The sequence below is a fragment of the Podarcis liolepis genome, assembly GCF_965112155.1.
Source record: "Podarcis liolepis genome assembly, chromosome: 6".
Classification (NCBI taxonomy): domain Eukaryota; kingdom Metazoa; phylum Chordata; class Lepidosauria; order Squamata; family Lacertidae; genus Podarcis; species Podarcis liolepis.
Genome location: NC_139559.1, coordinates 6,181,613 through 6,253,701, shown reverse-complemented (window position 1 = coordinate 6,253,701; position 72,089 = coordinate 6,181,613). Strand labels below are relative to the sequence as shown.

Sequence of the window (72,089 nt, the reverse complement as noted above, 5' to 3'; positions counted from 1 at the left end):
TTTTTCAGGTTGCATCCTGCGGCGACCGGGAAGTACCGGAAATTGTGCCGTGCACCTGCACAGATACGGCACTTCAGGTTGTGGGGCTTTCATGTTGCGAACGGGCCTCCGGAACAGATCCCGTTCGCAACCAGAGGTACCACTGTATTAGACAGCGCCATGTTGGCTTTCCTTAAAAACACAGCCTCCTTTGCATCTGGTCGCATGACTGTCAGGACCAGATGCTTCTCTTTTGCCTGGTTCCATTTCTGCTCTGGGCAGAACCAGCCTCTCCCACTGGCTCTGAAAGAGGAAGCTCTGGTAGCCACAGTCTTGTCTGCTCTTTGGCGGAGAGTTCTGAGTGGGAGCGGGGGCCTTGCCCACCTTGGCTTCCGAAAGTGGCTGTGGCTTGCCTGGAGTTTCAGCCACATCTTCCTTCGTCGTCCCACCAGGCGCAAGGCACACAGTTCCTCATTGCCTCCTTACGAGACCTCGAGGGCTTCCTAAAAAACGAGAGCACATGACAGCCAAATCTGGCACATGATGTAATATTTGCGGACTACGCCAATCATGCACCGCTGAATACATGCTTCATGCCAATAGAGAAATCTAACCAAGCTCTCCAGTCCAGGAAAAGGGAAAACTTGCATCTACTTGGAATTGCAATGAGACTGAAGGATATAAACAGAGGCAGAGTCCTATTGGATCAGGCCCATCTAGTCCAGTACAGTGGTACCTTGGTTCTCAAACTTAATCCGTTCCGGAAGTCCGTTCCAAAACCAAAGCGTTCCAAAACCAAGGCACGCTTTCCCATAGAAAGTAATGCAAAATGGATTAATCCGTGTCAGACTTTTAAAAACAACCCACAAAGCAGCAATTTAACATGAATTTTACTACCTAAAGAGACCCTTGATCCATAAAATGAAAGCAGTAAACAATGCACTGCAGTCACACAATCAATCAGTCAGTAGCTGAACTGGGTTCCACACAGTCACAAAAACAAAAATCAAAAGTGCCACAAAAACGCAAAATAAATAGCAAAAACAGACAGAACTCAGCATAATACTCAAAGTGGAAGCGTGGCACTCAAATCGGAAGCGTAACACTCAAAACGGAGAATGTTCGGCTTACGAAAAGTGTTCGTAAACCGGAACACCTACTTCCGGGTTTGCAGTGTTTGGGTTCCAAGTTGTTTGAGTACCAAGGCATTTGAGAACCAAGGTAGCACTGTACTCTGTTCTCACACTGGCTAATCAATCCTGTGTTTTGAAGGCCAGCTGAGAATGGAGCCTCCATGTTCAGGAGCACTATATCTCAACTTGCCCATCACATGTGACAGTCTCTGTCAGTCTCCATTCATGAGGTGGGGAACCTCAGGCTACCGGACTATGTGTTTGTTTGCTTTTTTGTTTGTTTGTTCCATACAATTTATATGCAGCGGCTTACAAAAAGCGACTTACAAGAAAGATAAAACAATAGAATAATAAGAAAAACGAACAACAATAACTTAAGACTTTGGGAATGTCAAAATTAACAATAGACCAAGAGCAGATTAAAACTCGCACCAAACTTTCTAATTTTTTGTTTAGACTTGCCTAAACAAAAATATTTCTCGCAGGCACCAAAACGACTACTGTACCGTGAAGGTGCCAGCCTGAGATCAATAGCCAGGGAGTTCCAAAGTTCCACTAAAATGTGGAATAGACATTATGCAGACCCTCCAAGTGTCCCTATTTTCCAGGGACAGTCCCCGATTTTACAGAACCGTCCTGGTTTCTGATATGATCCCGGAATGTCCCACTTTTCCTTAGGACATCCCCATTTCCATCGGAGAAATGTTGGAGGGGATACATTGTGTGGCGCCTGTAACGATGGCAGTTCCACTGGGCAAAGCGGTCAAGTGGGCATATTATGGGGTAAGTCTCTTGCAAGCCTCCTTCCCTGCCCACGGTCCTTAAGTGCTGAAATAAAAAAAATAAGGTATTTTATTCATATAATAAATGTCCATGGATATGCCAGGCAAACACGTACATAAATGTATGGGCCACATGTCTGAGGCAGCACAGGAGGGCAGCCCTGGAGCCATTGGCTCCCAAATTGACCAAATGTTTTCTCTACAAGGTCAAAGGAAAATGGAAAAGCCTCCCCATTGTCTTTTTATTCACAAATCCTGTCTTAAGGGTATGTCAGTGTATGAATAGGGTGAGCCTGTGACCTGGGTCAGAAACTAAGTATTTGTCACTACAAAAGACTGGCCAGGCTCCCCAGGGTATCCAATCAAGTGAGCATTAATAGGTAACCTGCCAGACAGGAGATAAACAGCACACTCAGATTTCTGCTGTAGACCGCCCTTTCTGTGATGTATGTATGATGTTTCTGGGGGTAGTCTTGGAGTCCAGGGCGGGCAATTTAAAATGTCTATGTAAGGGCAGACACACCTTTGTTCTGGGTCGTCCTCCTCCTTTCCTGCATGTGAAGGGGGCACCCTGTTGCAACAGTTCAATAAAGATCAGGCTTACGAGCTGCTTTGCTTCTCAATATTCTCTGGTTGGCCTCTGTTATTTTCTCCAACCGATGGAGAACCTGCAAAGGACTCTATAAGGGCTCTTGTGTCCCCCATAAGGGAATAAGGGCAGATTTGCGTTTATTACAGCGCACTGGGGTTTTCCATGGGGTCCCAATGCTCTTTCTCACAGGGGTTTCATTGTGGGGTCTGGGCCCCACAGGATCCTGACCAGACATAGTCCAGGCTGGATTTTCCCAGAGTTTCCTTTTAAACAGCTCAAAGTCAAGGCAGGTTTGCAACAGATAGCCGAGCCACGTGCCTCTGTTGAAAGCCACCCCACCCAACAGCCATGTGTTTAGAGACCCAAGTCCGTACAATGGCGAGAGCCCACACTTCCTGGCTTGTACGCCCTTGGCAAGCGCCCACTGACCTCCCTCCCTTCCTCTTTCCTGTCTGCGTTGATCTTCACTTCAGGCTACAACCCCGAATTCACCTGCAATGCTTCTTCTGGGAGGGGAGAGCCAGGAAATGCATCTTTCAGAGGCACATAATGAGGTCAGGCAGGGATTTTCCTGCTGCCTCTTTGATGGATGTTTTATGGGGAAAACCTCCCGGCTCAGGTGAAGCGTGGGGCGAACTGAAATTCCATCACTCGGATCCCTGGGACAGTTCTTCCCTCTGGACGTCTGTGGGGGGAAACGTCTGCCCACGAGGGCCTGGTCTCAAACGCAGGCCTGCATCCGCCTCCTGTTTCCATCAGGACATCGGCTGACAGCTCTCTCCACACACACACCAGTCGTTCCACCCATGCACATTGCCGCCAATGTGGGAGTCAGCATTTCCTGTGCAAAAGGCCTCTCTGCACCGCCCCCACTGCTTGTGTGAGTTGACAGGGAGTTCAGATACAGGGCTGGGTTCGAATCTCGAAGTAGATGGAGGGAAAGTGACAGAGAGGAGCCTATCTGGGTAGCTCTGGATGGCTCCCAAGGAAAGGAGAGAGGCTTCTTAATGGTGTTGAGCCTGCGTAGGAAATAGATCTCCTGCCCTATTTTCCCTTGTCTCCTAATCTATTTTTTAAAAATGCTTTATTGAGATTAAAAAGAAGTAACAAACACGAAAATTTAATAATAATAATAATAATAATAATAATAATAGGATGCTGAAGCAAAAGATTACATTTATTAATTGCATATTAATATAGGGATGCGGGTGGCGCTATGGTCTAAACCACAGAGCCTAGGACTTGCCGATCAGAAGGTCGGCGGTTTGAATCCCCATGACGGGGTGAGCTTGGTCCCAGCTCCTGCCAACCTAGCAGTTCGAAAGCACACCAAAAGTGCAAGTAGATAAATAGATACCTCTCCGGCGGGAAGGTAAATGGCGTTTCCGTGCACTGCTCTGGTTCACCAGAAGCGGCTTAGTCATGCTGGCCACATGACCTGGAAGCTGTACGCCGGCTCCCTCGGCCAGTAAAGCAAGATGAGCGCCACAACCCCAGAGTCGGCCAAGACTGGACCTAATGGTCAGGAGTCCCTTTACCTTTACCTTTACCCTGCCCTTTCACCAAACCCAAAGCAGCAATCATGGCCTAACACCCCACATTTTAACCTCTGAACAACCCTGCAGGGTAGAAGTTCTATAACTGTCAGATATTTCTTGTACCCCTGAGACAAAGCAAGGAGGCAGGCCAGTGGCTTTAGCACCATGGAAAGCTCCAGGTGAGCACAGTGGTGCCCCGCAAGACGAATGCCTCGCAAGACGGAAAACCCGCTAGACGAAAGGGTTTTCCGTTTTTGAGCTGCTTCACAAGACGATTTTCCCTATGGGCTTGCTTTGCAAGACGAAAACGTCTTGCGAGTGTTCCGATTTTTTTTTGCTCCCCCCCCTTTTCTAAGCCGCTAAGCCGCTAATAGCCTTTTAGCTGCTAATCCGCTAAGCCTTTAATAGCCGCTAAACCGCTAATAGTGCTAATCTGCTAAGCCGCTAATAGGGTTGCTTCGCAAGACGAAAAAACCGCTAGACGAAGAGACTCGCGGAATGGATTAATTTCGTCTTGCAAGGCACCACTGCACCTTGTTCCAGGAAGGCCTGGAAGTGCCTTGAAACCTTCTGAGCCTCTGGCTCCCGCCCATCCAGCCATTTGCCCAAAGAATGGAGACGCTTGAAGGGCCAAAGTCCTGGCCTGGAGATGGGCACTTCTTCTCCTTGGCATTCAAGGTGGTTTACAAAATACAGTGGTACCTCGGGTTACATATGCTTCAGGTTACAGACTCCGCTAACCCAGAAATAGTACCTCGGGTTAAGAACTTTGCTTCAGGATGAGAACAGAAATCGCGTGGCGCCAGCAGCGGGAGGCCCTATTAGCTAAAGTGGTGCTTCAGGTTAAGAACAGTTTCAGGTTAAGAACGGACCTCCGGAACGAATTAAGTACTTAGCCCGAAGTACCACTGCAGTAAATTATAAAAACAAGCTAGTTTAAAACAATATTTTTTTAAAAAAAACAACAAAAATGGGGTATCAGAGTTTTTAGGGGGCTAACCAGGTTGGGATAGCTGGGATAGCAGGCTTGTTGGGTTTTGAATGTCTTATGTAGATTTTTCAATTTCGTTGTTCTGTATGGGACAATGACAGTAAAGATTATCGTATCATCTTTATCGTATCATATCGTATCGTTCAATCTCCCAACTCTGAAAGCCTTCAGGCAGATCCCTGCCTTTGTTTTCTCTTCATCGTCCAGCACCTCACGACCTACTGGTGCTTAATTAACACCAACGACACTAATATGCAAAGGGGATAATTTCACCAACCGCTGCATTGTGAAGGGAGAAGCTGCAGCTGCCAAATTCACCCCCCGCCCCCACCGCACCGCACAGCTGCTGGGGGCAAAGGAGTCCAGCTCCCCGTGGAATTTGGCAACATGACGCAGGAACACCCTGAAGAGTCCAGCAAAGACGTTCCTGTGGATGCAGGCCGCTCCCTGACCCCCTGAGAAGACCAGGGTTGTTTTAAAAACAATCCTCCCCCCCCCCCCTCCAGCAAAAGGGCCAGAGATTCCTCTGCAGAAGTGTTTGGCTAAGGAGTGTCCCCCAGTGAACATTTTTCCAGTGTGAGATCAGCCAGTGGGAGCAGCCTTGAACAATTGGGCTGGGCTGGGCTGGAGGAAGCCAAAGATAACGTTTTTTGTTCTCTGGTCATCTATGCATTGAGTGTCAGCATCGCCCTAGAGCCAGTGCGCCGACTGGACTCATGCACCTCAACCCCGACTGGGCTAGGCGAGCTGGGTAGCACCGCCAGAGACCTCCTTTCTCACAGGAACAGGTCACAGTGCTGCGGACTCACAGCTTAGAGCTGAGAGCACCGGATTCACTGTCTCAATAATACAGTCGTTGCGCAGCAGAGTTTTGCAGAGTCTTGCAGAGTATAAACCACTCGGAGAGCAGCTCTGTAGAATATCTTCCTTTTATTCTGTAACTACAACTATGATACAAAACTATATACAGAGCTGAATATTCTAAGCATAAATCAATGCTACACTGAGAGTCTGCAGCTGCTCTTAGCAGCAATCTTATCTCTAGGATCTCTAACACTCTCACTCTCTCCAATACACTGACTGACTGCCTCTCACTCACACACACAGATATGTTGCTGGGCAGAATAAGTAGATAGGCAGGACACGCCTCCTTCTCTCTGGAGAGTCAGCAGAGACCATCAGGAGATTCTAGGGTATGGGAGGGGTGAAATCTCCTCATTGAGTGTCCGCCTGATGCATCCATGTGTGCTATCTTGCCACCCAGGAGTGATGGGTGACCTATATCAGGAATCTCATTAAACAACCCTTGTAGGGTTAGGCCAGGGGTCAGCAACCAAAGGCCCATGGGCCACAAGCGGCCCATGAGGGTCGTTTAACTGGCCCACGGATCCCCTCTGCCCGCTCGGTCGGCTCCTGTGCGCCGCGCTAAACCGGCGCTGAGCAGAGCGGGGACCGCCTCCAGCAATGCTGGCTGGCTTCCCATTGGCTGCAGGAAGCTCTTATAGAGTCTTTTGCAGGTTCTCCATCGGTCGGAGAAAATAACAGAGGCCAACCAGAGAATATTGATAAGCAAGGCAGCTAGTAAGGCTGATCTTTATTGAACTGTTGCAACAGGGTGCCCCCTTCACACGCAGGAGAAGGAGGACCCCGAACGAAGGCGTGCCCACCCTTATATAGACATTTTAAATTGCCCGCCCTGGACTCCAAGACCACCCCCAGACACATCATACCTACATCACAGAAGGGGCGGTCTACAACAGAAACCTGAGTGCGTTGTTTATCTCCTGTCTGGCAGATTACCTCTTAATGCTTACTTGATTGGATACCCTGGGGAGCCTGGCCAGTCTTTTGTAGTGACAAATGCTTAGTTCCCGAGCCAGCTCACAGGCTCACCCTATTCATACACAGACATACCATTAAGACAGGTTTTGTGAATGAAAAGACAATGGGGAGGCTTTTTCATTTTCCTTTGACCTTGCAGAGGAAACATTTGGTCAGTCTGGGAGACAAAATGGCTCCAGGGCTGCCCTCCTGTGTTGCCTCAGACATGTGGCCCATACGTTTGCCTGGCACATCCATGGACATTTATTATATATCTATAAGACCGTATTTTTTTATTTCAACAGCCTTACTGCTATTTTCCTAGAAAAAGAGGTGCTGGAACTCACCTTGAACACCTCCCTTGTTCTTTTTGGAATAGCAATGGCACCCATTTGAGAGGTGCCGGAACTCAGTTCCTGTGGGTTTCCTGATTAGTGCAGAAAGGCACCAATCCACGAGTGGGATTTGCAATAAAAATGTTGCATTATGGAATACTCCTACTCACTCTTCCAGGCAGGGAGCCAGGCAGCCACCCAACCATGTCCTTCTCCAAATATTCAATTTCATTCCTTCTCCCACCTGTTTTTTCTGCTCCCCCCCCCTCCACCGACAACAGCGAGTCCTCATGAAGCTGTCGACTCTGTGTGTGGCAGCTGTGAAAAAGAGAAACTCCATGCTAGGTTTCATTGGGAAAGGAACTGAAAATGAAACCATTGATATCGTACTGATGGCACAACTGCCTTTGGAACACCGCATGGAGTTCCTGATATTATGGGGTTCAAAAAAGGATCAAATGGGTGAAGTCACTCCCTTACAAAGAAAGGTCACAGCTTCTGGGACTTTTAAATTTTTTAAAAAGTAGAATAAGAGGTGACATGTTAGAAGCTTATGGAATTATGCATGGCATAATTTCCGTCTTACTGTAGCTTTTGTTTCATTTTTAAAAATATATTTTTATTTTATAGTTTATTAAAAGGTAAAGGTAAAGGACCCCTGACAGTTAAGTCCAGTCACGGATGACTCTGGGGTTGTGGCGCTCATCTCGCTTTACTGGCCGAGGGAACCGACTTTTGTCCGCAGACAGTTTTTCTGGGTCATGTGGCCAGCATGACTAAGCCGCTTCTGGTGAAACCAGAGCAGCACACGGAAACACCGTTTAACTTCCCGCCGGAGCAGTACCTATTTATCTACTTGCACTTTGACGTGCTTTCGAACTGCTAGGTTGGCAGGAGCTGGGACTGAGCAATGGGAGCTCACCCCATTGAGGGGATTCGAACCACCGACCTTCCGATCAGCAAGCCCAGAGGCTCAGTGGTTTACACCACAGCGCCACCCCTGTTATTGTTCATATTTTTGAATTATATATGGGGCACCAAAATCTTTTAAGTGCTTAGGGCACCTAAAGGCCTTGATCCGGCCCTGCCTTTAGAGGTTTTTCCCCTAAAGATATTTTTTGGGGAAGGATACTTCTTCCAAACTCAGTGTTCCCCTGACTCTGCTAATAACATTCCTCTTGCGCATGTGAATGGTACCATGTTGACCACATAAGCAACGACACTCAACACATGAACACCAGAAATGATTTGTATATTTGAACACTCCCTAAATTTTGCTCATGCTGATCCTAAATATATTTATTCAAAAACTAAGTCTTCTTATGGAAGTGAGAGCTGGACCATAAAGAAGGCTGATCGCTGAAGAATTGATGCTTTTGAATTATGGTGCTGGAGAAGACTCTTGAGAGTCCCATGGACTGCAAGAAGATCAAACCTCTCCATTCTGAAGGAAATCAGCCCTGAGTGCTCACTGGAAGGACAGATCCTGAAGCTCAGGCTCCAATACTTTGGCCACCTCATGAGAAGAGAAGACTCCCTGGAAAAGACCCTGATGTTGGGAAAGATGGAGGGCACAAGGAGAAGGGGACGACGGAGGACGAGATGGTGGGACAGTGTTCTCGAAGCTACCAGCATGAGTTTGACCAAACTGTGGGAGGCAGTGGGAGACAGGAGTGCCTGGTGTGCTCTGGTCCAGGGGGGTCACGAAGAGTCGGAAACGACTAAACAACTAAACAACAACAACAACAACAAGTCTTCTTTGTTATTTCCTTGGTGCTTTCTTCCAAGCAAGCATGTATAGAATTGCAGCCAACATAGGCAACTCTGTCAAAGCCAACCAGATTTTTAAAGTCTTCATGGTGGCAGAAAGAAACGAGGGATCAGAAATTTATTCTGAGCATGTCAACATTTCACTGAGAGGCTTAGGGAAGGAAAAAATTGCCCAAGGCACTTGTTCTCTGCAGATGTACTGAGTGCACATGAAATAAAAACCTCAGAGAGGAAAAGGTTTGATGAGGTTGGGAGGGGGAACGTGCTTCGCCCGCAATCTCAAAACACAGAGATAACACTGATGCTGCTCTTGTTTGACGTCTGGTCAAAGAAAGCCCTTGTTAGAAGTTTAACTTGTCAATGCACTGAAATGTAGGATGTGAAAAACTAGTCATTTCATGATCACCAGTTCAGTTTCTGGGTGCTCCTCCTCCTCCCCTCTCTCATTACAGGGTCAGGGCTTCAGTGGGGCTGTTGCTTGGTTAAAAAACTCTGAGCCAGTTCATTCAATGATTAAATTTGCCAGCATATAAAGTAAAGGTAAAGGGACCCCTGATCTTTAGGTCCAGTTGTGGCTGACTCTGGGATTGCGGCGCTCATCTCGCTTTATTGGCCGAGGCAGCTGGTGTACAGCTTCCGGGTCATGTGGCCAGCACGACTAAGCCGCTTCTGGCGAACCAGAGCAGTGCACGGGAACGCTGTTTATCTTCCCGCCGGAGTGGTACCTATTTATCTACTTGCACTTTGATGTGCTTTCGAACTGCTAGGTGGGCAGGAGCAGGGACAGAGCAACGGGAGCTCACCCCGTCGTGGGGATTCGAACCACCGACCTTCTGATTGGCAAGTCCTAGGCTCTGTGGTTTAACCTACAGCACCACCCACCACCCTTTATACACAGAGCTAATACCAAGAGTTTTAGTGCAAGGATGTCCCCCCCCCCGGTAGACGATGTACGGAACTGCGGCAGCATGCATCATTGTAACAGAATCATTCTTCCAGGATTTGAAAGATGGGCTAATGCCCCCTTTAAGATGGTGTGCAAAATATGACAGTTTTGGAAATACTGCCCATAGATTTATATACTATATTGTTGTCTGTCTTTTTAGACAAGGACTGCCTTTCAATGCAGCTGAGATCAGTTTTAAAAGCAGAGAGAAAGAGAGGCACCTGCCCCCTGGCTTACAAAAACCCACAAGGGAAGTGGAGGGAAAAGGTGAGAATGAAGCGATGGGCTCTAAGTCAGAAGTTATATCCTGTTCAGACCCTTGCTGGTCTCCTGGCTTAAATAGCAATTGGTGGTGCTTGTTCTATTGGCCACGAATGGGGCCAAGATATTCTTTCCCCTTGTGGTTGCAGCCACAAGGTACCGTATTTTTTGCTCTATAAGACTCACTTTTTCCCTCCTAAAAAGTAAGGGGAAATGTGTGTGCGTCTTATGGAGCGAATGCAGGCTGCGCAGCTATCCCAGAAGCCAGAACAGCAAGAGGGATTGCTGCTTTCACTGCGCAGCGATCCCTCTTGCTGTTCTGGCTTCTGAGATTCAGAATAATTTTTTTCTTGTTTTCCTCCTCCAAAAACTAGGTGCGTCTTGTGGTCTGGTGCGTCTTATAGAGCGAAAAATATGGTAACTAGCATTTGCAGCAGAGTAGCATGGAGTGAGCCTAGGATTGCCCAGATAGGCCATTTCCCCCACAATTACTGGAATCTTAGAACTACACTTTAAATATGCAAGATCACTTCCGTCCTAAGAGTTTGTCCGCTCTCCGCCAATCTCATTCCAAAGCTTTGGGGTTTATGACTGCTGATTCTAGCACAATACAAAAGCAGGGTATATAATCCTTATTGGTTGATAAGGAACATTTGGGCAGTGTCCAAATTTGGTAAGCAGGGTGAGGCCTGGTGCCAATTGTTAAAAGTCCCCTGCAAGCCCCAAACTCCGCTTTCCTCCAAAATGAAACAAACTCTGTAAAATTGCCCTGGAACTTCCTGCTTGTCTTTAGAGCATGAAGCAATTTCACAAATCCCATTATTGCTCCTCCACCTCTAGTGACATTTACCAATTGGGAAAGTATTCCTGTTGGCCCTCAGGGTTAAAGATACTGTATGCTGGTTGCATTAAAAAACCAGATGAACAGCGTCTGATGTGAGTTGGAGGCTCTGGTGGGGTTGGGGGGGGCAAGTGTCTTCTGAGACATGTCACCGACACAATAATAGCACATTCGTTCTAGATTTATACTGGTCTGTCCACACATCATTCTGTGTTATTAGTTGTCCTGTGATACTTCCCCAGTGTTACTGCGTCATCTTTTTGGCAGGTGAATGAACTGAGGGTAGTATCCAACTAAACTGTACTCAAGAGTTGACCCACTGAAATGAATGTATTTAAGTTACTTCATCCATTTCTGTGGGTTTACTCTGAATATGTCAGGCATTAGTTATCATTCTATCATCTACTGCAGGCCCCCTCCACACTGGTGGTGTTATGTACTGAGCTGAATCCTAGAACAATAGGATCCAGAACGCAGCAGTCTGATTGGTCCACAGGAGCCACCCAATCCAGCTCCAGGTGGAAGGGAATCAGTGACCTGATTGGCCTGCAGGAGCAGCCAATCAGGCTTCTGGAGGAAGTGAATCTGCAACCTGATTGGCCTACAGGAGCAGCCTGGAATTAGCCAATCACGTGAGCCCATTGTGTAAATAATGTATATATAGCAGACATTTTGGGGAAAGATTCATTCATTGCTACTACAAGCTGAATAAAGAGCATGAAATTTGCACTTAGTTCTGAGTATATTTCAGGTGGGTTTGTGGTGTGTGTGTTTTTCAGGTGTCTTCTGCAACATGTCGTGACATCATAATAGCACATTACTTCTGAATATATAGTGGACCCTCCACAAATCATTCTGCCATATTAGCTTCCCCAGTATTGCCATCTTGAGGGGCTCTTTGGCACTATAGGGCAACTAAAGAGGGATGACCCTTTGTCTTGTGGAACATTGGTACTATTAAAGGTTACAGGATTTCAGCAGGAAACTACAGGGCATGCAATGACCAGGGAAAGAGCAGTATGTTTGCCCCCAAACTGAACTGAAACTGGGATTGCATATAACTTCCCCGATACCATCATGAACATAATAATCATGAATGCACACTAAAAAGGACATCTGGAGATGCAACATTTTGGCCCTCAAGAGAGCTGCTGTGCAGCAATGTGATGAGCTTAGTAATGCAATGCAAAGTGATTTTTTTTCTTTCACAAATAGCATGGGAAGCTCACAACGGCTCCTGTTTTAAGAACACTTACAGGGATATACAGTATTTTTTGCTCTATAAGACTCCCTTTTTCCCTCCTTAAAAGTAAGGGGAAATGTGTGTGCGTCTTATGGAGCGAATGCAGGCTGTGCGGCTATCCCAGAAGCCAGAACAGCAAGAGGGATTGCTGCTTTCACTGCGCGGTGATCCGTCTTGCTGTTCTAGCTTCTGATATTCAGAATATTTTTTTTCTTGTTTTCCTCCTCCAAAAACTAGGTGCGTCTTGTGGTCTGGTGCGTCTTATAGAGCGAAAAATACGGTAAGTTCCATTGAACTCAGTGGGATTTACTTCATAATACACAGGTTTAGGATTTGGCTGCAAAGCAAGCAAGCGCGCACGCGCACACATATATAGCGCCATTTATTTTCTTCTCCTGGAGAAGAATTCCCTTGAGTGGTTCCTCCCACAACCCAACAAATGCCTTGCTTCACATCATGGAAAAAGTTACAGTCAACTTGTCAACTCCCACCATTGAAAGTATTATAATTCACCGACTTCAGTGGTTCCCCATCAGCACCCCCTTCCTTCCTCCTCTCTCCCCTCCAGGAGGGCCTGATAAAGAAACCAGATGACCTTTGCCCCAGTGTAACATGAATTAGGAATGTGGAGTCCTTAACTCTTGCAGTTGACGTCAGCTTCTTGCATAGAATGGGACTGCAGAAGGCAAAATCTTATAGTGTTGTGTCACAAAAGCTTAAACAATAGTTCCTTCCTATTCCATAGGATAGGATATGATTGAATCTACACAGTACTACACAGTCTTAGTTTAATAATACTTACAGGTAGGTAGCCATGTTGGTCTGCCGTAGTGGAAACAAAATTAAAAAAATCCTTCCCATGCACACGACAATTCATACCAATAACAAACTTAGTTGGTCTCTAAGGTGTTACTGGGAGGAATTTTTTTATTTTGTTTAATAATGAATGAATTAACGCTGTTCCATCTATGATTTTTTTCTTATCTTCATTAAGATATAATTGTTTTAGTTTATGTAATTTATTAAATTTCTTCTTTCTTTCCTTTCTTTGTTCTTTGTAACCTGTTAAAATCTTTTTTCTTCTTTTCACGTTTAAAAGTTTTGATTAGTATGTATTTGCAATATAATTCAATAATAATAATAAAAAGAATCTACACAGTGCTCCCGGTACCCATCTCACTGAGTTGGTTCAAGAGAAAGCCATTGTCACATACCCTCCAACATTTTTTCAATGAAAATAAAGGTAAAGGTAAAGGGACCCCTGACCATTAGGTCCAATCGTGACCGACTCTGGGGTTGCAGCGCTCATCTCGCTTTTCTGGCCGAGGGAGCCAGCGTACAGCTTCCAGGTCATGTGGCCAGCATGACTAAGCCACTTTGGGCTAACCAGAGCTGCACATGGAAACGCCGTTTATTTTCCCGCCGGAGTGCTACCTATTTATCTACTTGTACTTTGAGGTGCTTTCGAACTGCTAGGTTGGCAGGAGCAGGGACCGAGCAACGGGAGCTCACCCCGTCACGGGGATTCGAACCGCCGACCTGATCGGCAAGCCCAAGAGGCTCAGTGGTTTAACCCACAGTGCCACCTGCGTCCCTGCACCAAAATAGGGACAACCTATTTAATGATGATGATTTTATTATTTATACCCCACCCATTTGACTGGGTTGCCTGAGCCAGAACTTCGCTACGCAGGGCTGCCTTCAGACTTCTTCTAAAGGTTTATAGTTACTTATCTCCTTGGCTCAGGGGTCGCACAACCCCATACCCTCCAACATTTCTCCAATGAAAATAGGGATGTCCTACCATACCCCGCAACATTCCTGAGATGAAAATAGGGACATCCTAAGGAAAAGCGTTATGTTCCTGGATCAAATCAGAAACCAGGATGGCTTCTGTGAATCCGGTACTCTCCCTGGAAAATGGGGGCACTTGCAGGGTCTGAGGTCAATGATCTCAAAAGGCACTGAGAAAACATATATGAATGACAGGGTTATACACCCCACCATGTTCTTTTCCCAATAAAGGTCATCCATTACGGCAATCAAGGTTGCCTCAGTCCCATAGCCAGGCCTGAGCCCAAACTGAAATGGGTCAAGATAATCAATTTCATCCAAGAGAACTTGCAATTGTCCTGACACAACACTCTCAATCACTTTCCCCCAAAAGGGGATTACTTGAAACTAGGTGGTTGTTGCCACACACCAAAAGTAAAAAGGTAAAGGACCCTGACAGTTAAGTCAAGTCGCAGAAGACTCTGGGATTTCGGTGCTCATCTTGCTTTACAGGCTGAGGAAGCTGACGTTTGTCCACAGACAGTTTTTCTGGGTCATGTGGCCAGCATGACTAAGCTGCTTCTGGCACAATGAACACCGAAACCAGAGCAGTGCACAGAAACACCATTTACGTTCCCGCCAGAGCGGTACCTATTTATCTGCTTGCACTTTGACGTGCTTTCGAACTGCTAGGTTAGCAGGAGCTGGGACTGAGTGACGGGAGCTCACCCCATTGCGGAGATTCGAACCGCCAACCTTCTGATTGGCAAGCCCAGGAGGCTCAGTGGTTTAGACCACAGCGCCACCCGCGTCCCTCTACACCAAAAGTTTTTGTTTGTTGTTGTTTAGTCATGTCCGACTCTTTGTCACCCCATGGACCAGAGCACACCAGGCCTTCCTGTCTTCCTCTGCCTTCCGCAGTTTGGTCAAACTCATGCTAGTAGCTTCGAGAGCATTATCCAACCATCTCATCCTCTGCCGTCCCCTTCTCCTTGTGCCCTCCATCTTTCCCAACATCAGGGTTTTGGAGCCTCAGCTTCAGGATCTGTCCTTCCAGTGAGCACTCAGGGCTGATACATAAATATCTCCTTAGACTAACTCAGCTGGGAACAGCTGAGACATCCTGTCCTTGCAGGAAAATCATGGATGGACAGTACTTTTCTTCCCTCAAATCTCTGCAACTTGCACTAGCCACAGGTCGATTGTGCACCACACCCTTGTTGCTGCTGGGGCACACTCCTGGCAATAGAAGCCACTGTGTGGTTGCGAATCCTTGGCTGGAGTACAGATGATGAAAAGAATCAGGGGCCTTTACTCTCATGCGTTAAGCCTAGGGCTCAAAAAGCTTGGAAGATGCACACAGACTGTTTGTGAATCCTTCAAGTGGCAAGAAGACAACCACTTTGCAGCTTTAAAGGATTTGTTTGGAGAATACCGTATTTTTCGCTCTATAACACGCACCCGACCATAACACGCACGTAGTTTTTAGAGGAGGAAAATCCGTAGGCATGCCACCCGTAGGCATTCCCTCCATAACACGCACAGACATTTCCCCTTACTTTCTAGGAGGAAAAAAGTGAGTGAGTGTTATGGTGCAAAAAATACGGTAATTTCTCCCTTCCAAAAGGGAGGGGGACTTACCCTTTGACATTCCATGAATGTGGGGCTGGGCTTTGGAGGACGCCGTACCTTTGAGCCTAGTTCTTCCTCCCCAAACTTACACTTAATTCATTAATCAATTCATCATAATCCTGAAAGAGCTGAAAGTCATGCCAGGAGAGGCCTTGAATGCAGATCACATATGCTAAGGGCACAATGCACATCTCTTTTCTCCCCTGCTGTTATTTGCAAAAGTGATCTGTTCAAAAGTCAGCAATACCCAAATTTAAAAGAGCCAGAATGAAAATAAACGATGAGCAAATTTGGAACAACCTAGAAGAACTGGGGTGGGGAACAGGGGACTTGACCCTTCCAGCTTTTCCTAGACCCTTTGAGGGAGATTCTTCCCGGAACTCCCCTTTCCATCTCTGAGCACCCTCCCCAAGGCAAAAGTCAGGTTGCAGCTGCTGCAGCTCACAAGGGAATGATACTCGCTTGACACACAGAGCTAAAGAAATACATACCTTCTTCCAGCAGAGAAGCGGGGGGGAGGAGTAAAAAATTCTGGGGGTTGTAGGGTGGGAACTAGGGCCTGCATGCCTGAAATCAAAGACACGCAAGGGCGATGGAGGAATTCATTCCCAGAAGTGGAGGAGTCTACAGAGAAAATACAGTCATAAGCAGCTGGAATGAGAAAACCTTAAGAATGCAATTCGTAAACCACTTACTTGCAAGTGTTCTCACTGAAGCTATGCTTGGGTTGGTAAAATTATATTATTCATCATAATTTGTAATATTTTATTTTTTGGATAGAAATCACACTTCATCTACACCAGCCTTCTCCAGCTTGGTGCCCTCCAGGTGTTGTTGAACTACAACTCCCTATCAGCCAGCTGATGGGAGTTGTAGTCCAACAACACCTGGAGGGCACCAGGTTGGAGAAGGCTGATGTGCATGAGTCATACTTGGGGAACAAATGATTTCCAGCTTCACTGCTACATTGTCGGCTGCTGACCAGTCGCAAAGCTTGCAAGTAGGAGGCAGGGAAGGGAGAGGAGGGAGTGTGATGGAACAGTTTGTAAGGATGGACAGGACTTTTGTGTGAATAAATGTTTGGTGGCAGCAGCAGCCGCTGGGCAGAAGCATGGCAGAACGTGGGCCCTGCACCCTGCACTCAGTCAGTGTTGGAAGCTGGCCATAACATGCATCCTAAATAGTCTTACAATGAAGCAAGCAATTGATCCAGACCACATCACAGCTCTTGATACTGGGCGACTTCAAAGAGCTGTTGGCTGAAATGCCATGAAGTGATAAATTGGCTTTTTCATGTCCTCAATCGCGCTTTTAGATTTGCACAAGTACATGGGCTATTGCAACGGGCAAACCATGATTTATCTGACTGGCAACAGAACTCTTCCTAGCAAGAGCTGCCTTCAGCTACCCGGCAGAAAAGGCTGCTGAGAAAAAACTATGTCGGCCTTGAAAGACAGCTTTGTTGCATTAATCAATTTGTATTGATCTTCTTTTCTTAAAATAAAGACGTTCAGAGTGCAATGAATGAGCGGATCTGAAGGACAGTTAACAAAATTCACTCAGGCTTTCAAGCGAAGCTGCGGCGGCTTTTGCATGCGTGAAACGATGTTTCTTCACTCTTGCACAGATATTGATCCAATGTCTGTTTTCGCTGGGGCCATACCTGCCGAAAGTTACAATCCATTACATATGGATGCCACGGACAGCGAATGGCTCTACTCACTCAGGCAGAGTAACACCAGGATTTGGTACCAGGGCCTAGCATAAGATTACGCTTTCAGATTTAAAAAAGAAAAAGGGGGGGAAAGAAAATGCTTTAAGTGAAGGGCTCAGGTTCATAGAATCATAGAATTGGGAGGGACCACAGAGACCATCTATTCTATTCCAACTCCGTGCAATGCAGTAAATATTTTCCCAACGTGGGGCTGGAACCCACAACCCTGAGATTAAGTGTCTGATGCTCTAGTACTGACTGAGCTACAGGCTGAAGCAGAAGTGGGACCTGCAACAAAATGTGTTCCTGGTCAGAATTCCAGCCAGCCTTTTCCAGAATACTCCATACTGTCACCAGCCCAGTTTTCAACCAATTCCTCAGACTTTCACTCAGGATTCCCCCATGCCCACTGAGCATGCTCAGTTTTTATTGGCAGTTTCTGGGGTGTCACCCCATTAGTTTATTTTCCTCGTGTGTGTGTGTGTGTGAGAGAGAGAGAGAGGGGGGGGGACTTCTGCAAACCTCTGGGTTCTCCTGAACATGCTGGTATCTCCCTCTTCTGCATGGATGGTGCTGTTTTGGCTACGTAAGGGCTGGCACTCAGAGAACTGAGATCACTATTGGCATAAACAAGTGTGCCCTGTAACAAAATGTTGCTGTGCATCCCTGATGTGCATGTATTATATTACCTGAGCCCTGTGGCTGAGGGGCTTAGTCAGCATGAATGACAGGAGTCTAGGCTTTAACTTCATGCGTGAAATTTAGTTTCTGAACATTTTAAAACTAGCTGCATGCATGTCAAATGAGCACGAGGCTTCTGAATGCAACTGGGCTGCGTGATTTGGAGGAAGTCTGATGAGGCAATTTGAGTAAATTGACCTTTTCTGCAACCCACAGACTCCTCCACCCTGCAGTTTGGACAATAAACTGCATTTGTTTTAGAATTTGCTGCAGCAGGTTTATAGTGAGCTAGAAAGTTAGAACTAAGTTAGAAAGAGCAGGAACAATTATCTCTTGTGGCTGGTTTTAGGGGTGGTGTAGCTGTAATGAGATTTGACACCAGTATATCTACTCTTCCATTCCTGACACTCTTAACCACAGTGGCATAAATTAGCGTATAGATTTGAAAGGTGAACATGATTAAAAAAGAGGTAATGGAAAGACTGTAGCATATTTTATTAAACTTCAGAACTCTATTATATGCTTATTCTCTGATGTATTTGCATAGACAGGAAGCCATTATTACTTTTTGCACTTCTTTTTAAAACCCAAAACTTGATTTCCCCTCCTGTAGGCAGGTGTTTTAGCCATCTCAGCATATGGAGCACTGTTCTTGAGGGTGTAAGTTTGGCTTTTATCAGGCCAGCTGTTTGACTTCAGCATTTTGGTTCAGCATGGACTGAATTTTGAAATTAAAAAACAAAACACAGCTAGGATGTGGAGGATACCAAAATTATTTTATTCGGCAAACACACACACTTTATAGATCAGGAAGTTTTCAAAGTTGCACAGACAGGTTTTTTTCTTTTTTGAAGTTAGGAAAGGCTGAGAGTTGGTCTCCTTGGAACACATTGATATATATATCAGTTCTGAACTTCCCGGCTGTTAATGTAAAGCTGAAAATTATATTGTTTCGCGACACGTCAGGTATTCCTGCCATATTGTGGAATTTATGTGCATAAGTTATTAGACAGCTTTGAAGAACTCACATTATTGGGGGCGGGATTTTCCCCAATTTATTTATTTGTTTGTTAAATAAATTACATGTGCATTTGCACGGATGGGTGAATTCTATGAAACTCAGCTGGCTTCCAAATTGTTGTTCTTTTAAAGAGGCAGTTGCTATATATCCAGATCATCTCTTCTCGCTCTGCTTTTGATTTTTGTGGTGGCTTGTGAGTTACTGAGCGTCTGTCGGATCCCTTCTTGCAACGTGCGTTTAAGCACCACGGCACGATGCATTTCCTTTTAATTTCGCCAAGCCCCTCACGGCGAGGAGGAAAGCAGCTACGTGCGCGAATCCCCCCTCACTTCGCTTCACTGTCCCCCTACATTAAGCCCTCGCCGCAATGTTAGAGGGCGTGAAGGACAGCGGTGGCAGGAGGGGAGGAAAGGCCCTGACCGTTGCCAGGGAGACAGAAGCCCCAACTTGCCCTTGGCAACAGTCTTGTCAGGCTCGGCTTCGTCCCATGATGCTCAGCGGCCTCCTTCCCCCCCCCTCCTCCCGCCCGCGCGCAACCAACCCTCGTGTCCGGCAAGCTTGACAGTTGCGCTCCCACCTCGCGCGCTCTCTCAATCCCCTGCCGGCGCGAGGGGAGGCCGGGTGAGCGGGCCCTCAACCGACAGAAAGAAAGAGAGGGGGGAAAAAAAAAGACTCCGCGTGGGTGTGGCTTAGGGAGGCCTGTGCTCAGCTACGCCCAATCAGCGACGCGGCTGCCGCACTTCTCCTTCCCCCTCAGCTCTTCCTTTTCCACAGGAGCCCCGCCCACCCTTCGCTTGGCCACGCCCACCTCTAGTTGTGGGGGGTTTTTTATTGCCGGCTCGAGCGCGGCGGCCCCTCCCCCCTCTAGGGCCAAGTTGTGAGGGGAAGTGGAGCGCGCGCGCCTCCTTTCCCTCAGGAGGGGGGGGGCAGGGAAGAAAGCGAGGCGGGAGCGCGCACCAGCTCGCTCTCTTTCCCTCCCCACATATCTCTCTCTCCCCCCCCTCAACAACCGTCCCCTCTCTCTCTTTCTCTTCGCCCGACCCCCCCCCACCCCTTTCACACAACTCATGAAGAGAAAGACGCGGAGTGTGACCGTGTGGAGCCAGCGCTCCGGCCGCGCTCCTCATGAAGCGCAGGTAAGAGAGAGAGAGAGAGAGAGAGATGGGCAGGCAGGCAGAATAAACAAACAAAACAATTTTTTTAAAATAAAAAAAAACCGCTTTCCATTTATACATCTTACAAGGTTAACAATAATATCACCACCCCTTTATTTCCTTCTTCCCCCGTGGTCGACGGCGACCGCTTTCTCTGCCCTGAGGCGATGGTGTCTGTAAATTGGGGGGTGGGGGGAGTTGTTAGGTGGTTGTTGTTTCCTAATAGCCTTAAGCGCTCTACAAAAACTTGCCTTTTTTATTTTATTTCTTTTAAAAAACGCGCCGTCCCTACTTCTTAACCGCATTGGGTTGCGCTCCCGCTCGCGATACTTTTTCCTTCTCTTTATTTCTAGGAAAAGTATGTTTTAGAAGACCTGGCAACTCGGTCCCCTCGGATCTCTGGGTGTATTTATTTATGGCGCGCAGCAGCGCATTTTCAAAGTCTCCCATTAACCTAGTTCCCTGTAGGGAGATTTTTGCGTTTTTCTGGGGGGGGGGACTTGTCCCCCCCGCTATCACTACCACACACCCCTTCTCTCTAGATAGTATGGGGTGAGTGATTTTATATATATAAATATAGATATGCAGGTTTTGGTGTCCTCGGGTGTCTTCCCGTGTAAAAGTTGGGGTGTCTAGGCGACGTTTCGACGAGGTCTCACTCGTCATCTTCAGGCTGGTGCTTTCGGCTTCTTGTTACTGGAACAGCTCTGTTCCAGTAACAAGAAGCCGAAAGCACCAGCCTGAAGATGACGAGTGAGACCTCGTCGAAACGTCGCCTAGACACCCCAACTTTTACACGGGAAGACACCCGAGGACACCAAAACCTGCATTCCTGTACCCGTGAAAATCTACGAAAACAAATATAGATATATAGATATATATAGATATATATATATACACACACATACTATGGATGGGGTTTCCTTTGGGGGACAGCAGAGAAGAGAAATTGACCTTTGGGGGGCAGTTGAATGAGGGCATCGGGTTCCCTTCTCCCCCCTCCTCCTGCCCCACCTCTCTTAACTGAAGGCAAAGGATACTCGTTTCGCCCCCCCCCCTGTCATGGATTTTAGCCCCCCCATGGGAGGTTCGTGGGGGCCGCGCGTCCTCCTTGCGCACGGCGCACGCACGCTGTGCCTGTTCCCTGAGATATGCTGGAAGGGCAGCTGGGTAAAATCCCAGCTGGAGGGTGGGACGTGGTTGGGGGGCGGTTTGCTGAGATGACTTTCCCACCCCCCTGTGTGTGGAAGGGGCATGGAGCTCCTCTGATCTTCCTTCACCTCGGGACATGATGCCTTATTTGGGGCTAGGTGGGTGGATAGATGGGGGACAGCTCTGTGACTGGCAGGGTTTAACCCCCCTCCCTGCTTCTCTCCCACCCCCTCTCTCCTCCTCTTCTCCCCCCACCCCACCCCTCCCTCTAACCTCCAAAAGGGGAATTTTCCAGCTGGTAATTTCTGCTGCGTCAACACCCAGCTCAAGGGAGTGGAGAGGAGACAAGGGGGCATTTTAACAGCAGCTCCACTTCGTGAAATAGCAAGCCTTTCCATTCTGGTTTGATAATTTTATTTGAAAAGCAAACAAAAACCACCCCACAGCGTTTAAAAATAAGCATCTGTGCAAGTTGGACCCAAGAGCTTGACAAGAGAGAGTGGCTCAAAACTGCTTGGAAGAAAGGGATGAGGTAATAATACTGGTGAAACATGTTGTATATTTCTCCTTCGCTTGCTTTCTCTTTCTGCCTCTCTAAAGCCAGGCCTGTTTGGGGTTATTGTCTCCCCCTGAAGTCAGGCACCGATCGGCTGGCCTTCCTCCATTTTAATTGCAAGCTGAAATATTGGTAGTGACCCTGTATATTTTTAAAAACCCAGTCTTCAGAATAATGCTTTCCCTGCCTAAAGCTGGAGGACTACATAATATGCTTGTGATAAGTAAGGGAATTGATTTGAAAATGTTGCATACAGGTAGGGAACATTTTATGAAGGGGGTGTCAACACCCCAAAAGAATAATTTGTAGGGAGAGTAAAAGGTTTCCTTTAAAAAACAACAACCTAAAGGTGATGGTAGAAGTTTTTAAGTTGTAGATTGCCTTTTTGTGTCTGTAAATAGGTTGTCAGTTCTGTAAAAGTCATGCAAGTAGCATCTGATAACTCAATCCCAGACGGCAAATAAGGAATGAACCAGATTTCCAGGACTGTTAACAGTGGGAGGATTCCTTCAATTTAAAGACAGCTCCTTATTGCTTGCTGTACTGCTGGAGAGCCAGAAATAGATATAATAGAACTATTGTATGCAGTAATGTATTTTTGATGTGTCAAGAAATATAGAAACAAAGGGCAGTTTTACTAGGAGATATTTCTTAAAATTAGCTTTCTCTGTATTCAAAGTATTTATTTAGCCTGGATTAGAGACAAGGTTATTATCAGCAGTGTTTATATATATGCTAATAAGGAAGTGTGTTTTGCAAACAGTGTTTTGCAGGCACCTGTACTGAAGTTATTGTATGCATTTTAATACTTGAGTCATTTCAAATGTTTAGTTGCATTTTCTAAATATATGTTGTACACTAGCATTTTAAGTACCAGTACATATACTGTAACTTGGTTCCCTACTTTTACTGCTTCTATTTTAAGGGGCTTTCTTTGAGAAGAGTATTCTATTTTGGTAAAAGGGAAAGCTAGACACGGCTTTCTTGCCACGAGACAGACAAAAGCTGCAGTTTTACACAAACTTTGGAAATTGCACAATATCCCCCCCCCCCCCCGCCAGCTCGGTGAACTAAAGTTTGGCAGTTTATACTGTGTCACTTTAAATACAGTAGTATTTCAGGGATAAAGGGAACCACTCTTAGCATTTGACAGCCAATTCTGTTTTATTGATTGGCGGTGCTGAACTGAATTAATAGCAGTTGAATGCAGCTATTGCTTGTCAAGTTCTCAGTCTTGTAGTCCTTTCATGATATGGGGTGTGTATGCATTTAGAGTCTTAGACTTTAGAGCTTACTGTTAACCACAGTTTTCCACATAGTGAAAAATTATCCTCTGGTGTATTACAAGTTAACAAAGGAGAGCCTTATGGGACAGACAGGATCTACAAAACAGTATCCAGGTCTTGATTAACTAGAACTTGTATTTCTCCATCCTGAAAATAATGAGCAAATCTGACAGTGAAATCCTAATGCATGTTTACTTAGAAGTAGGTTTTGCTGTGTTCAGTTAAGCTTACTCCCTAGTAAGTGTGTTTAGGCTTGCGGTATGAGATACTAGTGTTGATTGTTATTTAAATGGATGATGAAAAGCTAATTTTGCTGTTAGTAGACTACTTATTGGAATCATTGTTACAGCTTTTGATTAGGCTATGATGTCCTGTTTACTCCATGAAGCCATATCTAAATAAGTGAGAATGATACAATTATGCATTGTAAATTAATTGGATCTGTTTCTTCTTTTTCATATGACATTATTTGCTAATTAAACAGACATAATAACTATTTTAATAAATGATGTATGGCAATATACAGGTCAGATTTTGGAATTTCAGAGAACAGAGGAAATGGGCCACATTGTCCCTATGGCTTGTGTTTTCTAGGACATCCATACAGTAGAGCCAATGTCCTTCTCTTCCAGGTTGTATATTAGAAAAGCTTTCTGAGTAGCTTACAGAAACAACCTTGGCATACTTTATTGGGTGGATAGCCTAAGCGAAGTGAGGCTTCAAACCTAACCTACTTACCTGAGTTCCTGGGAGTAAACCTCGTTGAATTGAATGAGACTTACTTTTGAGTAGACACTGCTAGGATTGCAGCCTTAATTACAAACTGTAGGTGCCTGCTTGGTCTGGTATTGTTTTGATATTGGCTCGACATACTCTAAAATACATTTCTTCTTGCCTTTACTTCCTCATGAAAGCTTTTGCTTTTCATTGCAATATTCACCATTCCTTCAAGGTTTTAATAATACAAGTACAGTATGCATAGTTTTTGTTTCATAACTTTTTGCCTTTCTAGCTTCTTAAATCAAAATTATTTTCATGAACAGCCCACATCTCCTGAGCAGTGATCCTTTTTTCAGCTGAGTTCTGTTTGCTTCTTTTAGCAACATGGCTTTCCTGCATTATTTGTAGTGTGAACTAATCCTTGTTACTATATTCTTAATTTAATTGGTAAATAAAAGGATAAAAGGGGCTTAGTTTAAATCTCAAAAGGCTCCCTGAAATTCAAATAGTTATCCTTTACACTTATAATTCCCTGAACTCTGAAGCTTTGTACCTATGCCAGAAAACTTTGACACCCTGCACAATAGGATTAGCTGAATATTTGTTGTGTACTCAAATGGTTGTTGTCTTATCTTAAACTAGGCAGTTTAAAGGTAAGACATAGTAGGCTTCCCAATCAATTGATCAGTTTCCCCCCAAAATGGAAAGAATGCAAAATTAAATTCTTAAAGTATGTAGTAATTCACAGAAGCTAGCATAATGGATTTGCCAATAATAAATCCCGCTAAACTAATATTATCTCTATCTTGTATCACTTTACTAGGAAACTTAGTAGACACTGGGAATTATGTGGATACAGTTTAGCTTGATTTCAGCAAAGCACTTGACAAAACTTCTCTGTGATGTTTTGGTTAGCGTTCAGAGAAAGCTGCACAATAGTACCATCAGATTCACAGCTGGTTGCAAAACAGTATTTGAAGTGGAAAGGGATCTCAACACAATTGTTCCCAAGTGCCTTCTCAGACAGACACTATGGAACTTACAGATCTCCATAGTCTTCTGGGGAGTTGTGGGCAATGAAACAGGATGGACTATGGTGTAGCACAAGTTGGGTAAATCCTGAAAGACATATGACTGAACACAGCTAATGAGCATACAGTTGTGGTTACTATGTGGCAGTGATGGCAGTGAAGAGCTTCACCTCTGCCACCATTGCAGCTTGCAGTAGGCATCCAAAATCTTATACACACAGTGAAGGGGCCATTTGTATCTGTCCCGATAAAGGAGATGATTGGAGGCATTCTGTGACTAATTCGCTAAGCACTTTGAAGATAAAATTGCTTGAATCCATACAGAATTAGATACTGTAGTTAGGACTAGTCTTGTGGATGTGTCCAGAACATCATCTGGTTAAGTTTTATTGAATCAGTTTCAGTTATTATGGCCTGAGGATGTGGGCAAGCTTAAAGGGATTCAGCCTACTGCATGTCTCCTTTGGTAATAAAAGCTAATGTTGAGGGCTGAGAAGGTGCCAGTGGCTTTAAAAGAGGCACTTTCTTTAAACCTGTAGTTGTTAAATAAATACCGCTCCTTGGGCAAGGTGCTTAAGAAATTGATGGTGGTGCACCACCAATTTCAATCCCATTCAGTCCTGTCTGAATCAGGAGAAATAGTGCAGGTGCTGACCTGATATTTCAAGGTGGTAATGGGCTAGGTATGGGTCAGTAAACTGAATCCAGACATAATGGAGATGCTATGGGTGGGCTTTTATGGGGTTTGGTAAGACAGCCTGTCCTGGATGGGATAGTCCCTTTAAGGAACAGGTCTGTAGCCTGGGTATGTGTACACTTCCGGAGTCATCTTTGTCACTTGAAAGTCAGGTGGCTTCATGATTAGAAGTGATTGTTCCCAGTTATTGATGGTTCACCAGACATAGCCTTTCCTGGACAGGGATAGCTCTGATAGTTTTCGGATTGGACTATTATATTGCAATACATTCTTATGTGGAGTTGCCCTTCAGTGGTCTGGAATTTGCAACTGGGAAGTGCCAATGGTTGCTCACACCTATTTTGAAATACTTGCACTAGCTGCCAGTTGTCTTTCAGGTGCTTATGATGACATTTAAAGCCCTGAATGGCCTGGGTCCCAAATATCTGAAAAAACACCTCCTCCCATACCCTGCTCTATGATTTGCAGATAAAATTATTTTGGTGGTTCCTAAACCTAATGTGGTCCACGGTGTAGGTGCTTGTGGCAGGACATTCTCTGAAGTGTATCCACACCAATGGAATGAACTATCCTTCCATACCTCAGCCTTACTTGCTTTCCACTGGTAGTTGAAGATGTACCAGTACTTCTTTGTCTAGTGGGGCAGGGGTAGTGTTGAGATTCACTGTAGAACTGGGTATAAGGGTTTTTTTTTGTTTGTTTTTTGCTGTTGCTGCTGCCTGCAATTTTTTACTGTAAATTTAATTGATGAATTTCATTTTGTTTCTACAATGTTAAGTTTTGGGCTATTTTTTTTCTTATACATATTCTGCTCTGGCATCTTTGAGTGAAGGAGGTATATAAATTACATATTGTTAGAATAAGTTTAAAATAAATAGTATTATTAGATAAGTACAATTAAGGGGCAGGATTCTCCTAACAAGCCTTATCGGGGAAGTGTGATGCAAGGACTTCCACAAAAGTGCTTTCCCCCACACCAGAATTAGCTTGGGGAGGGGCATCGAGAGAACCTCCAGAACAGTTCATGGTAGGAGGATCATTCTGTCTGCTAAGCTGAATTGCTTGTGCAGATGGAATGTTTGTCATAGGGCAATGTTGAGTTCCACTCAGGGTTTTTTGACTCACCTCCAGCATTCACTTTCATATCCACATGGAAGTGTCCAGCAAAAATATTTTGACTGGTGTGTGGCATGATAAATCCAGGCTGCTTCCATCGGGAGCCATAAATAAATTCTTAGATCCACAGTAATTTGCTATCTACTCACGGGCAAAATTGTTGGTGTTTGACATGTCTGCTGGAGGTTTATACACATCTTTCTTTTATGTGGTCTTGGGTTCCACAGAGACACAAATTGTACATTGGGCATTTAGCAAGAAGCTGGTCCTGACTGTTGAAACTCCTGGCCGTGGGGTGGGGGGATCTGAGAAATCACGGGCCTATTAGCTTAACATCTGTTCCATAAAACTTGGTGGAAAACATTATTAAAGAAGCATATAGAGGAAGAAGCCTTTCTGCATAAGGACCAGTGTGGCTTCCACAAGGGCGCATCATGACTAACCTTTTAGAGTTCTTGGAGAGTCTTAATAAGTAGTTAATTTAATTCTCATCTGACCCATGCCTGATCTATTGGCCTTTACAGTCTCTGGCCATGGTTGAGGCAGAACTTGGGGACATCAGTTAAAGCTCAGATTAACTAAGGCAGAGAATAGTTGGTTGGTAGGCCATTTTGAATGGGAGAAACTTGCTAGTTACTGTTGAAGTTGGTTCTCCTGTGGTCATGCATTCTTGGGTTATGTCCCTGGCATTTTAATCTTCAGATTGTAGTTTAGAGCAGCCACAGTCTTTCAAACAACTTTTGTGAGAAGGCTGAGACCTCTTTCAGATTGCTACATCTCAATGGTTACTACAGTAGCAAGCATGGTTTTTTGTATGCACATCTGGTGGTGGAAGTTAATGTAGAATGTGGTGGCTGAGGTTTGCTGACAAAGTCAGCTTCTATGACTCCATTCCTCTACATGCCAAAATTTAAGATTTGATTTACTGTATCTCCCATTTCTGTCCTCCAATGTTTTCTGTTGCGTTTGCTTGGAGTACCATTCTCCCCCAACAGCTTCGTGGGCCTTTCCTGTCTGATTACTCTCTTGCATTCACCTATCATTTTGTGTCAAATTTCATTTCCATAATTGTGTTGAAATCAGCGATGCCTTATACAGACAACTACTGGTAAGTGTGGCAATTGGCAAGACATCTATAAAGAAGTTGACACACTGGGACCTGCATGCATTATGAACTCTATCTACTTTTTCTTGCACTGCCAAAGAAATAATCTTTGTGTGACTGTGCTTTCTATGAACCAAAAGCTCACAGCAAAAGTATGTAGGATGAAGTACTGAAACTTCTGCTATCAGAATTTTACCAGAATTGTAGGTCAGGGGTCACCAACCTAAGGCCCATGGGCCAGAAGCAGCCCGTGGAGGTCGTTTGACTGGTCCATGAGCTGCCCCTGAACTGAGCTGCCCACTCGCGCGCTGTGATAAATCAGTGTGGCATGGGGACTCGCTTCCGCAGCGCCGGAAATCGCATCTGCGTACTCGCAGACTCCAAAAATCACATCTGTGTAGAACTAAAAATCACAGGCGCGCATGGAAGATCCAGCCCACAGAGGGATCTCCACAGGAAGATAAACCTTGCTGACCCCTGTTGTAGGTGGACTGGATATTTAATGAGTAGGGATGATACCAGAACTCTTTTGCTGGTTTTGTAGTATCTTATTTTTTTATTTTTTTTTGGCTTTATGATAATATTCTTTATTAAAGTGCAAGGAAGATAAGAAATCCAAATACTTCCCATTTTAAGTCTCATTTCTGTGAAGTGTAGGAATGTGGGAAGCTGCTTTATATCAAGTCAGATCCTTAATCCAGCTGGCTTAGTATTGTTGACAGTGACTGGCAGCCATTCTCCAGAGTTTCAGACAGGAGCCCTTCCCAGTCCTATCTGAAGACGCGAGAGATTGAACTTGGAAGCTTTTGCATGCAATGTTAGTTCCCCTGCTGCAAACCTAACCACAGTCACTTTGATGGAGTGCATACTGCCAAATAATCACATAGCTTAAAGTAAGCTAGTATCTTTGGCTAGCTTCTATTTTTAATTTTTAGTAATGGTTTAACAAATCTAATTCATCTCAAATATCAGGGGGAGGTGGGGAAGAAAGGAGCATTGACTTCCATAATTGAATGTTGTTGTGCTTTGTCCAGATGTCTAATGGAACTTAGAAGACGTGGGTTGACTGTATCTGGACATCTTGTGATCTCTCTTTCTCTCCCCCCACTTCTCTTTCTGAAAGACTGTTGCAGAATAGCTTTTGCACATAAATTCGTTAACAAAATTCACTGTTACAGTTTTATTGTGTGATACCTATCCATCCATCCATCCATCCATCCAGGGGTCTGCCTACTTTTTACATATCCAGAAACTGTAGAAAGTACACTTGTAGTGGATGGAGAAAAATGAAAAATAATCAAAGCAGAGATGCAGAAATTTTCTGACTACAGACACCTATATTGCAGTTATATCATGTTCTATTGTTGCTCTGGCTTTAAAAGTTTCACACATTGCCAATTAATCTGTTTAAACATATCATATTTCTACTAGAGATAAATTTGATTTGTGATGAGAAAAAAAGTTGTGTTTATAAAACTGGAATATACAAAATGGAATAATTGAACTTGAAATAAATTTTGATGAACTATTGCTAGCTTGGCAGGGAAACTAGATGTTACTGCAGCTAACATTTGTGTCAGAACCCATGTAACTTATTTCCCTGTTTAAAAATGTAGGGGTGTTGAAAGTAAAGCATGGGTGGGGGAATAGTGCTGAAACTTCCACTCATGTTTTGTTCTCCATGCTCACAGTATGGTTCTTTGAAGAGAACTAACACCCACCTGTAGGGGAAGAAGCAATTTTTTAAGGGGGGGAGTATATATGTTGAAAGGGTTCAGGACATCCTCTTTCTGTTTGCATGCTTGCTTGTTTTAAATTGTACACTTCTTCACTCTAGGAAATTAATACAACCCACTTTATGATACATACTTTTGCCATCATAATCCCCTTATAAAGGTGCATATCTACTTTAAATCCATAGCTACATTGTTAAGTTCTTTGTGATGCAGTTAATCACGGTCAACATTTCAATATGAAATAATAAATAATTCTATGGGGTTTCCTAATTGTGTTTTTAGCCGTATAACAACTTTACTGTACTTTGTTAAAGGTTCCTCCTTGTGATATCAGCTAGTTTTAAGATTAGGTGTCCTAAAAGTAAAATGCCTCTTTCATATTAGGGGTAAGAACCAGAAAGTCTGACCTGCAAAAGTTGATAGTCCATGCCTGAGAAGTTTTTTGGATTGCATTTTTCAAGACCTGTTCTTTCTCTTCATTAATTTAATTGCAGAACTGTAATTAAATTGTAACTATATCTCTTCAGTTCTATAGAGTTGAAGTTGTTTCTCAATGTTTAATTGACCTACAAAGAGTCAATCAAACGTTGAGAAACGTTTGAAAAGAACTACATTCTTTTGCATGCACCACACTGCACAATTCAGTAGTTCTGTTATTATGGCATTTTGTAGCATGGAGTGAAACATATTGAAGAGAAAGGAATTCATAAAAAGATGAGCTGTGTTTGAATAGAATGTTGGGATGAAGTGGAAGTCCTACATTCTCTCATTACCACACTGGAAGGCATTGCTGTGGATTCTGATTTCACAAAAAGCCTGACTCTTGATGTACATTTGGCTACTGATATCAGCAAATACTATTGAATGGGATACAGAACACCTGTTAAAACATTTCTCTTTTTCAGCTGGCCCTCTGTTTTTCTCATATAGTATTTAGAAACTTCTGCTAAGTGGTGGCAGTCTAGACTTCTGTTTGGTATTCCCACACAGATTATGTTCTTAATTGTGGTGAGAGATACCTTTTGTTTTCAGTTGCATTTTTACACTTTTCTGCAATTTTGCAGAAAATGGGACAATTCCCTTAAACTTGAAGGCAACTATCTTTCCATTATCAGTGTAAAAAAAAGATAACATGCAGTTCATTAAGGTTTCACCGTGAGAAGTGTGCTTAGTTTCCAAGCATAGTGAAAAGCTCATTTGCTGAACCTCATTTCTTTGGATGCTCCCAAGTTCTGAAAATTCATAGTGGTCATTTATGGTTAGATGTTTTCGTTTAGGATTTCATCTGTCTGGGAAGCAATAGTATGAAGAACAGTGTGCTGCTACTGTCTATGAAGATGTCATTGGGAGACATTTTAAACTTTAGTCTGCAGATTAAAAATTGTTGCCTAATCTGTGGGGTTGACACTAAGCAAAAACTCGGGGATTCAGGATTCTGGAAGGTCTGTCACCTTTCTAGCTGCACAGAAATGCTTGCTTCCTCATCCCTGAATCACATTTAACTGTGCTCGTTTGTAATCTATGTATATACAGTTTGTAAAAGTGATCTCATGTTGCCTGAATACCCTCGAAAGCATTTATGAAATATAATGTACACATTTATTTAAATTCAATTAAAAGCCAGGTTATCAAAAATATTGTTTTTATTACTAAAGTGAAGGATGTAAATTAAGTTTATAGTATTGTGTCATTTGCATAAATTATTCCCTTTTGCGGATATTGAGCTACTTTGGTGCAAGAATTGAGTTTTTAGCATAGAATCAAAGAACCTGGCCCTAATCCAAGGAAATTTAGTGACACTTGTAAGTCTCAGTAGGTCAACCTAGCAATGACTCATCTCTTATTTTTCATGTTGGCTAAATGGGAAAGGAATAATTATTATAGAAGACTAAATATAACCAAATGTAGAATAGATAGCTGAAGCAGCCAACACACACTGATATACACTTTCTCAGCTAAAGGACATTCAATTATGCTTACCAGTAACTGTGAACCAGATGTGGTTAAAGCTGGTAAATACCTGGGGGTGGGTGATTGCATTGTGTGATTAGCTGACTTTGTGTTTCCAAGAGAAATTATCTAGTGCTAGGGAAGGAGAGGGAGACTAAGATAATGAGTATAATGTCAACAAAGAATTATCTGAAGACACTGGAAGGACACTTCTCGCATGGAAGCTGAATTAATAACAAGCTTAACTCATGACAGTGTAATAGAAAAATAAATTGGATCATAAAGTCATATTGTGTGGAAGCTACTTAACTGCATTCACATGTGTGATTAGGTGTTGGAAAGTTGGCAGCAATTTGCTGCTTGTGCATGTACTCTTATTCCTAAGAAGTATACAGAATAGATAATAACTTCAGCAGATAATGCATTTTAGTCAGACTTTCTTATACAATGGTCCACCAGTGGGGTTCTGCTGTTGTGCTGGAATTTCTGTTTCCTATGCTCCCCCTGTGTGCCCCTAATATCTCCTCAGCTGATTTTGAGAGCATGTGGGAACTGAAGTTCTGTTGCGTGCATGGGAGTCTGTTGTGCCAGTGGAGCTGCTGCATTGGAATATGGCCCACATAATTTTTTTTATTTTTTATTTACTATGGACATGGTTTTGGCTAGAGATTTCTGTAGACAGTTTATCCAAAAGTTTAAGACCTACAAGGCATAGTACAGGTAGGAAAAGGAGAATGTAAAATTTCATTGAAGGAAATTTATTAGAATGGGTGCATTTTAGTAGCTTTTTAAAACAATGGAAAAGTATAAACAGCAGATATCTACTGAGCACAGAAAGTACATGGTATAAAATGGTTCTGTAAGTAACTTGATGATAAATTTAAAAGAAAATGGATTGACCAGTGTCTTATAAAGCTATAATTAATCTGTACACTCCAACCTTTTGGGGCTGATGAACACATCTGGAATGTTGAAGTGCTGTGGGCACCAGTCAGAAATGGCAGCTGTGAGTGCATGGCACAACACAAAATGGCTGCCACATCTAAAAGAATAGAAAAAGAGATAGGATCACAAAAAGTGGGCCTACTCCCATCAGCCCCCTCCAAATCAGCCACTTTGCTTTCTTGCATTTCCTTTTCATTGGGATGGTTTTCGTTGCTGCCTCTTGAATAATGTTACGAGCCTCCATCCATAGTTCTTCAGGCACTCTGTTCACCAAATCTAAATCCTTAAACCTGTTCCTCACTTCCACTGTGTATTCATAAGGGATTTGACTTAGATTGTATCTTACCGGCCCAGTGGTTTTTCCTACTTTCTTCAGTTTAAGCTTGAATTTTGCTATAAGAAGCTGATGATCTGAGCCACAGTCAGCTCCAGGTCTTGTTTTTGCTGACTGTATAGAGCTTCTCCATCTTTGGCTGCAGAGAATATAATCAATCTGATTTCGATGCTGCCCATCTGGTGATATCCATGTGTAGAGTCGTCTCTTGTGTTGTTGGAAAAGAGTGTTTGTGATGACCAGCTTGTTCTCTTGGCAGAACTCTATTAGCCTTTGCCCTGCTTCGTTTTGAACTCTTCATTTAATTCTGACATCTGCCTGGTTTTCTCTCCCTTCCCAACAATCACCGTAATCTATGGGCACTGACCACCCTTAGTCCTAGCTGAGGTTGACGTGAGTTCAGCTGTTTCTCGCGCAGGATCTAGTAACTTCTTTCCTGAGGAGTTTCTGCTATAGGATGCTTTGCCTCTACAAACATAATTATCAACACTAGCTTGCTAGGATCTTAAAATTTGATACCTTAACACAGGAAGCTTATCTCAGTCTCTTTTTCTCTGTAGTTGTGGTAAATACGTCATACTTTCTCTTGATTAGTTTTGAAAGGTTAGTATCCTGGCATGCTATCTTCAAAGCTTCAAGAATATTCAAAGCTATTGAATATTGATGGTCCAAGTTTACATATTCAGTGCAGGCTATTCTCTTGGACCAAGCCAGATAGGACCTCAAGTGCTTCTTTATATTTAATGTGCAGGTTTTTAAAAACACAAATAGCATTAGTTGAAGGGGTAATAATTATTGTGTTTACAGCAAGCTGATAGGGGGAATTTAACTCTTTATTCCCTTGCTGTGTGCCTGAGAAAGTCCATTATCTGAAGCTGGTATCTGCATGGCCAGAAAATCCCCCCATTGCTGCTAAAATGAGGGATTTTCCTGAGGATTTCAGCAGGGGAAGAATGGGTTAAATCATTCCTCCCAGCTGCTGTAATCTCAATAATTACCAACTCCCCCCACCTGACATTAGCATTTCTAAAAACCTGCCTATTAAATGCAAATCCAATATTAAAGTCAAGCAATAAACTCTCTGTTCTAAGTATAATGCCTTAATTATTGTTGTCTTCAAACTTGGAAAGATAGCTAAATGCCTCTCTGAATTTTTGTGGTGATTTAAATAGTATGACAGCCCCTTTAATGTGATAATGCCTTTCTCTTTCTCCCTTACAGACCTGTGTGGAAGCAGTAGCACAAATATTTCTAAATGAATAATCGAAAGGAAGACATGGAAATTGCCTCCCATTATCGTCATCTGCTTCAAGAACTCAATGAACAAAGACAGCATGGCATCCTCTGTGATGTTTGCATTATAGTGGAGGGAAAGATTTTCAAGGCTCACAAAAACATTTTACTTGGGAGCAGTCGCTACTTCAAGACACTGTACTGCCAGGTGCAGAAGACTTCTGACCAGGCAACGGTCACTCATTTAGATATTGTAACAGCCCAGGGGTTTAAAGCAATCATTGACTTCATGTACTCTGCACACCTTGCATTGACCAGCAGGAATGTTATTGAAGTGATGTCAGCTGCTAGCTATCTCCAGATGACTGATATTGTTCAAGCTTGTCACAATTTCATAAAGGCTGCTCTTGACATAAGCATTAAGTCTGATGCATCAGATGATTTTATTGATTATGAACTTGGAGCAACCTCCAGCAGTAGTACAGATGCTTTGATTTCGGCAGTGGTGGCTGGTAGGAGCATATCTCCCTGGCTAGCTCGGCGGACAAGTCCTGCAAACTCCTCTGGTGATTCAGCCATTGCTAGTTGTCATGAAGGAGGAAGCACATATGGAAAAGAGGATCAAGAACAAAAAATGGATAGTCATGATGACATTTCATCCCAATCTCTGTGGTCTAGTGATATGGGGTATGGATCCTTGCGTATCAAAGAGGAACAGAGCTCTCCATCTCATTATGGAGGAAATGAGTTGCAGTCTGCCAAAGATAGTACAATGCAGAATACTTTTTCAGAACAAGGCGCTGCAGATGGATGGCAGCCTACTGGGCGCAGAAAGAACAGAAAAAACAAAGATACTGTGCGCCATATTACACAGCAACTGGGAGATGACAGCAGAACAAGCTCTCCAGTACCACCTTTTCTATCTGCCCAAGGATGGCCATACAGTAGTCGTGAAACAAGTAAGATTTTTTTCCCCTTTCTGTCTCTGTAGAATCATATCATGTGATATGTATAATCATTCATGTGAATGCATAATCATTTGTGGCATACTAGTTAAAAGACCATAAACTTTAATGATTTGATTACTTGTATAGTAGCGTAAAGGATATGTCTTGCTTTTCACTTGAGATCCAGCTCCGAGGGCCTTCTGGCGGTTCCCTCATTGCAAGAAGTGAGAGTACAGGGAACCAGACAGGGGGCCTTCTCGGTAGCCGCACCTGCCCTGTGGAATGCTCTCCCATCAGATGCTAAGTAAATAACAACTATTTTACTTTTAGAAGACCTCTGAAGGCAGCCCCTCCCAAGCTGCTGTATATCTCAATGCCAGTAACTGAATTTATTAATGAAAACTTGTGAAAAATAATTATATTAGGCCCTAAATAGATAAATTAACAAGAGAAACACAAATATTTCTGTACCAGAAAAAAAAGCTTTTAAAAGCTGCATAACATGTTCTCTAAAGTAGCAGTGGTACGAAGTATCTTTGAAAATGGAAATCCATTTATGTAAAATAACCAACACATTTCCTGTTATATAATAGTCAACATCTCAGTTTCTTGAAGATTTTATTCAAATTCTGTGTATTGTACTTGTGTCTTTTTATGCAGCAGTGCCATCTTGGGAAACTTTCAAGCTTAAAAATGTTGTTTCATATACAACATGAAGCATAACCATGTAAATTATATGTTAAATGTTTTCCTGTGGCTTTACACTGGCTCTTAGAAAATAAAATGATTACTTACCGGAATGCTTTCTTCCAGTCTGAATTTTGAAGAAGGTAGATGCAACCCCTTTGGTAACTGTCCAGGGTTGTGTGTAGGGCCTGCATTACTGCCCAAATCAGTCACATCAAAGCACGGCATACCTACAGTGGAATTACTGACTGTGTTGTCAGTTAACCTTAGAACCTTAGAATTTTAGGTCTCTGTCAACCTCCTTCAGTCTTGGTGGTTGATGAAAAACAGCCAGTCAGCTGCAGCAGTTTACATTAAGGAAGTACAGTATGAGACTGTTTTCAAGCTCAGTGTGTATTAGCTTTTAGTCCATCACTGCAACCAGATGTAAGGCAAGTCTATGTGGTAGCATGCTATAAACTAATTCACACTGAGCATTGCACGCACCAGCAGTTGACAGAAGACTACCTGCATACGTACTTTTGGGGCTAGAACTCTGTGTTGTATAATGACAGTCTGCACTGTAAGTGGTGCAATATATGGAGCACCAGTTAAAGATTCAATAAAAAATCCTACCATTTTGCAGTTTTGATCCTGTTTGAATAGATTTCATACAGATTAATCTAAAAGCCACAGAAGGGTTATCTCTTAATTAGGATGAACCACAATTTCATAAAATATGGGTGATAGTCTCCTACAGTGACCTTACTGCTATTTCCCTCTCATACAGTTCTTACCCAAATAGTCTCAACCTACCTTTCATGCTTCAGATCATGGCTTTCCTCACTGGTGTACACATCTTTTACATATAATGCTCCTCCTCCTCTCTTCCTGTTTGGTCTATTGCTTTTGAATAGGTTATGCCCCTCAATTACTGCTTTCCCAGTCATGAGTCTCATTCCACCACGTTTCAACAATGGCTTTTATATTATTTTTACCATCCTGTATTAAGAGCTCAAGTTCATCTTATTTCTCGTGCTCTGTGCATTAGTTTAGAGACAACTGAACATCATTCTTGGGGATATATGAGTAAGGATAATGCTAGCTGCTGTTATTGTTGTTACTTCTCCATGATTACTTTAACTGGCCTATATTTTTTAATTTGTTTTTTATTGGTGGGTACCTTTGGTGGTTCTACCTTTGTTATATCAGTTTAGATTGGTGCTTTATTATGGTGTAAGCTTCCTTCAAGGAGCTGGGCCCCAAAAGGCAACCATATAAAAATATATACATAAATTAAGAAGCACGGAAAAATACATTGTTTTCATTGGTCTCCTTAACAAAATTTGTAAGCCAATGCATAGTGCAGATTTTCTTCATATCAATAGTTGAGAATCAAATGAAGGATTTAGCTGGCTTATTTTTAATCTTTTCAGTCTGCTTTTCAGTGCTAATATAGGCAGAAAATTATCTTTCTAAATTATGATATGCATGAAAACAAGGATTTTTTTGAATTGCTGAAAGAGTAGCATATTATTATTTTTTTCCTATTGGGTCATTCACATATATTAGGGATATAGTTTTATAGGATTAAGTAAATACAAAACCACTGGGCTGTAGGATTTTGTGGTATTAAAGTCTGGCACTGTAGAGGTCAATTACCTTCACAGGAAGAATGGGAACAGTTGAAATCTGAAGAAGTGTGCATGCACACAAAAGCTTATACCCAGAACAAACTTAGTTGGTCTCTAAGGTGATACTGGACAATTTTTTATTTATTTCAACTGCGTCAGACCAAAACATCTACCTACCTGAAAGTTTAAATATAGTTGTGTGTTAACTATTCTGCTTTTTTCTGGCATGTTCCTTTCTTTCCTTTCCTTTGAATACTCAAACATTACCTAATCTATGTATTATTAAAAAGAAAGTAGATTGCTTTGGGAATTGACATCTACAAACACTCCCACCAGCACCTTTTTTGAAATGTTTTTGTATCTATAAGCTTTTGCAATATTGATTTTCAGATGACATTAGATGGTATCTGACTAAGTCATCACAGGAGCAGATCTACTGAAATCAGAGGACGTCACTTGATTTCAATGCCTGTTCAGCATGTGACTTAGTTAAACATCACCCAGGAAGTCTGTGATTGTTAATCCACAAAAAGGAAGACCCTACTTGGGTGTGCCCATAGATGGAAGTTCATATACCGTATCTTGCGCCCCATAGGACACTCCGGCCCATAGGACGCACCTAGTTTTTTTGGGGGGGAAATAAAGAAAAAAAAATTATTTCCCCCCCAGGTGCGGGGCTGGAAGAACCAGGTCGGGGAACAGCGGGAAGGCGCGCTCTGCCTCTCCACTGTCCCCCGAGCTTGTGGGGCTGGCTATGGGGAGAAGTGCGCTGATCCCGGGACTGCAGGCAGCTCTGCGCGGCCATCGGGAACGGGGCGGGACTTCGCGCCCGGCTCCCGGTGGCCGCGCAGAGCTGCGCTGATCCCGGGACTGCAGGCAGCTCTGCGCAACCCTCGGAGCCGGTCTCCCGAGGGTTGCGCAGAGCTTCCTGAAGCCTGGAGAGCGAGAGGGGTCGGTGCGCACCGACCCCTCTCGCTCTCCAGGCTTCAGCGAAAGCCTGCATTTGCCCCATAGGACGCACACACATTTCCCCTTCATTTTTGGAGGGGAAAAAGTGCGTCCTATAGGGCGAAAAATACGGTACACGCTGTGTTCCTAGCTGGGCTTCCTGGGCAGATTTTAATGTGGATGCAGATGTTCCTTTTGAACAGGGATTGTGGCTTTACTTTGTTGTCCTTTCACACTGTTAGTATTCAAGGAAGAGTAATGTGAACTGGGCTCTAAAGGAAACAAAAATGTAGTAGTACTAGTCAGGACAGAAAACATACTTCATTTCAGATAATAAGGTTTATTGAAGTAAACATTTTGTTAGTTTATTTTAAAAAATCAAGCCCTGCATAGGGCTGTATTTTAGTATAATGCAGTTGGCTAATTCTTACCACACAAACAGAATGCTCCTCTGAATGCCCTTGTCATATGGATGATACATTGGTGATATTATCAAGGGAACATTCTTGGGGCTGATTCGGATGTTATTTAAAGGTTTATTAACCCACTACATGGCTGTCCCTTCCACATACCGAGCCAAATGTGCAAAGCAACATTCTGCCTCCCTCCACTCCGCTGCACACATAGGCCAGAGTGAAATCTCTTGTATATTACACTATTCTCTTTTTAGTTTAGTTTAAGTTTATATTGCAGTATTAATTTTTGTTTTTAATTTGATGGCACTAAGCAGAAATATAATTTTCAGAATGGCCCATCTTAAAAAGAGAGCTTTATTTTAAGGTTATTAAATCTGAGTTTCCAGTTAATAACTGCCCTGACTCCTTACAGTACCAGATGGAGGAGGGTTTTCAATTCGTATTCCTGCCATGTCTCAGGTACAGCTCCCACAATTTAATTAAGTTTTTCATTTATCTGTGTCAACTTCTATCAGCATTGTATCATAGTTCATGGACTTGCCCTTCTTCATATTGCAGCAGTAAATTTAATCTTGGACAGTACAGTTCTTGGTTCATCAGCTCCATGATGTGGGTGTGGAAGAAGAATGCTGAGGCAGGATAACTAAAAACAATTTTTCTGCCCAACCACCATGATAGGTTGCTGTTTACTATGTACTTGAAAACTGTTTGCCTTCTACCTGCTAAAAAAGGAGGTTGGGAGAATAGTAGTGGGGTGGTTCAGGGATTATTGAATGAAACTGATTTCTTAGATCTGGAATGTGAAATCTCAGGCCTAGAGGCCTCTCTGTTTTGCCCTCAGGATTCTCCTTAGGCTATGCCCCTCTATAGGCCACACTTTGATTGAGTGCTTTTGTCTGGTTCAGTGTGTTTGTGAACTGTGATAATGCCTCTTGGATACCTGGGAGGAGGGTGGATATGTGGTATATGTGTATGTGTAGAAGCCTCAAATTTTTGCATAGCTGGAATGGAATCTCTTGTAAAAAGGTAGGATTCTCATCCATTGCTCAGCCCATTTTTGCATCTGACCCTGCCTACCACTGCTATGTGGATCTTAGAAGGTAGGCCATGAGAGCATATGGATCTTGGGCTGAACGAGGTTCTGCTTCCCTAACCTAGATCCTTTAAAAAATCTGGGTCTGGATTCAGTTAGCCTGGTGCACTCGTGGCAACCAGTACAAGGACTCCTGCTAGTGCAAGGGGGGCTCTCCCCCCCCCCATTACGCCACCACAGCTCCCCCAAATCCTTTCTGGATGGTTAGGAGACTCAGAACTGTGCTTGGAGGGAGGAGCGGAATTGTTCCATTTGGCAAGTAGAAATGCATTAATTAACAGAACAATCAGAAGACCATGATGTGATGTTGGAGTCCTCCCCTGTTTCCCAGCCTGGTTCTAGGGCTGAGGTGGCCTTGCTTTCCTGCTGAATGACTGTCACCTCTTGGAACCAGAACAGACAAGAGTTTTGTTAGACCTCAGTGACTTTTGGTAATATTGAACATGATGTTATTCTGGTATGTCTGATAGATACGGGGCTTGCCAACAATGTTTTATGTTGGTTCTGATCTCTTTTTTAAGGATACAGTGGTGCTGACAAGCTGCTTCTTGTCTCCATGCCATGCAGTTTGCAGGGTTCCAATTTGTTCCAATGCTGTTATAATCAACATGGAAACACTAGGAAACTTTGGAGATTTGAGCTGGGCAGTCATTAGGTGTGCTGATTATATCCAGCTTCTTCTGATTCTAGGAAAGATGTTGAGATCCTGACTCATTTTCTAGGTGATTGTAGGATGAGACCTGATGATAGTTCGGTCGGTAGATCATGCGACTCTTAATCTTAGGTTTTTGGGTTTGAGCCCCAAGTTGGGCAAAAGATTCTTGCACTGGAGGGGGTTAAATCAGATGGCCCTCATGCTCCCTTCCAACTGTACAATTCTATGATACTATGAAACTAATAAAGTGAAACATAAATCGGATGAGATGGATATTCTGTTGGTTAGCAAACTTGATGATGTGAAAATTGTTGCCCAGGCTCTTCTGAATGAGATTGTGCTGAACGAGGTGTGTGTGTAGCTTGGGAGTGCTTCCAAATCTGACATTACTCCTGGATATCTCTAAGGTGACTGTGGCCAGGATTGTAGGCAAAGCTTTGGCTACATCCAGAGTATAATCTTACAAAATAACTATTGTACAACTTCACTGTCTCGCAGTTTGTTTCCAGGCCCAGTTCGCAGTACTATCTTCTTTGACCTTGAAGCTGTTTGGGGCTAAGCTAACGTTTCTAAAAGATCACCTCCTCCCATTTGAGCCCACCCACCTGCACAGTTATCAGGGAAGACTTGTTTTTTGTTCCTTCTATATCTGATGTGTGACCAGTGGTGGGTGGCAGCACTCAAACTGCCCAGGAGACTTGATTAATTTCCACTCTATCTGCAAGGCTAAAACAATTATGTGGGTGTATATTTTGCATTAAAACAATTGTGTGGGTGTACTGGTTCTTGGGGAATCTGATCAATATCTTCTCTGGTATCTTACAACTGTTTAGAAGATTGCTTTTGGTTTTTCTTTTAGATTATTTTGGTGGTGATTTTTTGTTTTGTTTTTCAGAGAGAAGTAGTGTATAGATATTTAAATAAAATAAATGAATAGGGTAAGATGGGTCTAAAACAAGCTTTCTGAGGCTTCTCTATATTCTGTACGTAGTGTGTTGAGACATGCACACCATTTGAAGCATGTACTAGTCCGTTGTATTTGGTCCAAAATATATCAGCCTTTTATGATAATTGAAGAATATCTAAAAAAAAAAAAGTTTTTACAGAATCATCTGATTTAGACTTGGTGTTCTAAATTCGTCTGAAGGTTTTCTGGAAATGAGTAAATGTGACATTATTTTCCCCCTGACATATCAAATTATAGTATTTCTTAAACCCACACCCACAGTTAGTTTTGCTACCATTTTGTGAACTATATACAGTGGTGCTCCGCAAGACGAATGCCTCGCAAGACGGAAAACCCGCTAGACGAAAGGGTTTTCCGTTTTGGAGGTGCTTCGCAAAACAAATTTCCTATGGGCTTGCTTCGCAAGACGAAAATGTCTTGTGAGTTCCTGCGGGGTCCCCCCCCCTTTTTCCCAAGCCGCTAAGCCGCTTATCAGCTGATCCACTAAGCCGCTTAACAGCTAAGCCGCTTATCAGCTGATCCGCTAAGCCGCTAATAGTGCTAATCCGCTAAGCCGCTAATGGGCTTGCTTCGCAAGACGAAAAAAGCGCAAGACAAAGAGACTCGCGGAACGGATTCTTTTTGTCTTGCGAGGCACCACTGTAGGTTGTATCCTAAGTTACTCCTTTGTTCATGTTAAGGGAGTGATTATTTTCACCAACTCCTCCCTGCTTCATCAGCAGCCCCTGTATCATATCTCACTCACACCATTCCACCAATCCCAAGAAGCAAATTTTCAGGGGGCAGCAAAAAGAAGGGAGGAGCGAAAGTCCTGTGACCATGAACTATGTACTGTATAATATAACAAGAAATGCAGGGTAAAAAACGTTGGTACTCATTTATGTAATTCTTAACATAGTTTCTTTTAACAATGGGCCCCAAGTGGCAGCTCAGATAAAGAAAGGCCTTACTTTATGGGACGTAGTCTTAACTTACCTATTTCACTGATTTTCTCTATGACTTTGGATGAATTTTAATGTTTTGTGGGCATGTTTAATCTGCATACATTGCCATTCAATAATCATGTATAGTATATAACAACTTGTTCTGGAAACTGTCAACATCTGCACTTAACAATTGGACAATTAAACAATCTTTAACATTTTGATACTTGATTTTTGAAAGTTGTTGCAAAACCCAAGGCATGTTGCCATTCTATGTAATTGTAATCTTTATGTGAAAGAATGGAGTAACAAGCTTGTGAGAGCATACTGGTTATAGCTCCACCTCTTTCTGTAGAGATGCATGTCATTGGGAAAAGATTAATATATTCAAAGGACAATATTCATAATGTTGTGAAGTTGTGATATGTTGTTTGAATAAATTGCAACTGAGCAAGTATAAAGGGGGCATTAAGGTTCTGTTTGTCCATAATGATATTGCACTATTGAGTGCTGGTATAGAGTGTCTTCAGCAGCAGCCATATTTCCCTAGATGTTACCGCTACTATTTTAGCAGCAGGAGTGTATATTCTGCAAAATGAGTGCATAACTTTGCAAAAGTGTGTACTGCACAAATATAGCAACAGTTGTATTATAGCATCAGATGAAGGCATCATAAAACTGGGGGAAAGACAAAGTAATCTCAGCTCCTTCATTTTAAGCAGGCATATTGATTCTGATGCTGTGGAATGATGGATGGAGGAAGTGCTACAAATGTACATGTGGCTGAGAGGACTCTATTGTGATATGTTTACTAATGTTGGGTTTTTCTTCCACTTAGGTGTGGATCTGACAGGGGCAGAATCCAGCAACTCTGACAGCCGAATAGAGAGAGTGGACCTTTATGCAAATGTCGAGGAAGCACTCCTAGGAGGTGAAGCTGGTTATCTCTCTCAGCCTCTTACTCCAGAGAAGGAAGATGCGCTCCAGGCTGTAGCAGTTGCTAATCTGCGGGCAGCTCTTATGAGCAAGAACAGCTTGTTGTCCCTGAAAGCTGACATGCTGGGAGAGGAAAGTTCTCTGCTGTTCGAATACTTACCCAAAGGCACACATTCACTGTCTTGTAAGTTGCTGTTCCTTTGTACACTACTTAAAAGTTAAAAGCATTCATAAAGGAGTTATTTTAAAAAAACAGTTCTAGTCACTCTTATTTTATATCCTTGTATGGTGCATCCCAAAGTAATGTAACCTCAATTATTTTGAGTGCTATGCATGTAGAGTCTTAACAAGGTGATACTTGGGCCTAGCTCCCACAAACAGCAGATAAGTGGAAAACCTATGCCTTAATTATACCATTTCATATTGCAGATGATGGGCTTGCACAGTTAAGTGTTGCTCCATACAGAAAAGTACCCTGTGTGTAGAAGAGTTATAGCCTTGCCTTCCTCCTGAAATACTAGCTTTCTATTCTTAGGTATCTTTTTCATGTGAGGCAGAGTAATTCAGTCATGCAAGATCGTGATCTGACAAGGTAGCTAGACACAGGTTTTTACTATGTTACCAGCAGATTTATGACAGGTGGCCCTTGGTCTGTCGAAAGTTGCTGGTCAGATAGTGGCATTTGTAAGTAGATTATAATTGGAATCTGCTCCCTATCAGCCTCATGAAGGGTAATCTTAAATTGGCAAGCATATATACACATGATTCGTAGAGGGTTGAGGTGAGAGGAAAGTGAAATGCAAGAAGAAGAAATAGAAAGCAGAACAGTTGAAAGCAGAACCTGAAAGCAGAACAGACAATAAGGCTACTGGTAAGCTAATTCACACATCCCACTGGAGTTTTCTTTAGTTCCCTTGTTGAAGTATGGCCACCTTAAGATCACTTAGAGTGCTCTGATTGGTTGAAATGTTCTCCTATTAATTTTGGGATATTAACATTCTGAACACAGTTATGTCCATTTATTTGTTTTGTGTAGCCACTGATCTACATAGAATGCAGAAGGGCAGTGCTGACAACAAATGACATATATTAAAGCTTGTACCTTAATAAATTTGTAGTGGTTACGGTGCCACAAGACTATTTGTTTTTACTTAATAATGTGAATCCATAATCTAGGCTATGAATCTAGGATGGTTGGCAGTTTTTATTGGTGTGTTGCTGCTCATCTTGTTAGCCAATCAAATGCATATTTCTTTACCAAGCAGATAGGAAAAGGCATCCCTTTTTAAAGCCTTGCTCCATAATAAGTCCTCTTGATATGGGATCAAAAACTAACAGATGGGGCTAAAGATACAATTAAGATGATTGTGTGTTCAGTATTTCCTAAATGACAGAAACATAAGGTCTTAAGTAAACATTTAATTTCTTTCACTATGGTACAAGTTTGGAGGTGGCAAAGAAGACAGTATGTGTGGGCCAAAAACACAGCGTGTTTGTTATCCAGCTAAGTCACACTCAGTCATGAAACAACTTCACTGTATTGATTGTATAGTTGTGCGCCCTGAATTTCACTTCTACTGAATACCATGTTCTGCCATTACCAGGAGGAATGGGGAGAGATGAGGTAACCTAAATGGGATATCAAATGCAACTAAGCTACTAAGCCCCCCACCAATATATATTCAGCAGGAACTGTTGCCTAGCACAAATAGGGTAAAACTGTCAGTTTTTGTTTTGCAGCTTTGAGACTACCTTGTGGCAGGCAGAATAACACTGTGATCTCGTGTCATTTGAAGTGTTTCTCAAGTGTTTATTGCATCGTAGATTCATTGAGTATGCTGAGCAACTTTTTATTTGTATTTCTCTTGCAATCCCAATATTTTAAATGTTTCTTGCCGCTTTGATATGATCACTCGGGAATTTGATGTGGAAGGATGCCATGGCAGTGCTTCAGTTTGTGACACAATGGAAAGCAAAATGTAGAACTTGAACCTTTGACACAGAAGCGATAAATATATGGGTTTTTTGATATTGGTGCCACACATAAACTAAGAAGGTATTTGGCAGATATTTTTGTTTAATTTTAGAAGAAGAAAAAGTATTGGGTGGTTTTTATTTTATTGATTCATGGTCTCTGACGAGTACTGTTGCACTCATGTCTTGCATGTGAGTTTTCTATAGACATCTGATTGGCCACTGTGAGCACAGACTTCTAGAATGGATAGATAGGCCCTTGGCCTGATCTAGCAGGGTTCTCTGAATATTCTTGAAAACAGGTAAAACTTAACGCAATGTAGCTTTGGGTGATATCTTGAGTAATGTTTGAGTTTTGCTTATTTGCTGAAATTTAATATGCTGAAATTGTATATATTTTGATAATTTAATCCACTGGAACACATTAAGGTTGCAATCACAAGTAACTAGGAGTAACAGTGAAACTTGCTTCCAAGTACATATGCAGTGAATTCAAGCTCATCTCTTGTATTTTTTAGATTTATTTTTATTTGTGTATTTTATAGAAACTTTCCAAAACTTTGAAACAGTAAATTAGCACCTCCACTACCCAGAAACCTTTTTTTTAAAAAAAAACGTCCCTTGTCAGAGGGCAATAGAGAAGAGGCTTTGAACTATTTCAAAAATACTTTGCTATTTATCAGTTGAGGTAGTCTTTGGAGACTCCTCTCCAGATGCGTCCACCAATTGAGGTACAGTGGGTAGCGACCAGGGAGAGCCTTCTCAGGGATAGCGCCTTGATGGAATGAGGCTTACCTTGCACCTACACTTTTTTGGTGTCAGTTTAATTTCCCAGGCTTTAAAAACTATTTCATCCCTAACTGATTTGATCCGATGCTGCCATTACCTCCTGCATTTAATTTTGCTGTATTGTGTATTTTTTGTAAGTCAGATTCTGTTTGGAAGGCAGTATGTACATTAAAATAAGATTTCCTTACCTCTTCTAGGAGGAGGTCCAACAGTTTTGGGGCTTTTGCAAACAAAAGGCTTGTATTTAGAATAGGTTTCTACTAACTAGGGCAATTAAACACTTGAGGGACTTCAAAATATTAAACTTTAATGATGTCATTGTTTTATAGTGGAATCTGTGTAATGATATTTAGGTATTTATCAATCATTTTAATAATAATAAAATATCATTGGGACTTTATGGGAAGTCAGCAGTGGGCCCAGTATTTGATAACATGACATGAAAAAGCATTATTAAAATAAGCAAATAAATTAAAACACCAAAATAAGTTCTTTATATGAGGCTGAAAGTGAAATGTGTCATATTGCTTTCAAATCAATGTATTTGCAATACACTATTCAAGATTAAAACATGTGGAAATTACATGTCTGGAAACCTTTTGAAATAATATATATAATCTGCTGTGAACCCAAGGAATAGAGTGTAAGACTTGAAACCTTTGTTACTTCATCCTTGCTGAGTAGCTTTTCAGTGGAATGAATAATCTTGTGTGGTGTAGTGGTTAAGAGCGGTAGTCACGTAATCTGGGTAACCGGGTTCGCGTCTCCGCTCCTCCACATGCAGCTGCTGGGTGACCTTGGGCCAGTCACACTTCTGTGAAGTCTCTCAGCCCCACTCACCTCACAGAGTGTTTGTTGTGGGGGAGGAAGGGAAAGGAGAATGTTAGCCGCTTTGAGACTCCTGAAGGGGAGTGAAAGGCGGGATATCAAATCCAAACTCTTCTTCTTCTTCTTCTTCTTAAATTGGGTGTTTGGATGAATGTGATATGGAAACACAGTTGCTAATCCTTTGGCTCAGATGTGCTCTTAAACATTTTCTCTCTTATTATTTATGATAGCTTTTTGATACGTCTTAAGTTTAGTACCTCATGTTATTTTTTATGTCATCTCAAACTATTTATAGTAGCAACTTATGCATCAGGTTACATGTACATTTGACCTTAGGTTTTATAAATCAAGTGACAGTCAATGCATAAAAACCTTCAAAAGCTAAAGAAAAATGTTTGTGTTGTGGTCATTTTTCAAAAGTACTTTTTATAGAACATGTTTCTTGCTATATATTAATTTTAACAAGATTTAGAACATATATATTCTGTTGCTCTGATACTGCTATTTCATTCTATGCCTTCAATAGGATTGTGCTTCTTTCTTGCTTTTGCAGTGCAGGATAAAAGTTCTTTATAACCACCATTTATAATCAGAATTTAAATAGTTTTGTGGTGTGTGTATAATGCTATCATCACATAATTTATTTTGATACATACACAGTTTTCTAAATACATTATTGGTAAGAAAAGGTTCAATTAACCAGTTAATCATACCATAGTACTGGTCTGGTAGCCTCACACAGGTTCCTCTGTGTTACTCACCCTATTGCTACCATTTCAAGTCTTGGGATTAGGCTGTTAAGTCTAGTATTTCGTAATAATCAGTGTTCTATCATGTATGTTTAACTTAAATTCTGCAAATATTTGAAAATAAATTGCTACACTTACTTCACTTTTTGTGTGAATAGTGATGTCTTGTGTCCCCAGCATATTGTACTACAGTGCCTTCAACACAAAAATATACAGTATTTGTACCTTGTGGATTTGATCGTGAGATTATGTTTGAGGCTGTAATTCATTAGTGGTCCCAGAACTCTGTGAATTAACTCAGAAAAAATAAGACTTTTCGTACCATAATGCATTATCTGTGTGGGCTATGTTTAAGCTGGATGTGTGTTGTTTTTGTATTACTTTCCCTAACAGCAACAATGCTAGTTATGACTAACTTAAACAGGCTAGTCATTATTAGAGTCTGATGTGTGCATGGGTCTCCCACTGCTGGCTGCAGCAGAGCTCCATAAATTCCTTTTCTGATTGCATAATTGCTAATGAGATGACTATTATGACAGTAAGAACAACCTAGTCCTTTTTATGTTTAAAATAATTATTGGAAGTTTTAAAGAAATGGCAATGAATTAGACACATACAAATATCGGATTATTGTATCTTTTGAAAGTTGTTCTCATTTTTGTGCTGCCTTGTGTTCTTTTTCTTGTTTTGACTTCCTTTAGTGACCATTATGCTGCTGTGTGATATAATTCCCACCACACTTTTGGGTGGGGAGGCTATTTAAAACAGTCAATGGGCCTGGAATCTCTGTGGCACTTCGTTCACTCCCACTGACAGAAGATTAAGCTACAGCTGTTCATTCCCTGCCTTTTGTAAAACCACCAGCTGGTGCTAGTTCATGTGGGTGAGACTCGTTTCCTGTGTTCCTCAGGGTCTGGCACCAACTTGAATCGTTCAAGGGGTGAATGTGATGGCAAAGTGGAAGCATCAACTCCTCCTCTGCTGCCTTCATCACACCTTGCCACTCAGAGCCCCACTACCATCATCCCCTCTTCTGGTGAAATATCACCAGATACTGTGAAAAGAGTGATGCCTTCAACTCAGGTAATATTATAGTTATCTGGGGGTAATGCTAGTTTTTAAGTGTTATAAAACTTACAACTGAAATTGTGTCATCATGCTCAGTTTGCTATTCTTAATGTATCTTAGAATTTGGAATTATTCAAATTTGTAACAGACCTAGGCTATTTGTATTGTCCGTAATGTGGTACTCTCCTTTACCTTTTCTGCTTTGTGAAATTCTATCAAAATACAAAAAATGCACAGAGTAATTTGTTCCTTCTGTTCCAAACAGCAGTATGTTTATGGAAATATGTAATACTAACTCTTGCAACACACTTAATGGTTTTGATCTTCAGATCCCTATATTATAGAAATACTTTCCTGAACTTTTAAAAGGAAACATAAAGGCTGGACTAGAAAAAATACTTCAGTCTAGCAACCAGAATCAAGCATGTACAGAATTGAGAGCTTCCTAAGGACCATTTATCCACTGTTTAAAAACTTGGGCAATAATTATTCTAAATATCAAAAAGCATGGCAGGAATAATTATTCTTCCTGTAAATGTATCTGGTCTTGTAAAATATATCATTTATTATTATTATTATTATTAGTTAAACAACTGTTTCCCTGATTTTAAAAAAATGAAAGAAAACTCATCATCACAGACAACTTGATGAAAGTATTCAGTAGTAATTACATCTCCACCCCACCTCAACTAAATCACCCATTATGTCTCATAGGGAAGGACTGTGTAGCATACAAGTAATATGATGCAAATAACTCAAAACTTGAAAATATCCAGTAATTAGTCCTTTTAAATTAGACAATACTAAAATGTAGTTAAGGGTGGGGGTGGATAAAAGAAACTGGAGCAGGGTCGGGAATAGTTACACATATTTTTTGGAAATGCCAGAATTTAACAGTTTGGTACTAAGGATCAAAAAATGTTGGTACACAAATTGCCCTTCTGGGTCTCACTTAACAAGGTCTCTCATAAGATATCATGGCCTACTTCTTGGCTTCATAGCCTTTCCTTCATGGTAGTGCTTCGAAATAGAAAAGTATATGCTCGTCTGGCACCATCATTCTATATCTTTAGGCACCAAGCAGTAACTTTCTTCTTTAACCAGGTCTTTGGCTTCTAACTATCTTTGGCCTCTTAGGGTGGGTGGGGTGTTTTAAATGCATTTTAAATGTATTATTTTAATGCTTTTTCGTTCATCTAAGTGGGTTTTTGTTTGTAAATTGCTTTGAGTTGCCTTTGGCAAGAAAAAGCAACCAATAAATTTAATAAATAATAATGATGATGACATGGCATACCTGTGAAGCTCTCATTTCTGTACAGAATCTACTGAACACAATTTTTTTGAGATCACAAAATGAACAAATATACAGATACTTAACAGTTCTTATTAGCAGTTTGGGTATATATTGGTTATATATTTTGAGCATACTTTTAGGTACCCAAATGAAACATTGATTTGAGTAGCTAAATATTTGTAATGAAAATTTGCAGAAGGAGCAGAATTACAACCAGCTTTAGTGTTTTACAGGTGTTAAAGTAGAGATATTTGATGTTCTCTGAGTGATGATTAACATAATTGCACTTTTCTTTTGCAGGTCACCTATGATGGATTTCTAACACTGTGGCAGTTAGATAGTTCTGAAACAGGTAAATGGAAAGAAGGAAGACTGTATATTAATGATTCAAAGTATAAAACTTAAAATTTAATTTTTTTGCATTTCCTTTTTTTAGATATAAATGCATCACAATCTGAAGATGTGGACTTAGTCCACGAGGGTTTGTTCTTGGATTCTTCTGGCCACAAGAGGCTGAGCTGTGCTTTCTGCAGAAGATTTTTTGAATGTGTGGAAAAGCTGAAGGAACACATTAAGGAACACACTTTCCCCATGATTGTCCCTTTTGATGTAGTGGACTACTCTAGGCCAGTACTGGCTAACCTTTCTGAGCACATATCTCCAGGGCAGTTTGCCCGTTTCCAGTGTCCAAAGTGTCCTGCTAGCTTCACACTAAAATCCAACATGGATCGTCATGAAAAAACAATCCACTTCAACAGGAAGAAGATGCAATGCCCTTGCTGCCTGAAACTGTTCCGAGACAAGACAGACTTAAACCGGCATCTTATGTCTGTGCACTCCAGCGAACGTTCGTTTATGTGTCTTTTTTGTGGCAAGGGCTTTGGTACCCAGAAAAACCTCAGTACTCATATGAAAGTTTGCTATCTGGGTTCTACACAGCCAGTATCTGAAGAGTTTCTGAATCGTATTGATCAAAATCAGGAATCTGATGATGAGTAAGAAAACTGTTGGGCAATGGAGAGAGTGAGATTAAACTCTTAGAAGTTCTTAGCTTCTTGACTGGGTAGTGCATTCTGCTTTGTCAGCAGTCTCAGTGCTCAGTACAGTGTGAATGCTGAATCAATGGCCAGGTAATGAAAGAAAGTTGTAAACCTCTTTATCCCCAGCTCCTATGGTCAGGATTCAAAGAGACATAAATCTAGGAGATGCTTCAGACTTAAAGAACAAATATAATTTTGTTATTCAGCAGTAATAATCTTAAGAGAAAATGTTAAAGAAAACATTTTTGTAGTCTAAACAAGATTATTCTTACAGACAGCATCCCATGGTCCCAGGGTAGTTCTGCCTGAGTTGCAGTGTCTTCTGGGTAGATATTCACTTTTAGATTTTAACAGTAGGTTCAAAGGATCAAAAGGTTTTCCATTCATTTTCTCAACACATTATTTATTAAAAACATTTCTCTACCTCCTCCCCACATTATCTGAATGCAGTATACAGCAATATTAAAATATATATTCAAAAATACAGGGAGAAAATGCAACTGAATTGGTAGGACAGAGTTATAATGTACTTGGATCAACCACCAGCAAAGTTCTGGCAGCACAGATGTGGTAGAACATTCTGCCTTGCATGCAGAAGGCCTCTGGCTCAATCTGCAGTATCTCTGGGTAGGGCTGGATGAAACCCCTGCCTGAGATCCTGGAGAATTGCTGCTAGTCGGTTTAGACAACACTGAGCTAGATGAACCAAAGATGTGACAATGTGAGGCAGTTTCCTATGTTTTTAAAAGGCATCTTTTAAATGCCTTTTTAAAAAAGCAGGATTGAAGTCACCTGCTGCTGAAGCCTGCTGGATTGGTTGCACAATTCAAATATCGGCAAATGAGTATCACATTCAAATGATGTGTCATGCAGTGATCAAGAGTAAATGTTTTGTGATATGCAAATTTCATGTTTATTGTAGCAGATTAAGAATGCATTATGCCTTTTTTTAAAAAAAAAGTTATCTCATTTGCATAACTTAGAGAAGCAGGACTTAAAGGAGCATCCCTTTTCTTGACTCCTAGCTTCACACCTGTATATATGAGGATGTATATGAGGGGTGGAATGCTAGAAAGAGTAAAGTGGGGAGACCAAAAACAAAGACCAGCATCCCCTGAAATTAATTGTGATGTCAAGTGATTGATAGGTGTCATCTTTGGCCTGCCAGGGGTCAAGAAGATAGTGATCTGGCCCACTAGCCAAAAGAGGTTCCCCACCCCTGTACTAAATGGGCCACAGTATTTTCAAATACCTTCACTATCTGTGAATTGTATTCAGTTGTAATGAGTGTTGTAATACAGCTAGATGAAAGTGGATTTGGACAGTTAGCTCCCATAGAAATACTTCAAAAATGTAAAAACAACAACAACCCAATTTCTCTAAAATCTGTTGTTTCTTCAATCGTGCAGGCTACACTTCTTTTGAATCCTAGAAATCAGGACAGTATAAATGAGAGACAGCCATGAAAATACTAACTTGTTTTTGGTGTAGCTAAAAGATGGACCTGGGTACCGAACCACCTTGTGATAACAAGCACAAATCTTGGGCCATCTAGAGCACCCCTAAAACTGAAACCTTGCCGGCAGGTGTTATGATTCAAGGAGAAATGTTTCCATTACTGTAATAGTTGCTTGAGAGGAATATTATATAGAAGCTTGGAGGAGGTGTCCAGAAATGGCCTGAAGACTAATAGTGAATAACTGGTGGGTAGAATAGGGAAGCCCCCAAAGGAAAAATGATTTTTGAACATTACTTATCTATATATTCCCATTCTCCTTGTGAAAAGAACTACAACTTGCTCCACAATATAAGATTTTTAGTCTTCAGGACAAAGGTATTTAGAATTTATTAAACTAGTTTCCCATCTTTGTCTATTGTTGGTGCCAGTTCTCCTTTAATGGCTGTATAAAAATATTTCAAGGTGCTTCAATATTTTTTGTTCAGTGCTCAAAAGGAAGGCAGGCATTCATTTCTCATGATAATAAGAATCCTGTCCTCCTTAGGCTATGTTATTTCCAATTACAATTCTGGAATTTTTCAACTTAAAATTATTGCCTGTTCTCTGCTTGATTATTAGCTTACTGACTTTGCTTTGAACAACTGTAGAGGCCTCTCCCCCTTAATGTTGTTTTTTGTTATGCTGCTGCTGCTGTTGTTGGTGTTGGTTTTGCTTTTCATTTTTTGTTGGTCCTGTAAAAATGTCCTCTAGTAAAATCATTTTAAAAGTACTTTTCACACCCTAGTCTTGTTAGGAAGTCCTGCTCTTGGGGAAAGTCGTCATTTTCTTTCTTGCTGCCTGTCAGCCTATGTCTTCCTCTCTTGTTTCTCCTCTTGGAGAACAGACCTACAGATATGTTAAGAACCAAATCTCTATCATTTGTAGAACAGAATATTGAGCAAAAGTGTGTGATATGTGCATAGAAGCCCCAGTGATTGGTAGAAGTGACTTCTAGTTTCACCTACCTTAGTCTTAGCTTCAGGTGCAAACTGACTACCAAGGAGATACGTTACTACTGATTCCTCAAAATTGGTTTCTAGAGCTTCCTTAATCTCTCCAGTCCAGAGATTATGTTGGGTGACACTAGAAATACAATTTCTTGCTGGGGGTGGGGGGCAAAAATCCAAAGCCAGTTGGGGGAAAAACTGTATTTGGACCTTTTGCCTTTTGAATAACAAACCCCTTCTAAACTCTCTTGCCATCTCTTTCTTGACTAGCAAAATTTTTTGTTTGGCAGGGCATGAGCGTGCAAGCAAATACTTTTTCTCTTCCAATTAGCACAACTAGCCTGCCATTTTACCGTCTGGCAACTGCTGAATAATTTACTTTGCTCTTTGACAAACAGTAGGTCATGAGAGAAGAAAGCACAGCAGGGCAGACAGAGATCAGCACACAGGAGTTGAGAGGGGAAAAAGGGAAAGCTCTGTGTCTTCTGAAGGAATAGCTCTTTTTTATTTGCTTGCATGATGCTTATTTTTTGCTAGTAAGGAGACAATGTACAGTATAAGGTGTTGAGGCTAAAACAGAATAGCTACCCATGAAAGTCTCCTGCGTGTATCCCACTGAATGCAGCACATCTTGGATGTGTGTAAAATGTTCCTAATGGGTAGTTCCTACTAGGATTTAGTGTCCTCAAAAGACTGGGTGGCCATTCCATGTACTCAATCCAGACAGGAGCAGTAGAGGTAATATTTGCATTATGACCACCACCATCAAAAAAATCATAAATCTGTGAGCTGGCTTTCTGTGGTTCAGTGTTAAACAATACTAAACAAAACAAAGATACAGAAATGGCAGGTTGCTGCCTAAAGATTCAGGATAGTATTTACCCAGAATAAAAGACTTCAGGTGGCATCAGAACATAGAAACTTTTGGAAAGCGGCAAACACCATCTTGTCTTAACAGTGCCCTGACTGATGACCGTTCAGATGCTACATACTGGATTATGACCCCCTAACAGCCACGCACCCACCCCGGCCAGCTAGTCTTTTTTTAAGCATTAAGCTTGAAGGAAAAAAGCTGGAATTCAGAAGCTAGCCGAGTTTTTCATTAATTCTAACAAGGGTATTATGATACTGTTTCATTTAGATTGACACTACTTGGTTTTGTTGTCATCATTATTTATTAGTCACTTTTCTCAGAAAAAAGAACTCCAAGTGACTGCCAAAGATCAAGCATAAAAACAGAATAAAACAATCTTAAGTACACAAGTATTATATATGCGCAGATCAAACTCAATCCCTCCCCCACTAAAAGATAAGCAGGAAATTAAGATTTAAAAGCCTGGGAGATAATGATGGTGCCAGGCATGCCTCCCTGGGGAGAGAATTCTGTAAACAGGGAGCACACCATTCTGAAGGCCTGTTCTTACGTGTATAATAAAACTCTGCCTATCTATAGTAAACCAAATAATCACTAGCCATCCTGCTTCCTCTTAAAGACTGTCATGTTATAAACTGAATTCATTGCTTGAATTTATAATCCCGTTTATGAAAAATATTCAGTGTATAGCAGACAGTGTATTGATACAGTAGACTTGTTGATTTGTGTTTGATGATTGGTGTGTTCATTTTATACTAGAAGATTGGGTGAATTTTCATGATGTATATGATTGTAGGGATTACTCTATTGCAGGCATAGGCAAACTCGGCCCTCCAGACGTTTTGGGACTACAACTTCTATGATCCCTAGCTAACAGGACCAGTGGTCAGGGATGATGGGAATTGTAGTCCCAAAACATCTGGAGGGCCGAGTTTGCCTATCCCTGCTCTATTGGAAAGGTTAGCTAAGGGGAGTCATTGAACAAGTACAAGTAATTTGAGCATACCACCACCCCGAAATTGATTCCTTGTGTTTCCACTGTATGATTGAGATTATAGGGGGAAAGTGCTATTTCACAGCAGTAAATCCAATGAAATTTATTCCATGCTTTGCTCAGTCAGTTAAGCAGGTGTGCATTAAGGGCAGCAGCATAGTGAACATTCCTGCTCCATTATACATTATAATAAATGTATATTTTAAAACATCTTAACATTTAGTTCTGCTATGGTCCTGATGGTGCAAATCAAATTTAATTGATTAGGGCTGTGCTGTTAGGCCCTCTTGAGGATAAAGGAGGCAATTTTAACCTTCTGAGAGTGGTCATGTTGCAAAATGAAGTAAAAGTTTATTATTACTGGTAGTAAGAAACTTGCGTGAGTAGTAAGGGCTTCAGTCCTAATCCATTTACCTGAGAATCGGCTCCAATAGTGCTTACTTATGAGTATACGTGGTTAGGGTTGTACTTTAAATTGTAATAAAGCTCCAATCTAGTGTGCTACAATTATTCTACCAAAGAGGTTTTCTATTTTTAAAAAAGTAAAGCCATAAAAAGTACCTCAGAAACAATACTTGAACTTATAAGAACACTGTATGTTTTGATAACAATAACACTTTTAAGATGCAAAAGTATGCATTTTGTGTGAATGAATGAATGAATATATTTGCAAAGTGAATGATTTCTGAAACCTTTTAAAGGTTAACAGCGTTACTTGTAAATAAATGTTCATTATTATGGTGCTATTTACAGAGTATTGCTCTATCATTATTTTGTCCTTGGTGACACTGATAATGACTCTTATAATCTAATTGGGATGCAGTGCAGCAGCATCTTTTCTTAACGCAAACCCAATTGAAATGAATTATTCTTTTGTACAAATCCAGTGCTTTCAAAAGTAACGATGGATAAAAGAAAGGTGCAATGGGTGGAGGAGTTCTTGATACCCCCCTTCAGCTGAGGAGTGAGCCCAATTTATTTTTTGACAGTTAGAAAGACAAGTACATACCTACTAGCAAATCAAACACTGCTTCAACAGTGAACCTTTCTTCTTCTTCCATTCATTCCTGTTTTACCCGACGACCCCCATTTTTATTTTCTAAAGCACTGGATGCATCTGACCATCCATCAACTTAAACATTTTTAAAATAGCTTTTATTAGAGCACGAAACTGGTCAGGGGATAAAAGTAGTATTTCTTGGTGACATGAAGGACACCAGCCAGTCAATGCTGTTTACAGATCGCTTCTCTTGCAAATCTCTTGTATATTTTAATTGTGTTCATTAGACAAAAAGTATGCTGTAAATGCCTGTACTATAGCACCTTTACTAAACTATTAAATACTTCCAGATATGTTTATTGTCACTACTGTGAAATTCAGAAATAAGCTGTGGAATGAATGTAATTTCTAGTGGTGCTCTTGTTTTACAGAGCTAGACAAAGGTGCATATTTGAAATGGGGATTGTTTTAAATAAAATTTTAATTGAAAAATGTATTAACTGTTGCCTCTCCTTGACCAATGCATTGCCAAAGTTTGCTTGAGGAGGAAAGTTCTTTTTGCTGACAAAGAAATTATAAAACTTTAAGCACCTAGACCAATAAAATACCAGTAGTACATAGTAAAGAATTCTCTAGTCTAGTTTGCTGGTCCCATCTGCCTTTCAAAAATGTAAATTGCTATATTGTATTTTTCATTTGGTTGTGCATATCTTGTGTTTTATAGAAAAGATTAAACAAGGTTTGTAAATAAATTAATACAGCAAACTGAACTTTCTTCCCTGGATTCTGCTGTGCTGCATTGTGGAGAACTCTTCTTTGGATTTTAACTAGTCAGTTAAGGCTGCAGTCGTATGCACACTTACCTGACAGTAAGTCTCATTGCATTTATAACTTCTGAGCAGACATGTATAGCATTGCACTACAACCATGTCTAATAATGCCCATGTGAAATGCAACTGCATGCAAGCTCTTCCCAATGGCAAGATTAACTTCCCATGTCATATAATGTTTGTGTATTTCTATTTTCTGTGAGCCATCTCACAGACATGCAAATACGATAAGTAAGTAAGTAAATAGGTAATAGTTGGTGCATCTGACTTGTGATACATTTTTACCACGTCTAGCTTAGCATGGATGGCCAGCATGGTTCTCTCCAGGTGCTGTTGGCCTTCAACTCCTATCAGCCTCAGCCCACAAGGCCAGTGGTTAAGGATGATGGGAGTTGTAATCCTGCAAAATATAAAGATCCACACGTTCCCTACACCTGCTCTGCAACATTAAACCAGCCATGGGAGAAAGCTGTCTGACCAAGCTCATTTCTGTGGTATATGGAGGCTATGAGCAGCATTAAAAGCAAGCACTACCTTCATACTTCCAACATGAATTATATAAAAAAAACAGTTCCAGCTGTTCCAGACTTTACAAATGTAGGGTGAACACACAGAGATTCTATTTCAATCAGAATTTTGGCCCAGTTTCAGCACAGAAACTGCCTTGGTTGCCCTCAGTCAGAAGCGAAATGGGAAATGTGTCCCTATTAATTCTCCTTGGTCTTTCAACAGCTTTTGATACCACTGACTATGCTCTCCTTCTGTCCCAGCTAGGGGTAGGTGACACTGCTTTGCCCTACTTGGATGATCGTTTCCAGAGGTTGATGCTTGGCTAATGGTCTTTGGCCCCTAGAGCCTTCAGTGTGGAGTTCCCGAGGGTTCAGTGTTATCCCCTTTGGTGTTTCACATCTACAGGAAACTGTAGGTGTTAAACTGCTGTCAGCAATATGCTGCTAACACACAGCTCTACTTCTCCTTTACATCTGCAGGTGAGGCAGTGGATGTGTTGGACCGTTGTCTTGCTTCAGTAATGAACTGGATGAGAGCCAACAAACTGAAGCTCAGTTCATATAAGACTAGGCACTGTTAGTAGGTGGTTCCCTAGACCAGATGGGTGGGAGCTTGCTTGCTCTTGATGGGCTAACACTCCCTCTGAAAGAGTGGGTATATAGCTTGGGAGTGCTCCTGGATCTTTTGCTGTTGCTTGAGGCTCAGGTGGCTTTGGCATGGAGTGCTTTCCATCAGCTCAGCTGGCGGCCCAGCTGCGCCCCTATCTGGACAGGGATAGCCTAACTTCTGTCGTCTATACACTGGTGATCTCTAGGTTAGATTACTGCAATGCGTTATGCGTAGGGCTGCCTCTGAAGAAGGTTCAGAAACTTCAGCTGTTGCAGAATTCAGCGGCCAGGTTGCTCAGTGGAGCAAGACAGTTTGAGCATATTATACTGATCCTGGCCCAACTGCACTGGTTGCCAATTAGTTTCCAGGCCCAATTCAAAGTGCTGAATTTGACCTATAAAGCCTTAAACATCTCAGGACCTCAATTCCTCAAGGACTGCCTCTACCCATATGAAGTGACCCAGACCCTGAGATCACCATCTGAGGCCCTTTGTCGTGTGCCTCCTCCATGAGAAATCCGGAGGGTGGCAACACGAGAATGGGCCTTTTCTGCAGTGGAATGCCCTCCCCAGGGAGGTTCACCTAGCGCCTTCACTGTACATCTTTAGGCGCCAGGCAAAAATGTTCCTCTTCAACCAGGCCTTTTCCCTGATTAACATTATGTGTCCTTTTAAATGTGTTGTGGAAGCAAGGTGGTTATTGTTTTGTTCTTGTTTTTATTAAGTATTTTGTATTTTGTATTTTTATGCTGTGAACCACGCTGAGATCTTTGAATGAAGGATGGTATACAAATTTAATAAATAAATAAAATAAATATATAAACAGTAGCTTTGAGAGTTGTTGAAGATGGTATGCTTTCAGTAGCCGTTGGAATGATTCACTTGCACATGGTGCGTTCACTCTCAGGTTTTTTGAAAAACTACAAAAACCTGAAAATCCTATGAATAGAGATTATAATTGGATGAGATATCCACAGTCTTAGCAGCCGTGGCTCTGTTATACTACCTTCTGCTCTCGGTTGTCTTAATGAAGCTTTGAGAAATTAACCAATTACATGGCTATTACTTTCTTTGTAAAGTTGCTTGTTCTGTGTCTGTGGCTGAATAGTTTTTAAAATAGTGAAGTTGAAGTGCAAGCTGTAGTTAACGCTTGGTGACCTTTACTTGAACGGCTTATAGTTTGCTCATTTTGTCTAGACTTTTTACTAACTGGTTTATTATGAACCTATCTAATACAAGCCATTTATTTTGTCTAGTCCACTGCTAGTGAAGAGGGGCAACTGGAGAGGGGCTATCACTATAACTTGATCCCATTTGATGATCACTACCTTATAAGAATGATATTTGGATATTAAGAAGACAGGCTATATTGGGTGTAGTCAAAGCGAGATGAATCTCTTAAACATCAAATAAGAGTAGACTAAGAATTAGAATGCACACTTAGATTAACTCTTAGACATTGGTATAAATCCTTGAAGTATTTATTTTGACTGATAACGGGTGTTTAGGTGTGATAATATTGTACATCTATTTCAAATTGTGCTTGCAGTACTGCTTGATTAAAGAATACAATCTTAACTTTATTCTCCCTCTGTTGTGTGAATGGGCTATTGTTGCAGAAACTGATTTACTCAACTGGACTGCAATATAGTGGTTCCCAAGTGTATATAAATTAAGAAAAACCAAGCATCTACCTCTAAAAGGAAGTGTATGATTATTCAGTATTATTTTATTCAATTTACTTGAGATTTAACAGCCAGTGTGCTAAAAGCATCAGTTCTGCTCTCTCTCTTTTTTAATCATGACTCTTTAGTTTCTACCTAGTTTAGTTTCACTTGAAGCTTCCATCTGAAGCTTGTGGTGACTCACTTAATTTGAGAATTAGCAAATGGTCGGTTTAGGGGGAAATTTGACATTAAATGTGTTGCTCCTGTGAACTCACATCTCTCAGGTCCATGTTTGATGCTAATTAATGAACTTCCTTGTAGCCTACAGAGTTGGCATGAACAGTAACCACATCACCTTCCTGACACATGGCACCTCTGTTCAAACATTATTTGAATAGAATGAAGCCATTGGGAGCATAAGATAAGAAAACATGAACATTAGTACAGTATTTGAAGTAGGTATATGTGCCAATCATGAAGGTATTCCAAATGAAGATGGTCTCTGTATGACATTCAGTGTGTATTGTGTGTAGCAGCCCTGAGACTCTCCCATGGTGACTGTTCTCTGTTCCCCTGTTGTAACTGTTCATCCCTTAGTCTCCATACCTTTATCTTCATTCTCTCTTGCCTCCCTTCTTTTGCCAAGAAACTCCCACCTCTTGTAAGGTGGACTATTTGCAATTGTATGTTCAAAATTACATTCTTTGTACAAGTCTTTAATTGGGGTTGCTTTTTATAAAAGGAGATATCATCAGAATGCATACAGTCTGCGTATTGATCACAATATTGTTAGTTTCTTCTGTGTAAAATGCATTTTTCCTCCCATTATCTGTAGTGTAATCATCCTATGGGCTGTGTCCAGAAAGTGGTGTTAGCGGATGAGTGTTCAGACCCCTGGGCTCTCACTTGTGGGGGTGTCTCAGGGTTCTGTCCTCTCCCCCATGCTTTTTAATATCTATATGAAGCTGCTGGGAGAGATCATCAGGGGTTTTCGGCTGGGTGTTCATCAGTATGCAGATGACACCCAGCTCTACCTCTCTTTTAAATCAGAACCAGTGAAGGTGGTAATGTCCTGTGTGAGTGCCTGGAGGCGTTTGGAGGATGGATGGCGGCTAACAGTTTGGGGTTGAATCCTGACAAAACAGAAGTACTGTTTTGGGGGGACAGGGGGCGGGTGGGTGTGGGGGACTCCCTGGTCCTGAATGGGGTAACTGTGCCCCTGAAGGACCAGGTGTACAGCCTGGGAGTCATTTTGGACTCACAGCTGTCCATGGAGGCGCAGGTTAATTCTGTGTCCAGGGCAGCTGTCTACCAGCTCCATCAGGTACACAGGCTGAGACCCTACCTGCCCATCAGATGTCCCATCAGATGTCCAGGAAATAAGCAGCTATCCTATTTTTAAAAGACATCTGAAGGCAGCCCTGATTAGGGAAGTTTTTAATATTTAATGCTATATTGTTTTTAACACTTGATTGGGAGCCGCCCAGAGTGGCTGGGGAAACTCAGCCAGATGGGCGGGGTATAAATAATAAATTACTATAATTATTTTGTTTGCCACCTTAATTTTTCCTGCAGACTCCCAAACTTGACCATTAGGACCCAAATCTTTGGTACTAGCAAAATTGGTTTCGTAAAATTTATCATTACTATTTTTTTAAAAAACTTACACTCTGCTCTTTGTCCTGTGACTCCAGGTTAAAACAATAATTTCATAAAGTAATAAATGTTAAGAACAAAATCATAAGTAACACAAATAATAGAATAAAATCAGTCTTTCACTTTCCTGAATTTAAGCGTCCCACTACCTTAAAAAGCCTGATGAAAAGACAAGTCTTCAGCTGGTGCCTAAAGCTGGATAATATTGGTTCCAACTAAACCTCTAGAGGGGAGGGGAGTATGTACCCCTGCAGGGGTGCTATTATGGAGAAGGCCATCTGGGTTTAATCAAGGTTTACCATCATGATTTAATATGTGATATTTTAAGATAAAGCAGTACAGAAGAGAGTGAATATTTAGATAAAAAGAATATTGTGATATCTTTGATATCGGCATTATGCCATAATAAATTTTTTAGTCTTTAAGGACTTTGTTGTTTTTGCTGTTGCAGACTTACATGGCTATCCCTCTGGAAGTTGTTAATTTAAATAGATGATTACCTTTCAATAAATAAGATCCAAGCTGCTGTTTTCACCTGTTTTGTTAGTGCATATTTCACTTCCAACCTTATTTGGAGGGGGAAGCATTTACCCAGCTGCTCTGTAGAGTCTGTTGGCAAATTAGACCCCGGGGCTCTCGTTACTGCAGTTTCCCTAGAGTCTATCTGAGTGCTCATCTCCTCTAAAAGCAGGACAACAAGCACTACTGATAGTCCAAAAAATTATATGAATTTTTCATCCAAAATATTCAAAAAGTCACAAAGGGGAGTACTACAATCCCAATATTTAATTGGGATTGTGAGCTATATCGTATGTAGAAAAATAATTTAACACAAGATGCTGTTTGCTGTTGCTGGTACACTCTCTCCGTTTGTGGCAGTGAAGATGATTTATAGGTGGCTGCTATTAGATAAGTGTGCAACTCTTTTCTTGTTTTTTGGTTAACGCGCGATTCTGCATTTGAAAGGTTAATAGCGATGTTACCCCACAAGCGCCTTTTCACTTTGGGGCTAGTCCAGGATTATAAAATGAGGTCCCGCATGCAGTTGTCGGTGTGTTGCATTTACGGTTCACTGGCTCACAGCAAGTTATTTTTGGCCTGATTCCAAGCATCAGGTCATTGTTGCTAAGGCGAGCTCTGCCTGAACACCAGACACCTGCACATAGGATAAGTAACAGAGGATGTGCTTTAGCAAACATTTGCTTCTTTTTCTTGGTGTTTCATCAGACCTTGGTGATACAGTATTGACAATTTTCAGCTACAGCAAAGTACCGTATTTTTCGCCCTACAGGACGCACTTTCCCCCCTCCAAAAATGAAGGGGAAATGTGTGTGCGTCCTATGGGGCAAATGCAGGCTTTCGCTGAAGCCTCCAGGCTTCAGGAAGCTATCCGCAAGCTATGTGGAAGCTGTGCGAAGCCTGAAGCTTGGGGCGTGCTGAGCTCAGCGCCCCCCAAGGCTTCGGGCTTAGCGCAGCTCTCTGCAAGCCGTGGGAGGGCTGCGCGAAGTTGCACAGCTCTCCCACGGCTAGCGGAGAGCTTGCCTGCACCCAGAAGCTTGGGGCGCACTGAGCTCAGCACGCCCCAAGCTTCGGGCTTCCGCAGCCTGCTGCCTGGAGCGCAGGGCACACTGAAGCCGTGGCTGGGGGGGGGGAATAATATTTTTTTCTTTATCCCCCCCAAAGAACTAGGTGCGTTCTATAGGGCGAAAAATACGGTATTTTACAGTCCCACCAGAAAACCTTTCTGATGAAGCTACTTCTTGTTTCTGCACTGACACGGTGATAGCTGTATGGGTCTTTCTAACCAGTACAATGGTGTTGCAGCTTAAATCAATACATTTGCTTGTACAGAATTTCAGACCTTGAGACTATCCTGTCCTAATAGGAAGCATCTGCTGTTGAGATTTTTTTGCTAATTCCCCTGCTGTTGAGAAATTTTTGCTAATTCCCGCTATCGGGTGTTAGTACACACCACAGAAAAATATTATTGGGTATATGCTTACTTCATTCTTGGAACTGGCCAGGCCTTCTGGGCTTCACTATAGCCTAGCATGCACTGAGAGGGCAACCCTAGGCTAGAACACCCAGTATTTTTCCATGGTTGTATGTTACAGGGGATTATTAGTTGTGTAGGTAAAGATTGATTCGGGTGGTGTGTCCCCCCCCCCCCCGGGAAATTCATCTGCTTCCACTGGCATTTATTCATATTTTTAAAAACAGTATATCCTCTCTTTGAATTAGTGTAAATCATTTCAAGCCAACAGTCTTCTCCCTGGTAAATCTTGGAAGCTTATTGGGGTTCCCAATATATTGTGTTATGAAACTGTGCAGATTGATTGAGATGAATCTCTGTGGCGCAGTGGGTCAGTGCATCTGGCTGTTAACCAGAAGGTTGGTGGTTGGAGCCCATCCAGAGACGCATTTTGCGACCGAGAATTTCATTAGTGCAAGCAGTTTCTGACCTCTGGGCACTGTACTGGGCCTAAGATTTCAGATTAAAACTGCAGAGTAGAAAGAAAGGAGGACCTTTTTCTGCCTCCCTGCTTCCAGCTACTTAGGGGAATGGGCTGGGGAAGGACTATACCATGTGAAAAATGAACATAATATTTTAGCTGCAGTTCACTGATTTTCAGCTTTGTACTTTTAAAAAAGCGCACCTAGGCATTCCAATGTTGTGCCCATAACCTAGGTTTAAGGTGCCATTTCACTCCTAGCTTTCATATCTCTGTTTCTAACGCTGCCCAAGGATGGTTGTGGGCAGGATTCCTGTATTGCAGGGGGTTGGACTAGATCACCCTTGGGATCCCTTCCAACTCTTCCTTTCTATTATTCTGTGAGTACCATATTTGTGAGAGCCTTCCTGTACCCATGAAATACACACCCATTAAACAGAAGAGCACAGCTTGTCTTTATAAGAGTTGGCCAACTTTCCATGAGGATAGACAATGAACCTTAACTTAGTCTATTTATAAAGGGTTATGTCTCTATAAGAACACTTCAGTGGTATACAACAACAAAAGGAACAACAATTAAGATGACCAGTGCATACTTCCTGCTCTGTCACATCGTTCTGTTCCATGTGAAGCAGTTTTTCTGTGATTCATCATTGTGATAGTTGTATCTGTGTTTATAATTGTATATTTTATTGTTGTAACCAACCATGGGACATTATGGTGAAGGGTGGGTAAGAAATCTTGTAAATCAATAAATAAATGGAATTCTAGATAAATATGGGAATGGGTCTGTAAGTATGGGAATGGCGTGTAAGTCTATAAGGTTACAGCAAGAATACTAAAAACCCTGCTACAAAAGAAGTTTCTGAAGCTTTGCCCTTGGTGTCCTTGATTCCCATTAGAACAGAGTTTTTCTATTGGTCTGTTGGATAAGCAGTTAGTTGTGTGTCTGCTGAAGAACAGGACTGTGCTAGAGTTGTAACCTGCACTGTGTTGTGTTTCTCTTCCAGTAAACGAATTCACGGTGATCAGAAAGAAGTTCAAATGCCCCTACTGCAGTTTCTCAGCCATGCATCAGTGTATCCTGAAGAGGCATATGCGATCCCACACTGGAGAACGACCCTATCCTTGTGAAATTTGTGGGAAGAAATTCACCCGCCGGGAGCACATGAAACGGCATACCTTGGTAAGTTTGGCGCCTTTGGAGTTGCTCCGAAGGGCAGGGGGCAGCTGGAAAACGCAGGAGTGGTTTGCGACTGAGAACATGAAAGGTGATGTTTTATTATGCACATGTTCCTTTCTCTGTGAAAGGAGGAGAAAGTGAAAGTGAACTTTCAAGGCTTTGTTCCTCCCATTTTGTGGACGTTGCATGGAAAGAAGGAATCAGCTGCTTGGGGAGCCCATATGGTTCTAAGGAAGAAGACATGTTTTAATTCAGGGAGATGGGATGGGTCAGTTGACACTGGGTCTCTTACAACAATTCTGTGTTTGGACACTGTCCATATGAAAGAGTTTGATACCAGTCATAGAAATGTAAGCCAAATCTTTCTTGTTGCATTGCTGCTATGCTTGTTAACCCTTGAGCCAAGTGCATGATGGATTTTCTCACTATGAGGTGTCTTGAAGGGAGGCGTATGTATATGCTGTCCTGCTGTTTCTTATGGGCTGTTGGGCCCAAGAAATTGTCATGACAGATGACAGTGATGTTTGTTAAAAGTCTGTAAGGATGTAAAGAAACGTCATTGTCAAGCTACATATCGATCAGCTGGCAATCAAAATGCTTTTTAAGAGGCTGCATGCTCCGGAGCATCCACATATCCTAAAAAACAAGAAGGCAACTTCATATATTTCTGTGTGGACCTTATTCTTGCTCTTGAGGTATTTCAATGCTGTGTGCTGCTGCCCCTCCCACAGCTGAACCGCACATCTCCTGTGTTAGGACTTGCAGTTAACACACTCACACACCCACTTACATTATTTGGGTGCAATATATTGTCCTGTTATCCTCAGCTGCACTAATGCCACCTTAAGATTCAGCAGATTTTCCCACTTTCTAGAAAGGCATTGGCTAATATGGGCTCCAGTCAAGTTAATGGTTCCATAATTTGCTGTCTGAAGTCCAAGTGAAATTTGGGTTCTCTTATTATCAGAAATACAGACCGAACTGTCTCTTTGGTAGAGCTGGTCTTTAAACATTTTTTACACCTTTTGGTAGGAGGATTGAAGGATAGAAGCCATATACTTGAGTAACTAAGCTTTTGGTTGTGAAGGGAAAATACCCACTTCCTTCTGTGCAGTGTCCAAAATATACATCAGGCCGTACTTTCTGCAGACAACCTGTCTTTCTCCCAGCTGCCTCCTGATAGGACTTTCTTTTCCCCTTTGAGGAGAAAGTTTGTTTTATAGTCAGCTGATACACCTCTGGCTGCCTAAGGCAGGTGCGAATGCTGCATCTTAGTTTGCCAAATGGCGGCATTTATAGACAAGATGGGCAGCTAGCCTGCACTGCTGAAGCAGCAATATTGAAGGGGCTCCTGTTATCTGTTGCCATAGTACCCAAAACCCCACTGCCTTCTCCTTCCTTCCGTGAATGCTTGTCCATTCGGATGAGTGCCCAGCCATCTGGTTGTGGGACTGGTTGCTCCCTGAGATGCCCCTTGATTTGCATCCTTGGGCTGGAGTTAGTCATATGCCACTCAGTAGCCCCAGAGCTTCATCCAGCTTTTCTTTCTTTCTTTCTTTCTTTCTTTCTTTCTTTCTTTCTTTCTTTCTTTCTTTCTTTCTTTCTTTCTCTCTCTCTCTCTCTCTCTCTCTCTCTCTCTCTCTCAGGCCTATTCTTTTAAGGCCTGTAGTTTGTTGTTACATGGTACCAGGGATGGGGAGGAACCCTGCACAAGGAACAAATGTGGACTTCTTGCACTGTTTTATTTGTGTAGTTTCAAATGTTATTTTATTTAATTTGTAGGTTGCCTTGCCTTACGAGGCTCAGGGCAAATAATAACCATTACATTTGAAAACAAAATACAATTAAATTAAAATAATCTCCCCTAGTTTAACCCTAGACACTAAATCCTAGCTCAGAACAAACTTTGATAGGGTACTTCTTCAAGATTATAAAAACCAAACCTCCACTTTTTAGTCACTTTTGGCAGTATGTGAGTGATAACTATAAATGGGCACACAGACGGGAGATTGTCCATTTTGATTTTTTGTTATGAACCTTCTAGTGTTAAAATGAGCATTGCCTGGCCATCCTAATCTGTGCAAGGGTAACTAAAATATAGCTTCTGAAACTCATAGCCTTGTTTAGAGGCAACACAGTGGCATGGTCTGCTTTTATGCTTTCAAGGTTTCCTGCATCTATTCCTGATTGCTGGCAGACGAAATCATGTTAGAACAAAATGAAGAAATTTGAGACAGCTGCTTTAAAAAGAAAAACAAAAAACTTCATTATTTGTTGCAATGTGATCTAGCTACCATTGCACCATAAAGTCTCTTACTTGCAGACCCACCTGCCTTAACTTTTTCTTTCCTCCCTGCTCCCCTTATCAAGGTCCACAGCAAAGACAAAAAATACGTCTGCAAAGTGTGCAACAGAGTGTTTATGTCTGCAGCCAGCGTGGGGATTAAGCACGGTTCCCGCCGCCATGGCATTTGCACAGATTGTTCTGGCCAAGGCATGGCCAGCCACTTGGATGCCAGCGGAGGAGATGGCTCCCCTGACGAATTGTACGGCACAGAAGAAGGCCCATATATGGAAGATCCTGACGACCTCAAAGCAGAAGGAGATGAAGACATGGGGGGTGACGATGACATCAAATGGAAAGATGACATAGAAATTTCACAAGACGACGTGATTTTGGAAGATGACAAAGATGACATTGACTCTCCACAGGAGAACGAAAACTCTGAGGATACCGACAAGGATTTCACTTGGATTTCTTAGGGATTTTTGTTCTGCTCAGTCTGTTTGGGATGGGGCAGGGAAGAGGAAGGTTGTGTTGGGAAAGCTCAAGTAGCCTTGCTAATGTCCTTGTGTACAAAAAATGTCTTGTGTGTGGAGCATTTTTTTTTCCTCAGGCAAACAAGCTCTTTATTTGTTCCCTCCAGATACTGTATCAGCAAACATTTCCCCTGAAACGTTTCCACTTTCTTGCCTGTTGCCCTTCACATGGTCCTGAAATGCGTAGAATCATGTCCTTGTCTTTCAGTGAGAGCCAACCAGATTGTATGCAGGCCCCATGGAGCTTCCACCCTCAAATTTTCCTCTACTGTCAGCTTGAAATATGGAGGACTCTTACTTCTCAAACAATAATTACCAAAACATTTTGAAACAACTCTGCTTCCAGCAGCCAGGGATTCGTGACAAGCTTACCCATGGTAAAGTCCGGGACGCGGGTGGTGCTGTGGTCAAAACCCCTGAGCCTCTTGGGCTTGCCGATTGGAACAGGCATCCCCAACCTGCAGCCCTCCAGATGTTTTGGCCTACAACTCCCATGATCCCTAGCTAACAGGACCAGTGGTCAGGGATGATGGGAACTGTAGTCCAAAACATCTGGAGAGCCGAAGGATGGGGATGTCTGGATTGGAAGGTCTGTGTTTCGAATTCCCGCTGCTCTGTCCCAGCTCCTGCCAACCTAGCAGTTAGAAAGCATGCTGGTGCAAGTAGATAAATAGGTACCGCTGCGGCAGGAAGGTAAACAGCATTTCCGTGCTCTCTTTTCCGTCACTGTGTTCCACTGCGCCGGAAGCGGTTTAGTCATGCTGGCCACATGACCCGGAAAGCTGTCTGCGGACAAACGGCGGCTCCCTTGGCCTGAAAGTGAGATGAGTGCTGCAACCCCATAGTCGCCTTTGACTGGACTTAACCATCCAGGGGTCCTTTACCTTTTTTTACCTTCCCCATGGTAAGCAGAGCAGTGTGAGCATTTCAGGACTTTTCCCTTTAATAATGCAACTCTTTCAGTAAGCCAGAGAGATCAATAGCCTTTCAGGTCTATAGTCTTCACTAGAACTGGGACACTTGCCCTCAGGTCAATTGAGCAAAGGATTCAGTTGCCCATTGGCATTTGTAATATAAAGATACCCTTCTCTGAGGTTTGATTTGTGCAGGAATATTTGCTGCAAAAGTGCCCCCTAGTGGCCAAGTCTTGTAAATGCACTTTTCTTCTGGTATGGCTGTCTTCCTCTCTTGTTCAGTGACATATGGCAATATTCAGTGTACCACCTCCTTTGCCAAGTTCTGCCGAGCTCTGTTAGGACATACCCATGTGGGGTATTTTTTGTCAGGTTTGGACGCATTAATTTTTCGTGGCAAGTGTACCAATCCCAGCTATCCCACACGTTGGTGTCATAGTTCCCTCAGAAGAATCAGGGATTGCTCTGCCAGGTGGAAAGGTCACCAGTGGCAGAACTCTGGGTGCCAGTAAGGACAGCAGAGTGGGAAACAGGAGGTGTGGCACAATGCACCCAGAAGTTACCCTGTGTCCTCCTCATTTGAAATTGAGAGGGAACTGCACAAGAAATATGAAAGGTGAGCATTGAAAGGGCAGATTTCAGATTTCTTTGGCAGCCCCAAGAGAATGGCACAAACTCCCCAAATGACCTGAGTTCTTCCTTCTTTGGCTACTGCTTCTGTGCTTCAAGTGTAGTGCCAGACCGTTTGTCATGGGTGCATCTGTGTCCCTGAATCTGGAAAAGCGGACTATGTATTTAAGCATCCAAGCAGATCTTCCGCATCTTGTCTACCAGTTGTGGCCGCAGGCTTGTACCCTGCAGCACCCACCGAGAAGTGTCTAGGCTCATGATCCTAAGAACTGGCGAGTTGTATGTTTCATGGTTGGCTACTGCTGCTTTTCTGGCGCAGCCTTTAAATAGTAAACTGGCCTGTACATTTTATCTTTGGAACAGATTTTTATGCAGAATAATGTGATTGTGCTTGAAACCTGCCACAGGAAGCAGCCTTCAGAGCAAGGAAATTGAATATTAAAGGAGCTATTATTGTTATTTTTTTGTGCAGCAAGGACAACAGGCTTCTGAGATTCTGTAAAGAACAATGGAAGTGTCTTCTCTGCACTGGAGTTCACTGGAGGGGCAAAATCTTACTAATGCCTAGCATTTACTTCCAATTGCAGCTACTGCTCCATATAAGACAATGAAGGGCATGGAACCGACTAGATCAGAATGAAAAAGCACCTGGTTTTCATCAGTTAAGTCCCAAATGAAACCTTGAATAGCAGGCCATTGCTGTGAAAGACAGGGAGATTCCACTTCCTGTTTTTTATTTTCCCTTTTTCTTATAAAGAGAGTGTATAAGCATATTATTTAATGTACATATATTAAAAAACACACACATTGCAATTGATTTCAGAACTGTTCCACAGATTATCACTAGTGTTCCTTGTCATGGGCACTATCACACTAGGTGCTAAGGAAGGTCACACGCCTTATGGCAGCAGTTGTCAATCACGCTGCTTAATGCTCGTTTTGACCTTCAAACATACACTGCTTGAAGTACTACAGAAATCTGCAAACATATTCATAGAAAACTTTTTTTAAAAAGATTAACAAAAAAAATAGCTGGACAGCAATTGCTAAGCCTGTACAGTATGGCTTCAAATTCTTCAGGGCTATCATCTGTACACAGCCTGAGGACAGAGCTTGCAAAAAATAATAATCCCAAAACAAAACCCTGCCACCATGCAAACAAAAAACAGCCACCACCATGCATGTTTCTCCTCTGGAAGAACATCAAAGCCAGCTTTTCTGAATCCAAAGAAGACAAACCCCAGTGGTGACAACCTTTCGATGTTAAAATGCCTTTCACTGAAGACTTACCCTTCACTGAAGTGTTTAATGCAAGAATTTCCATCTGGTCTTGCACTAATGTACAGCTTCCTTTAAAGAGCTTTGCTGGTGTAAACCACACCATTTCATTGACACTTGTTTCAGTGCTTTATTAATGGGTCATATCACTGTGTTAATGTTTCAGCTTCCTTTACTTGGATAAATCTCAGGGTAATAAAGAGAACTGAGAGGGGAATTCACTCGTTTTATTTTTCTATACACTTCTTTTCTTCCTCTCCATCCGTTGTCACTCCCTACCATTTCGCAACACCACGTTCACTGGTGTATTTTAGGCTGTTGCTGAAGCTACTCCGTGTTCTTAGTGCTTAACTAGCTCAAAGAAAAGTTTTATTATGTCAATGAGGAATGCTCTGCTGCTAGACAAGGGTACAGAATTGTTTTTATTTAGCCAGGGAAACATGGCAAATAACCAAATACCTTAATATTCTCAAGGGAGGTTGCAGGGCGGGGGCTAGAATCCAAGACTCTTCTTGCATTTGAGCTTGTTGTAAAGCCTCATTCTATTTCAACTGGAAGACAAATGTTTTAATACTGGACTTTCATAAACACCTTTCTAAATGCTGCAGAAAACAAGCTATGCACAATGGAGACCTTGGCTGTCCAAATGACAGAAGCCCAATGGATTAATAGCAGTTCTAGAAAATGCTGGAGATTTGAATTTCTCTTGACTCCCTTTTCATTGCCATCATCTTGTATGGAACCGAGGACATCAGGAATTGAGGAGTCCTAGTGTTTGGCATGAATAAAGCTTTTTTGTTTTGGGGGCACACTCCTGAATTGAAGACATTCCATTTTCCTCCCACCTTGACTTGACAGTTGGATTTCACACACAAACCAACCCTTGCTGGCCATATCTGCAAAGTGGTTCCCTGTGTACTCAGTTTGGCTTGTTAGTACTTAAACCAAAAGTGCAGGAAACCTTCCATGAAAGTGAGGTGGTGGGAAGTAATTTTCACTTTCTCTTGAACCTTCCTGGCCCCTCCTTCTCTCCACTCTACCTTGGGAACTTTGGTTATTATGTAGACTGCCAATTCCATGTTGCTGACTTCATTGGTTCATATGTGGTGTGGTGATAGAATACATGCATCTTCTTCTTCTTTGGCGATCACTCGTAGCTGAGTAAGATTGTCTTCCATAAACATGGTTTTAACAATGAGTCCATAAGTGACTGTGGAGGCCAATTCTGGATC

General features: G+C 42.1%; 1 protein-coding gene across 7 annotated transcripts; it reads left to right on the top strand.

Moving 5' to 3' along the window:
* The first annotated feature begins 19,725 nt into the window (after positions 1–19,725).
* On the top strand, positions 19,726–71,081 carry ZBTB46 (zinc finger and BTB domain containing 46). 7 transcript variants are annotated; one of them, XR_014527161.1, is made up of 9 exons: positions 19,727–20,189; positions 21,642–21,891; positions 34,057–35,027; positions 43,156–43,437; positions 48,504–48,676; positions 50,256–50,307; positions 50,392–50,950; positions 65,043–65,218; positions 67,586–71,081. XR_014527161.1 is itself a non-coding variant. In XM_083507418.1 (8 exons), exons 3-8 carry the CDS (start codon positions 34,091–34,093, stop codon positions 67,976–67,978), a joined length of 2,013 nt encoding a protein of 670 aa, XP_083363544.1. In that variant the 5' UTR covers positions 19,735–20,189; positions 21,642–21,891; positions 34,057–34,090; the 3' UTR covers positions 67,979–71,081. The 7 variants fall into 7 exon arrangements, 4 of the variants coding, with proteins under 4 accessions (XP_083363544.1, XP_083363545.1, XP_083363547.1 ...); XR_014527160.1 differs by lacking the exon at positions 21,642–21,891 and having other exon boundaries at positions 19,726–20,189; XM_083507418.1 differs by lacking the exon at positions 50,392–50,950 and having other exon boundaries at positions 19,735–20,189.
* Positions 71,082–72,089: the final 1,008 nt, after the last annotated feature.

Bases quoted from the DNA above. Each gene is read 5' to 3' on its own strand.
- ZBTB46 (XM_083507418.1), top strand. From the start codon at position 34,091: ATGAATAATCGAAAGGAAGACATGGAAATTGCCTCCCATTATCGTCAT. The intron at 35,028-43,155 runs GTAAGATTTTTT...TCTTCCACTTAG, and splicing joins ATACAGTAGTCGTGAAACAA to GTGTGGATCTGACAGGGGCA. The intron at 50,308-65,042 runs GTAAATGGAAAG...TTTCTCTTCCAG, and splicing joins GTTAGATAGTTCTGAAACAG to TAAACGAATTCACGGTGATC.